Below are 72089 nucleotides of genomic sequence, written 5' to 3'. Positions count from 1 at the left end.
AGATAAACTCCCGATAGGTTAGGAGGTAAAGCCAATCTATATGCTATTGGTCCTACACAGTCAAGAATTTCAAATGGTCCAATGTATCGAGGACTAAGCTTGCCCTTCTTTCTATATCTCATCACCCCTTTCATGGGTGACACTTCAAGAAGAACTTTCTCACCAGTCTGAAATGTCATATCTTTTACCTTATGGTCTGCATACTTTTTCTGTCTACTCTGTGTTGCTAAAAGCTTAGCTTGAATACTCCTCACTTTTTCTTGAGCATCCTTCACTAAATCAACCCCCAAAGGTTTCACATCTCCAGCCTCAAACCATCCTATAGGTGATCTACATCCCCACCCATACAATGCTTCAAATGGTGTCATATCAATGCTGGAGTGGTAACTGTTATTATAAGAGAACTCACACAAAGGTAGGAACTTATCCCAATGTCCTCCAAAGTCAATCACACATGCCCTCAACATGTCCTTTAACACTTGAATAGTTCTCTCCGACTGCCCGTCCGTGGAAAGCTGTACTAAAAGTGAGTTGTGTGCCCAATTCATCATGTAATTTCCTCCAAAACTTGGATGTGAACTGCGTGCCATGGTCTGAGATTATAGAAAGGGGCACCCCGTGCAACCTTACTATCTTTTTTACATACACCTTAGCCAATTGTTGCGCATTATAGTCTACTCTAACTGGAATGAAGTGGGCTGACTTAGTCAATATGTCAACCATTACCCAAATAGAATCAAATTTCCCCAAGTTCTTGGGGAGACCAACCACAAAATCCATAGCTATCATTACCCACTTCCATTCCGGAATTGGCATTCTCTAGAGCAAACCTGACGGCCTTTGATGCTCATATTTTAATTGTTGGCAATTTTGACACTAAGCCACAAACTCCGCTATGTCTTTCTTCATGCCAGGCCACCAATAAAGTCGCTTCAAATCTCGGTACATCTTGATCACACCCGAATGAATAGAATACCGCAAACCATGGATTTTGTCAATAATTTCTAAACCAAGTCGCCCACTCTAGGAAAACAAATCCTTCCTTTAAAATTGAGCACATCCCCCGCATCAAGAACCATATCTTGTGCCTTACCAATCACTGTCTTCTTCCTAAGCTCATTCAATTCTCATCCTCAAACTATTTGGCCTTAATCTTCTCAAGGAAGGTGGCCCTTACCTCAATGCTAGCTAACACCCCACCTTTTTCTGAGATTCCCAACTACATGAACTTAGATTCCAAGGTTTGAATTTCCTTAGTCAAAGGTCGCTTGGATACACTCAAGCAAACTAGACTACCCATACTCACCGCCTTCCAACTTAACGCGTCTGCCACTACATTAGCCTTACCCGAATGATACTTGATGGTCATATCATAATCCTTGAGTAACTCCATCCACCTTCGCTGTCTCGAATTCAAATCCTTTTTAGTGAATACATGTTGTAGACTACGATGATTAGTAAACACCTCACAATTAACACCATACAAGTAATGTCGCCAGATCTTAAGAGCAAAACTACCGCTGCCTTCTAAATCATGTGTTGGGTAATTCCTCTCATGCACCTTCAACTACCGCGATGCATAAGCTATAAAATTCTTATCCTGCATTAACACATCACCCAAACCCAAATGGGAAGCATCACAATAAACAATAAAATATTTACCTTCCACCGATAGCGCTAGAATTGAATAGGTGTTATCGTCAAAAGAGTCTTGAGATTTTGAAAGCTCTCATCACATATCTCAGTCCATTTGAAAGGTACCTCATTTTTTGTCAACCTTGTCAGATGTATGGCAATAGAAACAAAGTTCTTCACAAATCAACGATAACAGCTAGCGAGCCCTACAAAACTCCTAACATCAGTCACAGAGCTAGGCCGAACCCAATTCTTAACCGCTTCAATCTATTAGGGATCTACTATTACCCTTTCCCTGGAAACTACATACCCCAAAAACACAATTGAAACCAACCAAAACTCACACTTAGAAAATTTGTCATATAACTTGTCTCCCAAGAACACCCAGAACAATACGAAGATGGTCGGTCGGCATGCTCTTCCTTACTCTTTGAATAAACCAGAATATCACCAATAAAAACTATAACAAAAGAATCTAGAAATGGTTTGAACACACCATTCATCAAACTCATGAAAGATGCAGGAGCATTTTTCAACCCAAACGACATCACTAGGAACTCATAGTGCCCATAGTAGGTCCTAATTAAATGTTGTCTTAGGTACATCCTCATGCCTAATCTTTAACTGATGGTAACCAGACCTTAGATCAATCTTAGAGAACACTGACGCACCTTGCAACTGCTCAAAAATATCATCTATTCGAGGCAATGGGTACTTGTTTCGAATGGTGACTCTATTCAATTGCCAGTAGTCTATGAACATCCTCATACTACCATCATTTTTCTTAACAAACAAGACAGGAGCACCCCACGGGGAAGTACTAGGACAAATAATACCTTTATCAAGAATTTCTTGGATTTGAGCCTTAAGCTCTCTCAATTCTACCGAGGTCATGCGATAAGGAAATATGAAGATGGGGCTGGTACCAAGTTCCAAATCTATGCAGAAATCTATATCCCTATTAAGGGACATACCAGGCAAATCAGTAGGGAAAACTTCTCTAAATTCTGACACCACATGAATAGACTCAATAAAAGGAGGCTCAACCTCAACATCTCGAATATGAGCCAAATATGTCAAACAACCCTGCCACACCAGTTTCCTAGCTCGAATGGAGAATATGACCTTAGCTAACTTAGGCATGTACACCCCTTCCCACTATAATTTTTCCCTACCGGGTATCTCTAGAGTCACAAACTTAGTGTTACAATTAAGCACATCATAATAGGGGGACAATCAAGTCATGCCTAAGATTATATCAAAATTAGTCATGTCTAAAATAATCAAATCAGCCCAAGTCTGAAAACCCATAAACAAGATAGGACAATCATGATAGATATGGGTGACTATGACAGACTCTCCAACTGGGGTAGAAACATTGATAGGGGCATCAAGGACATCACAAATCATTTCAAATCCCAAGTCAAACTGAACTGACACATAAGAATAAATAGAACCCGAATCAAATAACACATTAGTCATCTGGTCACAGACAAGAATGGTACATGTGATCACTGCGTCAAAAGACTATGTCTTTCTCTTTCCTGGAAAGAAATTACACTGAGCCCTATCATCTTGACGAGTGACTTCCCTGCCTGGTTGCGTCATACCTCTACCTGTGTTACCATTATCCCGACCTCCACGACTTCGCTGATTTCCTCCTCGCCTACCTTGTGGACGTCCTCGACCATTATTACCATTTCCTGCGGGTACCACTGTTCTAGTTTGCTGTTGCGCGGGGTCCAACATGCGTGGGTGGGGATAATATCTCCTCATATGCCCAGGTTTTCCACAATTATAACAAGTGTGATCAAAACATAGCCTACTGCATGCCGAAGGTGCGGCTTCCTCGCTATCCTGAATCAAATTCTGAGGTGGAGTTCCCAAGTAATTACCTGTAGAAGCGGGCATAGCGGATTGAATTGGTCGGGCTGCATGTGTCGGCCTCCTTGAACCTCTGGAGTAGGAACCCTGAAAGTTACATGTACTCTTATCTTTCTTAGCCAATGCCTTAGCCTGCCTATCGTGCATCACCTCTTCCACTTTCTTCACAAAATCCATTACCTCATTAAAAATTTTCCTTGCAGAAGTCATGTGCAAAGACAATACATGTAACTCAAATTTCAGTCCTTTAACAAATAGACGGATCCTCTCTTTCTTAGTAGTCACCAATTGCGTAGCATATCTAGACAAAGCATGGAACTTAGCCTCATAAGCAGCTACAGACATACCACCCTGCTCTAAAGCCATGAATTCATCCTTCTTGCGATCTCTCAAGGTTCAGGGCACATACTTCTCCAAGAACAGAGCATGAAACTGGGTCCAAGTGAGTAGGGGTAAAGTTGAAGATTTGCATTCCACATAAGCTCTCCACCACTGCTTAGCCTCACCTTGAAGCTGAAAAGTCACAAACTGGACTCCATGCTGATGGACAATACCCAACTTATGCAGCCTCATATGCGTCCTCACTCTCAGAACTATGGAATACCGGAGGCTTCAGTTTCAGAAACTTGGTCAACATTTCTTGTTCATTACCAATCATCACAGGACCCAACAAAGGATGGAAAAAGGCATCGGTACCTACAGTTCCACCCACCTAGGGGACAATAATAGCAATAGGGGAATTGGCGGGAGTTTAGGTTGCTTGAATTGCGGGAAGAATTCTAGGACCAACCAATCCTTTTAGGAAAGACATAATTTGTTCAGCTAATACTGGGTCTAAGGGAGGGATACTTGTAGTCTCAGCCTGTACCTCTTCCTCGTGTCCAACATCCTCATCATTCTCAGCCTCAACATTCTTTTCTATATCTTCATGATGTGCATGAGGATCCTCATTTCTAGGAGCATTCTCAACCAGAGCTCCACCCCTAGTGGGTGCTACTTTTCCTCTGCCCCTACCCCTTGTTCTCCCTCTACCCTTGCCTCGACCGCGACCTCTCTCTATAGATTCCTTAGATGGCTCGTTGATGGGAGTTGCAGGTTTGAAACCAAAGAACCTAGTGCTAACCATATGCGGATAGAAGAGAGAAGGAGGTTAGACACCAATTTGGATCACGAGATACCAATTGGAACCAAGCAATAGCACTAAAGGAGACAAGAGAAAACAGGGGATTTCCTAAAGTCCTATAGCCTCTCGAACAAAAGTAGAGACGTCTCCGTACCATTCCGCAAGACTCCACTAGAATTAATTTGGTACACTGATATCAACGAACCTAGAGCTCTAATACCAACTTTGACACGACCCAGACCGTCGTGATTGGCACCCACACTAAACCTTCGGTGGGAGAACCATTAATACTAATCAGCTAACCCAAGAACTACACATTTAAAGATACGGAAGTAAGTTTAAATGCATAATAAAATGGAGTCCCCATAAACTCCGAAGTCTAACAACTCATTACTAAAACATTGCGGAAAATACCCCTAGAATCTGAAAGTCAATGTACCAAAACTCTAAAGTTCAACAATTCTAAACAAAGGGGGCTCATCCCCGAAACTAAACAAACGAATATCTAACTAGAAAGTCTGAGTCCAAAAAGAGTGGACTAAAACATAGAGGACCCATGGTAGCTTGAAAGAACTAGTTCACCCACCCTTGAATCCGATGTTGCTCACTGATCTCCTAAACGAGGTATGTGAGTAGCTGCCTGAAGATGCCCTGTACTCAACAAAGAAAGAGCAAGTTAAACATATATAAACAGCCACAACATAGTAAAAATCCATTTACCAAACATATAAAATATCAATTATCTTTTTGGGATCAATGTAGCATTCCACGTTCACAATAATACACATATATGACAAGTCAATGGTCCTCTCATGGAACCCATACTCAAACTGTTAGTGTGTCGGATCGTGACACCTGATCTAAGTTAGTGTGCCAGAACATGACACTGGTTCGAATATGTATGCTGGTACTTGACATCCGATTCTAGTTAGTGTGTTAGAACATAACACCCAATCTATTCAACAAGCCACAATCACAATCACAATGTACATTCTCAAAATCATACAATCAAGTGTTTGATTCATGGCATACAATCATTCATTCGTACTCATTTGCATTAGATGTGATCAATAGTGTAACATTCACATATATACTTGCATTACAATGAAGCGAATACAAACATACATCACACAAATATGAAATCAAACCATCACCTACCTGGAAACCAAGTTTGAATCCTCCTAAGAGACTTGATCCTTCTCTTTTCAGATTTTTTTCGCTTGTTCTAGGTCTACAAACAAGTAATATAACTCAAGGATCAATAATTAAGGTCTAATTTACCCGGATTATACAAACCCAATATGACAAGACATGATCCTAAGGTGCAACTAGGGCTTTTTTCCACCATCCAATTCAGTCCAAAAATCCTCCCCCAGAAGTAATTAACCAAGAAACTAAGTTCTACCAATCAAAAAACTGATTTGGGAAATAAAAACATTACCTTAGTGCTAGAAGAGGTGGAAAACTATCAAGAACTTTTCCTAGTTCGTCTCCTAGCTCTCAAGAATGAAAATTGTAGAATAAAACATTTTTGCAGTTTATTTCTGACTTAAGTCGTGACTGGCCTGCTATGGCGGCCACCATCCCGCCACAACGGCCCCGCCTTGGCAGGAATAATCCCACCTGAACATCTTACATGGAGACCGTGAGTTGGAATTTGAGCTCCAAACCCCCATTTCACAAAACACCTTAAATCAGAACGTTCAAATGCTCACGCAAAGATCAGTTTCAAGAGTTCTACTCTCCCGAATTCAATTCCCTAAAGTCGTACGAGTTCCTTAACGTTTTAGTTATCTACTCATATGATTAAAATTATAATTAGATCTCTCATTCATTACCAGATTTCCTAGACCTCTCATGACTATAATTTTGTCTAAATCTGGACTAGGCTAGAAATTCCCAGGTTACTTCCAAAAAAATTTCCGGCCTAAAATTTTTCCCCGTTGGCTTTTCTATAATGACGAGAGCAGATCGTTACATATATATATAGTTATTTTTTATTATTATTTAATAAATTTTTTATAAAATATTTAATTAATAAAATACTAAATATTAAATATAATCACATCTTATTAAGAGTACTAAATACTAAAAGTGGAAAGATGTTTAGTCAAAAGTTGATAATAAATCTACCAATTATTTGGAAAGACAAAAGGTTCACCAATTCTAAAATGCATTGAATAGGTATTTATTTACACGTATTCCATACTGTCTTCATTCATTGTAATACACTTCTTATCATTTATTAAAATTTAAAAGGTAAGTTAATGAATTCCTATTTTCCCCTACATTATTAGTTAAATAATAAATTTTATTTTTAAACAACTATTTTACTCTATAAATTTTAATCTTCCATATAATTTCACCTACAAAAGTTAGACATTGAAGAGAATTACTGACTTTTCATTTGTCTTCATTATTACCTCATTTATTGTATTTATTTTGGGATGTTATGAATAGTAAAAAATCAACAATTTCAACACACTATAAATAATGAATAAAATACTTGGTAATGACATAGAAATACCAATAGAAGGTCTCTTATTCTGACTCTTTGATTTTTTGACAAATTACTTATATTTTTATTCATGTTTTGATTTTATTTGCATGTTATGTTTGATTTAATTTCTCCTCCAACATCTAAACCGTAACAAAATAATAAGGTAACGATTTCATCCAATTTATATTTTTCTAAAAAGTGATTAAATTTATAGTTTTGATTTCTGTAGTTGGCCTCATATATTGTTTTTGTGTATGTATCAAGTTCAATATTTTCTAAAAATATATGTATATATCGTAAATTAAAATAACTCATTACAAATAAATAGAAAATATACTATACGATATTTATGATTGAAACCTACATGTAAATGCAATTCTTAATAATATTATTTATGTGTATGTTGTTTTTTTCCTTCTATGCTTATATATATATATATATATATATATTCTCTTTATTAGTCTTATTTAATTGAATTTTCTATAAAAATATTATTGTCGTAACATTTATTTGAGATTGTTGTATTTTAGTACTGATCATTACACACATGTCTTCATAGAATTTTAATCATTCTAATGAATTTATTAAAAAATGTATGGGATACATGTGTCCAAAAACTAGTATATATATATATATATATATATATATAGAGAGAGAGAGAGAGAGAGGGAGAGAGAGAGAGAGAGAGAGAGAGATGGAATTGTGTACCCTTTGTGTATCCTATTTCAACGAGTACACTATTTTAAAAAATCACGTAAAAATATTAAACATTGTTTTCGAGTTATAAATAAAAACTAAAGAGAAAAATAAGCTTAAGAAAATGATATCCTATTTAGACAGAAGCTAAGTTAGCTAAGACGACGGCTAAGACGGAAGCTTTCGAATGCTTGTATGTCGAGCTATGAGAAAAAGATGGGGATAAGAAATTGTGTAGGATTGCAAAAGCAAGAGAAAGCTCGCGACTTGGATAGAATGAAGTGCATCAAGGGTGAGGCAAGGTGTTGGTGGAAGAGACCGCCATCAAACAAAGATGGCAAGCATACTTTCACAAACTCTTAAATGAAACAGGGGAAAGAGACATTGTGTTGGGTGATTTGGCACAGTTGAAAGACATCGGGACATACGGTATGGTAGGTGTTTTAGGTTTGAGGTTAAATGTGTTATTAGTAGGATGAGCAGGGGAAGAGTGACCGTACATGATGAGATTAAGGTGGAATTTTGGAAGAGCACATACTAGATAGGTTTGGAATGGTTAACTGGGTTGGTCTGACAAGTGGAGCGGAATACAATGATTCCATTGTACAAGAAAAAGAGTGTCACGATCTAGGGGTAGGCCCTAGATGTAACATGACATACAAGACCCCGAGAGGCCTCAGACCAGCCACTTAGCTTTCATAGTCAAGATAATAGAAATCGACGAGATTTCAAAACATTTTCAACACAATTAAATTCTTTCATTTTAAAGCGGAAGTCTAATACATTTGTCTCAAAAGCCATCTAATACAATAAAATCTCGGGATACAACCCATACAACAATGTTCAAAACTAAAATAAAAGAAAGAAAAGTAGTGGTCAAACCCTAGGATGCTATGAGGACTCATCAATCTTCAACCTTGCCTCTACTATAGATCCTAGCCACGGGGATGAGAATCGGGAACGCCGGACCCTACATTTGGATAAGAAATGTAGGCAAGAGTATGCATTAGTACAAGAATGTACTAAATATGATATCTTGCATAAACATAACATAAACATAAATCGTTAGACAACATAAGTCATAAAGCATAATCAATGCACATAATAGACCATCATAACATATGAGGGGTACTTCTTGAAGTAACCTCAAATCATCCTTAGTCAAGACTTGGGTAACCACCTCTAATCTTACAAATCATGGAAGGCAAACTCAATCAACAATCCAAGCTCATCATTCATCATAACATATTACATATCATAGCTTACTTTTAAAGACATGGGAATCACCTTTTGCCTAACTATAAAGGATCGTGGGTACTCGCCTCTTGTCTTTCTTACTTTGGGATCATGGATAATTGCCCCTTGCCCAATTCACATTTAGGATCATGGGTAGTCGCCTATTGTCCAACTTACATTATAGGAACGTGGGTAGTCGCCTCTTGTTCAACTTCAGGGAATAAGAGTAATCGCCTCTTATCCTTCTTACTTGAAGGTCATGGGTAATCGTCTCTAGCCTCATCAATTTCATAGTCTTTTAATCATTCAATGTGAAAAAGCCTTTCATATTCATACATAAGAAATCATGTGGGAAAATCCCTTTCACAACAATCACATCAACAACCAATAATTAATACATAAGCTTCACTCTCAAAGAAATTCATATCATAAATAATCACATATGCTTCAATCTCAAATCAATTCATATTGTATCTTATCAATCCTATAAGAATACACATAAATCCATAAATTTTCCTTTCATAGCATAAAACCCATTTTTATTAATTTCTTCTTAGAAACATGGGTTAGGCATGGGTATATGAAAATTCATCATAAAAGCATGGAATCCTCTCAATTCATGCATAAACAATCCCAATTCAATAAATTGAATCAATATTCACAAAGACCCATAACTTTAGAAGAAAACCCAAACTCAATTTGGGAAATTTCTACTTTCAATGGGGGAGAACTTTGGGGCTCCATGGATGAAAAACTATCATATCTTTCTATCAAAGCCCACAAATACGTGGAAATGGAGACTTGACCTTGAGCCCTAGCTTCAATCCTTCTTTTTCTTTAAGTTCTAGAGAGAAATATTTTGGAGAGGAAGAACTTTGATCTTCTTTTGGGTTTTTAGAAAAATGACTTAAATGGGTTGGATGTGGGGTTAAAATCACTTATATAGGGGTCCTAGGCATGGGTAAAATGATATAGTTTTGTTTTAAAGAAATCTGGAAAAGACCCAACTGCCCCTTAACTAAAAACTGAAAAAACCAATTGATGGAGGCCCACATGAGTCGCCAATTCACGGCCCAAAGTGGCAGCCATAGTCCTTGACCAGTGGCTTGGATTTCCTCCCCCCAAAAGCCCCCTTTCACCACGACCCCTCCTCTGGCCCACCGTGGCCTTCACGAGCTATCTAGTGGCTCGTGTGGAGGGACTGACTCAGAAGGGCTACTACCTCCTTCTTCACGGGCATCACCACGTGTCGTGGTGCTTTCCATGAGCCGTCTTAATGCTCGTGGGAGGTGAGCTTCCCTTGGCTACATTTTGTGAGCTACCACGGGCAGTATCATGCCTCGTGGTGCCCTTCATGGCCCATCTGGTCCCACTTGAACGGTGCCCAGGCTCAAAACCTTGGCTAATAACTTGTCACCTAGCCCCTTGCTTAGTCTACTAGATTTTCGAGGTGTTACATTATCTCTTCTTTGGGAACATTCGTACTCGAATGGGATTCTAGATACATCTTATCCAAGAAAAGGCTCAAAACTAGCAGCCCATCATGCATGCAATCACATAAATGCACATATCCGAGGAGGAAAGATCAACTTCAAGCTAAAACAGTTCAAAACATCATATCATATAGTCTATATGCAATTCCTACTCAAATACACATAAACATGTAGAAATCAATCAAGTTGACTTATTTTCTCAAAACTTAAGTTTTTCATGAACATGCATAATAAGGAAATCATGGGAATATCTAAAACACATGATACCAAAAAAGAAAACCCTGAGGAATTCAATACTTCAAGTTAGAATAGGAGTAGAAGGAAAAATATAAGGATATAGGGACATCATATTGGCCTCGGCCTCCCAAGTAGCACCCTCAACTAAATGATTTCTCCATAACACTTCCATGAAAGCAACTTCTTTGTTCCTCAATTTCTTGACTTGCCGGTCTAAAATCTCAACCCTTCATAAGAAAGATTCTCCTTAACTCCCAAATCTTTTAAGGGAACTATAAATGTCAAATCTCCAACACATTTCTTTAACATAGAGACATGGAAAATCGGATGCACCGATGTCAACTCAATAGGCAATTCAAGTTCATAAGCAACCTTACCAAGACGTCTCAAAATTTGATTTGGGCTTGCATAATGGGGACTAAGCTTCCCTTTCTTACCAAACATCATTACACCCTTAATTAGTGAGATTTTCATGTAAACCCAATTATGAACATCAAACTCAAGATCTTTTCTTATAACATCGGTATATGACTTTTGTCGACTTTGAGCCGTTTTCAACCTTTGTCTAATAAGTCAAACTCTCTCTGTAGCCTCATACACCAATTTAGGACCTATTAGGGCAACTTCACCCACCTCAAACCAGCCTATAGGAGATCTACACCTCCTACCATACAATGCCTCAAATGGATCCATACCAATACTTAAATGATAGCTATTATTATAGGCAAATTCAATCAAAGGCAAATGATCATCCCAATTACGCTTGAAGTCAATCACACAAGCTCTTAACATATCTTCCAAAGTTTGGATAGTACTCTCCACTTGCCCATCGGTTTGGGGATGAAAGGTTGTGCTAAACTTGACATGAGTACCTAGGCCCTTTTGGAAAGATTTCCAAAACTCCGACGTGAATTGGGTACCTCGATCGAAGTTAATGGACAAGGGCACACCATGCAACATTACCATTTCCCTCAAATATAACTTGGCATAGTCTTCCGCCGTATAAGAAATCTTGACAGGAAAGAAATGAGCCGATTTCATGATTCGGTTTACTATAACTCAAATCAAATCATATTGTTGTAGAGTACATGGGAACCCTACTATGAAGTCCATATTCAAATCTTTCCACTTCAAAGTAGTTATACTAATGTCTTGGGACAAACATCCCAGATTCTAATGCTCAACTTTCACTTGTTGGCAATTAGGACACTTAGCCACAAACTCTGCAATATACTTCTTCATCCCTTCCACCAATAGATCTCCCATAAATCTCGGTACATCTTGGTGGCTCCCAGGTGAATGGAATACCGAGAACTATAGGCTTTTGACAAGATTTGTTTCCTCAAGTCATCAATATTAGGAACACATAAATGACCTTGATATCTAAGTACACCATCTCCCCCTTGGGAGAAAGCCTCAACAGATTTTCTAAGCACTATTTCTTTCAAATCAACTAAGGTCGGATCAAGACATTGCTTGGCTTTCACATTTGTCATGAAAGACGATTCTAAACCATTGTGAACCATCACACTACCCTTGGTAGAGTCTATTAATTGAACACCCAACCGGACCAATCTATGAACATCTCAAACCAATTCTTTTCTATCATTCTCAATATGAGCAACACTACCCATAGATAACCGACTAAGAGCATCTGCCACCATATTCACCTTACCGAGGTGATGTAAAACACTTATATAATAATTTTTCAATAACTCAAACCACTTTCTTTGGCGAATATTTAGATCATTTTTGTTAAACACATATTGCAAACTCTTGTGGTCAGTAAAAACATCAACATGATCACCATACAAATAATGTCTCCAAATCTTTAAGGCAAAAATAACCACCGCTAGTTCAAGGTCATGTGAAGGATAATTCTTCTCGTGAATATTAAGTTTCCTTGAAGCATAGGCAATAACTTTCCCATTTTGCATAAGCACACATCCTAACCCAATTCTTGAGGTATCGCAATAAATAACAAAACTATCCATCCCTTCCGGCATAATCAACACCGGAGCAAAAGTAAGTTTGTCCTTTAACTCTTAAAAACTTTTCTCATAAGCTTCAGACCATATGAATTTAGCTTTCTTTTGAGTTAATGTTGTCAATGGAGAGGCAACGGAAGAAAACCCTTCAACAAACCTTCTGTAATAACCAGCCAAACCCAAGAAACTCCTAATATCCAAAGGGGATAGAGGTATGGGCCAACTTTTGACCACATCTGTCTTATTAGGATCTACCTCAATACTCTTACTTGAAACAATCTGCCTTAGAAAAGCCACGAACCTTAACCAAAACTCAAATTTGCTAAACTTTGCAAAGAGTTGTTATTCCTTAAGGATTTGCAACACAATCCTCAATTGATTGATGTGGTCATCCTCACTTCTTGAATAAATCAATATATTATTAATGAACATAATCACGAACATTTCCAGGTATTGTCTAAACACCCTATTCATCAAATCCATAAAAGGGACTAGAGCATTGGTCAAACCAAAAGACATCACAAAAAAACTCAAATTGTCTATATCAGGTTCTAAAAGCCGTTTTTGGAATATCATCTTCCTTCACCCTCAATTGGTGACAACCCGATCGGAGGTCAATCTTAGAAAAGTAACTTGCTCCTTGGAGTTGGTCAAACAAATCATCTATCCTTGGAAGAAGATACTTATTCTTAATTGTAACCTTCTTCAATTTCTGGTAGTCTATACACATTCAGAGGTAACGTCCTTCTTTCTAACAAACAAAACTGGAGCACCACATGGAGATATACTCTGTCAGATGAAACCCTTATCCAACAAGTCTTTCAATTGCTCTTTCAATTCCTTAAGTTTTGCCGGAGTCATTCTTTAAGGAGGAATAGAAATAAGTTGTGTATCTAGGAGAAGGTCAATACTGAAGTATATTTCTCTTTTGGGAGAAATACCGGGTAGATCATCTAGAAACACTTCCGGAAACTCATTCACAACGGGGATCGACTCAAGAGTAGGGGTTTTGGAATCCACATCCCTCACCCTAACTAAATGGTAGATGCAACCTTTAGAAATCATCTTTCTAGTTTTCAGAAAAGAAACAAACTGGCCCTTAGGCATAGAATTTCCCCCCTTCCATTCTACGATAAGCTCATTCAAAAATTGAAACTTGACTACACGGGTTCTACAATCAATAGAAGCATAACATGAGTACATCCAATCCATACCAAGGATAACATCAAAATCTAACATATCAAGCTCTACCAAATCAACAAGTGTAACTTTATGGGATAAGGAGACGGGACATCTTCTATAGACCCTCTTAGCCACAACAAAATCACCAACAGGGGTAGAGACAGAAAAATGATCTAACAACACATCTGGGAGAACATCAGATCTCATAGCCACATATGGCATCACAAAAGACAAGGTAGCATCGGGATCAAGTAAAGCATAAACATCAAGTTCGAAGACTTTCAATATACCGGTAACCACATAGGGAGAACCCTCTTGTACACCACGAGTCTGAAGTGCATAAAACTTGTTTTGCTTAGGAGCATTTGAACCGAACCACTTGGACCGAATGAAGGATGGGTTTGAGCCCTACAATGATTTTCTCCTTTATTATTAGCAGTTGTAGGACAATCTCTTATCTTGTGGTCCATCTTACCACAACCAAAATAAGCATTGGATCTGCTAGACATTTGCCCTCATACTCTTCCACACTTAGCACATTAGGCAACAGAGACCCACTACCATTTCCTCATTGAGGCTTAGGGTTAGACACCCTCTCATTGTTGGATCTTGGAGGAGTATTAGAGGAACCTTGCCCGGAAAACCTTTGTCGAAACCTTGAACGACCACGTCCACCGGACTTAGAGTGAGAAGAGTTACCATCATCGGTTCTTGCCCTCTTTAATTCCCTAGACTTCTCCTTAAGTTTTTCATCTTCTATTTGTTGAGCATGAACCATAAGGGGAGAAATATCCATGTCATGGACAAGCATAACGGTACGACATTCTTTCATAACCAATTCGGACACTCCAGAAACGAACTTGCTCATTCTTGCCCGTCTGCTACTATAAAAGGAGCATACCTTTACAACTGAGTGAACCTCAAAGAATATTATTTCACACTAATGTTCCCTTGTCGGAGGTTAATAAAATCAAGCACCTTATCCTTCCTCATATCTAGAGGAAAAACCTATCAAGGAAAGCGGACTTGAACTTTTCCCAATCAAGAGGACCCACAACTTCTGGTCTTATTTCCTTCTATTGGTTGTACCAAATTTGAGCAACACCCTTAAGTTGATAAGCGGCCAATTTCGCCTTTTCCACCAGCGTCACTCTTATAATAGCCAGTACTGTGTAAACCTTGTCAATGAACACTTGAGGATCTTCCTCAACCTTGGAACCATAGAATTCTGGAGGATTCATCCTAGTGAAGTCCCTCACTCTAGATATCGTCGTACCCATAATTTAGTTCATGGGGACCACAACCTCCCTATTGGCTTGGTCTATCACTGCTTAAGCCAACACTTGAAAAGCAGTCCTAAACTCCGGATTAGTCACTTGCTCGGCCAAAGGGTAAACCAAATCTTGAGAAGCTTTTTGACTCGCATTCTCTCCCTCGTTCCTTCTTGCAAATGCTCTTCGAGTAGTTATATCTTGTAAACCATCGGGTAAGGATTTAGGGGGAAACATTATAGAGTCAAAATCTATCATACGACTTAAAGTGAAGAAAGAAGTGAAGTTTTATAAGCATCTTGTAGTCATTCCTAAATGTGGCGCGCTTCACACTTATGAACAAGACTCTACTTGAAGTGGTTTTGAGACATCCTAGAACCATTCTAAATCTTGTGCTCTAATTATCAAGTTTGTTATGACCCAGGGTTACCCCCTAGATGTAGCATGACGTACAAGACATCGAGAGGCCTCATACCAGCCACTTATCTTTCATAGTTAAGATAATAGAAATCGACGAGATTTAAAACATTTTCAACATAATCAAAGTCTTTCATTTTAAAGCAAAAGTCTAATACACTTGTCTCAAAATCCATCTAATATAATAAAATCTCAGGACACAGCCCGTACAACAATGTTCAATTAAATAAAATAAAAGAACATAAGAAAAGTAGTGGCCAAATCCTCGGATGATATGAGGACTCACCAATCTTCAACCTTTCCTCTACTATAGATCCTAGCCACGGGGATGAAAATCGGGAACGCTAGAACCTACATTTGGATTAAAAAATGTAGGCAATAGTATGTGTTAGTACAAGAATGTACTAAATATGACAGATTGCATAAATATAACATAACATAAATCGTTAGACAACATAAGTCATAAAGCATAATCAATGCACATAATAGACCATCATAACATATGAGAGGTACTTCTTGAAGTAACCTCAAATCATCCTTAGTCAAGACTTGGGTAACTGCCTCTAGTCTTACAAATCATGGAAGGAAAACTCAAGCAATAATTTAGGATCATGGGTAGTCACCTCTTGTCTAACTTACATTATAGGAACGTGGGTAGTCGTCTCTTGTTCAACTTCAGGGAATAAGGGTGATTCCTCTTATTCTATTCTAAGCTATATGGGTAATCACCTTTTATCCTTCTTACTTGGAGGTCATGAATAATCGCCTCTGGCCTCACCAATTTCATAGTCTTTTAACTTTAGATTCATTTTAGGTGAGAAATCATTTCAACCTAGAATCATTCAATGTGAGAAAGCCCTTCACATTCATACATAAGAAATCATGTGGGAAAATCCCTTCCACAACAATCATATCAACAATCAATAATTAACACATAAGTTTCACTCAAAGCAATTCTTATCGTAAATCATCACATATGCTTCAATATCAAAGCAATTCATATTGTATCTTATCAATCCTATAAGAATACACATAAATCCTTAAATTTTCATTTCATAGAATAAAACCCACTTTTATCAATTTCTTCTTAGAAATATGGGTTAGGCATGGGTACATGGAGAGTAGTGCCAATTTCCGAGAATTAATTCGGATTCATATTGAAACGATCAACTACTGACGTCATCCATCTTGTGCGGAGACTGGTAGAGAAATATAGGAAAAAGAAGATGAACCTACATATGGTGTTCATTGACCTTGAAAAAGCATATGACAAAGTTTCGAGAGATGTAGATGTGCTGGGAGGCTAGAGGTGTCCCGATGGTTTATATTAGGGCGATAAAGGACAATGTACAATGGAGCCAAGACTCGGGCTACAATAGTGGAAAGAGACTTAGAGTACTTACCAGTTGAGATGGGGCTACATCATGTATCAATTTTTAACCCTTTCCTATTTGCCTTGGTGATGGATGAGTTGGCGCGGTCTATTCAAGAGGAGGTCTCATGGTGTATGTTATTTGCGTACGACAAAGTACTGATTGATGAGATGAACAAAGTTAATTCTAGGTCTCTAGAGTCCAAAGGGTTTAGGTTGAGCAGGACCAAAATGGAGTGCAAATTTAGTTTTGCACTGGATGAAGTAGACGTGTATGTGAGGCTTGACACCCAAACTATTCTTAAGAGAGAGAGTTTTTAAATAACTTTAATCTGTAATCCAGGAAAGTGGGGACATTGATGATGATATCACATATCACATTGGGGAGGCATGGATGAAATGGAGGCTTACCTCTAGGGTCTTGTATGATAAGAAGGTACCACCTAAAATTAAAGGTAGGTTCTACAGAGTGGTGGTTAGACCATCCCTGTTGTATGGACCGAGTGTTAGCTAGTCAAAACCTCTCATGTTCAAAAGATGCATGTTGCAGGGCTGAGGATATTGAGACGAATGTGTGGGCACACTAGGAGCTACAAGATTAGAAATGAGGTTATCCAGGAGAAGGTGAGAGTGACCTCGGTGACGGACAAGATGAGGGAAGCAAGACTGAGAAGGTTTGGGCATGTGATGAGGAGGTGTGCAGAGAGGAGGTGCGAGAGGCTGGTTGTAGGGTGTACGCGGAGAGATAGAGAAGTAGAATTAGACCGATTAAGTATTAAGGAGAGTGATTAAACAGAACATTGACATGAATCTTTATAGGAAGAAGTGGAGGTCGCCTATACAGTTAGAAGGTTAGTAGGGTTAGTGTGTTGTCTTACCTGCGAGCGTTTAGGCATGTTGGTACCTATCGTAGTACTAGTCGTACACTTGTAGTTCATACTTGTGGTGTCTATCATCTTGTGTTGTTTATTGGTTTTGATTACCATACTATTTTGTTGTTATTGCTTTTCTTGTCGACTGTACACTGCTTATCTTATTTCATTACTATGCTTTCTTCATTGGTTTCTTCATCATTTTCTTCTTCTATTACTTGGGTTTGTCACACTTTAGTCGGGCATCTTTCCAAAACAGCCTATCTGCCTGCACGAGGTAGTGGTAAGGTTGGCGTACACTTTACCATCCCCAAACCCACTTAGTGGAATTTCACTAGGAATCTTGTTGTTCTTGTTGTAAGAATGAATGCACCATAAAAAGTATTGATGCCTTGTTGTAGTGATATTCAATATGATTTTTAAAATGATTTTTTTTGTAGTTGAATTCATATCTGCAAAATATTGTTTTGGAATGATATACAAATAAGAATTAGTATGTGCAAAACATTGTTTTGGATTAATTGTAAAAGGGAAAAAACAAGAAATAGGATGGGAAAACCAAACCTAGAGCAATAATTCTTGCATTGTGGACATATTAAACTAATCCACCTGTTGCCGGAATCTTTGTAGCTCACTATCTTAGTTGGCTGGCTCCCTGTATTAAACAGCAGCACATTAGGTTGGTTTGAGGAAATTGATTTATAAGCCAAAATGATGAAGTTCATTCTTTGTTTTTAAGCCAAAATGATAAATAATGTAAATTCTCGATTGATTCAAACCAAGGCATTTAGAATGAATGTGGAGAATACGTTTGTGTCAAACTGCATGCTCTGACGAAGTTCATTTTTTGTTACTTGCAGGATCTTATCACGAATCAGCCATAAGATGGCCGAAGTTTCTTGCATTAGATCAGTAGATACCATCAACGATTGTGTAAAGACGGGGAAGTTAGATAGTTCGACCAAGGATCAATTACAATATGCTAAATATCTACTACATCGTTTATGGAGTTATCTCTATGTTCTGAAGGAGGTAAACTCTCAGTATAGGGTATGTGCGCAGCTTAAGCCCTTAATTGATGAAGCCTGTAATGGATTTTATAGGATACTTTCTCTTTTGAAGAATCAAGGCCTGACAAGTGAGACAGTCAAAATGATTTCAGAGGTGATGAAAATGATTAAACCTGAGATTTTTGCTGAGCGAATTATCAGTCCTTCCAAGCAATCAACATCATCATCTACCCGTATGATCACTATGGATATGGTGAACCTCATCTCAAGTATTTGCCATGGTCTTTCTTATCTGACTGGCTTTGCAATTGAGGAAACTTTAGTAAAGTTAAAACATCTGGGAGTCTTCCTCAAGTTTACCGCAAAGCGGTGCAATATTGAACATGAGAAAATGAAGGATCTCTTCACCCTTGCTGAGGACATAACTGAAACTGCAGTTTACCTATCTATCATGAGTTGGGAGACGTATGACCAGCGCTTGGCACGTGTGTCAGCGCTGGAGTGTCCTACTAGGGATAGATATAGAGTGATGCATGGTCCTGACTTCGAGTCCAACATTTCAAAATTGGTGGAAAGGATAAACCCTATTAGGCCTGAATGGAGGAAGTTTTATATCAGTGTCCTGAAAGCATCACATTCGTCAGTTCCAAAAGCTACACTGATGCATGGTAGTCTTAAGAATCTATCACATGATCTTGATCTTGCTCAGAAGTTTACTGAGTCTATCATATACGATCTGGAAAAGCTGAAAAGTCATGATGCCAGTTTGAATGTTGCTTTTTCCGATAGATTTGAATGGCTCCAAGATGGACTTCTTCACCTCTCTGAATTTCACATGATACTAGATCGCCACAAAGGCATTCAGCGACAAGCCTTGAGTTCATTGCTCTCATTTCTGGAAGTTCTGGCCATAGAGGCAGCAATGGCAATCTACTCCTTGTGTGACATGGACTTAGAGAACAATATTGCTGAAGTAGGCCATATGTTTCTTCCTTTGCAAGTGAAGTTTAATTATCTCAAGGTAGAGATCAGTCTGTTTCAAAAACTAAGGTTACCAGAGTCCCAGATGGACTGCTTTCAGGAAGAATTGACTTCCATGAAAACGTTCCTCATGGATTCATTGGACAAGTGCAAAGTGCAGACTCAGCTAACTGATGTCTTGACCTTAGTTCTATCTTTCATTAATTCTTTTTCTTGCGATCCGGAGGATGGAGAATTAGCCAGGAAAATTAATCTCTTTCATTTTCAATTACATCTTAAATTTAAGTTTATTAGGGAAGCAATTTGTCCCTTCATTTCTGCATCATCAACACCAGTTCTTCCTGTGATATATCCGTTGAACTTTCTTCCTACTTATGTTGAGGCCATCAGTTCTTATTTCACCATGCTTAAATCCTCAAAGACATCGCCCTCCGCTGGTAGCCCGACGATGGATGAGGTTTTCATGGGGTTTCATGAATATATTTTTGAAAATCTGCTACTAAAGGTTGAAGCAGATCTGGAACTTACTGATACAGATAAAGTTAAAAGGTTTTACCACAGGTTGATGCCCTTGGTAACACTTGTTGTTGATCCCCCAATGCAGTACATTGAATGCAAGAAGCAAAATGGTCTCTTGACAAAAATTGGAACTTTAGCGATTGAGGCTGAAGCTGCTATCCGCTTATCGTATGAGGATGCTTTGGACAGAAGCAAAAGTAGGAAAGTCGGTCTTTTGCTTCAAATTTTGACTGCATCTTTCATGCTAATCAAGTGTGAGGGGAAGTTGATGGATCAACTAAAGCACAAATCTGTTCTTGAAACTGAATTTTTGGATCTTTTGGCAAATGCTAATGAAGAGATTATTTTCCTTAGAGGCTTTCTCATGGATCTTCTCAGACAACACACGAAAAAGCTTGACAAATCGGATGATCTCTTAATGCATGCTGAAGCGGCTTCCCACAAGTTTAGCACTTGTAGTTATGAAAGTTTTGTGGATGGAAGCAGCACAGGGGAAATATCTGATTTCCTACAGGAGACCGAGTTTGTCGAGGTAGATGCATCACATGTATTGTCCTTAGTTCTATCTGTGGCCACTGAAGCACACTCATTCATTACTTCTCTTTCTCGTGATTCAGAGGAAAGAGAATTGATGAGTAAAATTAATCTCTTGCACTTTCAATTGCTTCTTAAGTTTAAGTTTATTAAGGCAGCGATTCGGCAGATTTGTCCATCCTTTTCTGCATCATCAACACCAGATCATCATGTGATATATCCGCTGAACTTTCTTCCTACTTACTTTGAGGTCATTGATTCTTATTTCACAAAGTTGAAATCCTCTTCTGTCAGCCCGAAGATGGACGAGGTTTTGCTAAGGTTTCATGAATATATTTTTGAATATCTGCTACTAAAGGATGAAGCTGATCTGAAACTTACTGATTCAGATAAGCTCAAAAGGTTTTACCACAGTTTGCTGCTCTTGGTAACACTCCTTGTTGAACCCCCAATTCAGTACATTGAATGCAAGAAGCAAAATAATCTCTTGTCGGAAATTGGAACTTTAGCGATTGAGGCCGAAGCTGCTATCCGTTTATCATATGAGGATTCTTCGCAAAGCAACAAGAGTAGGAAGGTCAATCTTTTGCTTCAACTTTTAACCATGGCTTTTATGCTAATCAAGTGTGAGGGGAAGTTGACGGATCAACTAAAGCACAAAGCCATTCTTGAAACTGAATTTCTGAATCTGGTGGAAAATGCTTATGAGGAGCTTATTTTCCTTAGAGTCTTTCTCATTGATCTTCTTGGGAAACAGACGATAGAGCTTAACAAATCAGATGGTCTCTTAATGCATGCTGAAGTGGCTGCCCACAAGGCAACATTAATTAGTACTTGTAGTTTTAAAAGTTTCGTGGATGGAAGCAGCTCTGCGGATACGAGTCTTTCATTATCCGACTTCCTAAAAGAGACCAAGTCTGTCAATGCAGAGATTAGAGAAGTTTGCTTTCAGTTGCTGGATGAATCAGCCTCCTATATCACTGTGACAGATCTGAAATGTCTTATCAACATGTTATTGGACATGCTGAACCATCTGCATTCTAGGGGTGACGTGATCCCGGTCGTGAGGAATCAAATCCCAGTAGTTCAAGAGAAACTGGAGTTTCTTGCTGATATCTTAAAGCCGTGCGATATGCATACAGAACTCAAAGACCTTATGGAACGTGTTCAAAATGTTGCCTATGGGGAAAAGTATGTCATTTTCTTCTCTGTCAGTGGTGATAGTCGTGCTTGGTTCCACCTGTTATATCTCTACGATGTCAAACAAGTGTTTAATTTTGTTGAGGCAGAGGTCAAAACTATTACTTCTGAATTTCGTGAAGTGACAGGGCTTAACTTCCCCAAGACCAATGGATTAGGATTTCTCAATTGTTTCTTGGGAAAGTTGGAGGAGCTGTTACACTCTAAGCTTGACCTAATTACCAAACTGAAGCCTCAGATTGTATTAGTCAAGGAGGGATTATTGATTCTAAGATCATTTTTCGATCATACGGAAGAAACCTATGATGAGCATGATGAAATTTGTGGTCTTATAATCAGTGCTACTGAAATGGCATACAAAGCCGAGTATGTCATTGACACTTGTTTGGCCTGTTCTTACTCACTGATGTACAAAGCTTATTGGATATCTGAAGTTGTTGAGAATATCAAGCTTGTCAACAAAGATGTTGGTGAGAACCTAAAAAGAGAGGAGATTGATGTGAACCGCGTTGTAAAAGGTTCCGCTTATATTGTACCATCATTATCAGCTAATACTTCAGCAGCAAATGAAGAAATGGTGGGGTTTCAAGATGTGATGGACAAATTAAAGAAGCAACTTCTTGGAGGATCGCATCAGCTGGATGTTATCTCGATATTTGGTATGCCTGGAAATGGTAAAACCACTCTTGCAAAGAAGATTTACAATGATCCCACAGTTGTCTCTCACTTTGATGTTCGTGCTATGTGTCATGTGACTCAAGTATATTCATGGAGAGATTTGTTGCTTACTATTTTGAATGATGTTCTTGAGCCTGCTGATCGCACCAAAAAAGGAGATGATGAGTTAGCTACTGAGCTGCGTCGTGTTCTATTGACCAAGAGATTCTTAATTTTCATTGATGATGTGTGGGATAAAACAGCATGGGACTATTTGAACATGTGTTTTCAAGGTTCTCAGAATAGGAGTAGAATTATTCTGACAACGAGGCTGTATGAGGTTGCCCGTTATGCTAAATGTAACAGTGAGCCCCATCGTCTGCGTTTACTCACAGATGATGAGAGCTGGAAGTTACTACAGGAAGAGTTGTTTCATGGTCAAAGCTTCCCATGTGAACTCGGAGATGTGGGATTACGAATAGCGAAAAGGTGTGGAGGGCTGCCTCTCTCAATTGTCTTAGTAGCTGGTGTTCTCAAAGAGAAAAAGAAGAAAGCAGATTTCTGGAAAGAAGTAGAAGAAAGTCTTAGTTCACACAACATTGGGAGCTCAGAAGAGAGCATGTCTATAATTGGATTCAGTTACAAGAATTTACCAAACCATCTAAAACCGTGTTTTCTCTATTTTGGAGGATTTTTGAGGGGCAAGGATATTCCAGTCTCGAAATTGTCACGAGTGTGGTTAGCAGAAGGAATTGTTGAAGACAGTAAGGAAAAAGGATCAGAAGATGCTGCCCAAGATTACCTGAAAGATCTTATTAGAAAAAATTTGGTAACGGATATGGAGAAGAGATCCAATGGAAAATTGAAAACCTGTCGTGTTCATGATTTGTTGCATCAATTCTGTGTGGAAAAGGCCAAGCAAGATAATTTCCTCTTCTGGATACATAGGTACAAAAAATTATATCGATTTTACTTTGATAACCTTCATCACAATTCTCATTTTCATGTTTTTTCTTTGAACAGAGGCCATGGTGTGGATTCCATTTCTTATCCTGAAAAGCCCGAGATATACCGCTTGTCTATATATTCTAAATGGGATGACTTTGCTCAGTGGCAGCAGGCTGGATCAAGTGTTCGTTCTTTGCTATTCAATGCCAGCAGTGATGATTATTACCCTTCAATGGCACGTGATATCTCCTTCATCATTAACAGATTCAAACTTGTTAAGGTGTTGAATTTGGAATCCATCAACATAGGTGATACCTTTCCTAATGAATTAAAATCTCTAATTCATATGAGGTACTTCACTGTTCGAACATCTGCTGATTCTATTCCTTCATCCGTATCTGATCTTTGGAATCTTGAAACTTTTGTGGTTAACGGATTGCATAGAGTGTTGAAGTTACCATGTTCACTTTTCAAGATGTTTAAATTGAGGCATGTACATGTAAATAGGCGTGCTTCATTCAGTCTGCACGATAACATGTGTGAGTCACAATTAGTTAATTTGGAGACCTTTTCCACTCCATGTCTCTCCCCTGGTGAAGATGCAGAGAAGATATTGAGAAGCATGCCAAATTTGAGAAAGCTGAGATGCATAGTTGAGGGATTATTGGGTTATTCAACTAAAGGAAGCGCTGTTCGTTTTCCTAGATTAGACTTTCTACATCAGCTTGAATCTCTGAAGCTGATTTCCTACAGTTATCCAACTAAACATCCTCACGAATTCAATTTCCCCTTAAATCTGAGGGAATTGACTTTGTCAAATTTTCGTCTACCTTGGACACAAATTTTGACAGTTGGCAAACTTCCCAACTTGGAGATTCTAAAGTTACTTTTCCGAGCCTTTGAAGGGGCTGAATGGGAAGTGAAAGATTCAGATTTCCCTAAACTCAAATACTTAAAATTGGACAACCTCAACATTGCAGAGTGGTCTGTCATGGACGATGCTTTTCCTAAGCTTGAATGTTTAGTGTTAACGAAATGCAAGCGGCTTGAGAAAATCCCTTGTCATTTTGAGGATGTTGCATCTCTAGAAAGCATTGAAGTAAACTGGTGCAGCTGGTCTGTTGCCAATTCAGCCCAGGAATTTCAAACAACACAACATGAAGATATGGCAAATTATGCGTTCAGAGTTACAATACAACCTCCAGATTGGGACACAAGATCATCTCATTGACTCTTATCCGGTATGTTCTTTCCATTTTCCTGTTTCACCATATTTGTTAGTATTATACTTGTTTTGGTTACCAAAAAGAATATTTTTTTATTCATTTTAGGCTTGTGTAAACAGAAAGACAGAGCATGGCCTCAGCTCGGGGGATTTTCAGCAAGAAGTGAAGTGTTTGAATGTCAACATTGATTTGTTATAATTGTTACTGGTTATCAAACAACTTACTGTTTAGAAATTTATGTTTCTTCAAGTGTTTGAATAAATTGCAGACTTGATTTATGATGTAACTTTATGAGCAAGAGCCCGTGTAATATTTTCTGAATCTGCTGGAATTTTTGCAAATTTGAAATGACTATTGTTTCTACCGTTGAGAAATTTATGTTAGTGTTACGTATCCTGAAGACCCGATTACTTAGAGAACTGCTTTTCTTCAGTTCCAAAGAAAGCTATTACTGTAATGTAGATTAAAAAAATGGAATAGTTGTAATGACAAGGTTAAATCCCGCATTTCTTAGAGAACTGCTTTTCTTCAGAAGATTAGGTGTTTTTCTCAATGCAAATTACGTATCCTCCATACAAGAAAAGCATGGATTGGACCACTAATACATGTAGCACAATTGGCAACTTCAAGATTTCATGTTGTTAGAATGATTCTACTTCCATTATTGACATCATGAAAGCAAGGCCTTCTGTGCTACAAAGAGCTTCATTCATGGGCTTGATGAAAAGGTATATCTTGATGCTATTCTATTACTTACAAGGCAAAAAAAAAATTCTTCAGCTTTAGATTGCAAAATATCTGCCAATGACTACATTACGTGCTAAAACGTTCAAGTTGGTTTATTGCAGACAAGTGCATCTTTGAAGTTAACAGTCTTGAACCCCAAGGGCCGAATTTGGATTATGGTTGCTGGTGGAGAAGCTAGTGTCATCTATGCAGATACTGAACATATCTATCCGCAGAAATTGTTATTCGATGATAACTTCTTTGATTATATATTCTATTGTTTAAACTTGTCATTTTACCTTAACAGGTAGGTGATCTTGGATATGCTTCTGAGGTTGGCAACTATGCAGAGTACAGTTGTCCACATATTTCACTTAGACACCTCAATTAAGCCTTGTACCTATTGAACACCTCTACTACTTTGAATTGATACCAATGGAGCACTTTTTGCTTATTGTTAGGTGTTAAATAGGAAGAAAGGAGAGAAGCACGTTTTATTGAATTGGAAACAAGTAGGAATTGGAAACGTGTAGGAAAGGGAGAAGTTAGTACCAAACACTCTCGTCGTCATTAAGCATTCGAAGATGAACTGGTCCACTAATAGATGTAGCACAATTGGCAACTTTCGTCATCATTCGAAGAATGATTCAACTTCTATTATTGGCATCATGGACACAAGGCCTTAAATAATCCCATACACTAGATTCCCCCACATCATCAACAAGAACAAAATATCTTTTGGAAAATAAAGTTCTACGAAGCACATCAGCTAATTCATCAGCATGTTTCTCTCTATGATCAGAGTCCTCACCGGTAAAGGACACGCCTTGTGAATGATGTGGTAGATAATCACTTTGATAGGCTCAACATTCCTCGGGAGATTTTAAGTCATTTTATTGACCACTTGTTTGGATGGTTGTTACGTATTGAAGAGAATGAGAAGAATAGTCTTTTATATTTGATACTCCCTTCATCTCAAATTGATTGAATTGTTGAGACATTTTCCATTTTCAAATTAACTTAATTGTTTAATATTCAAGACTACTTTTAAAATATTCTTCCAATTTTACCCTTTATTCTTCAGAATTTGAATTAGTGAGTATTACAATTAATGGTTAGTTATTTTAATCATAAATTTGACAATAATTAATAAGGGTAAAAATGAAAAGGGGAAATCACTTACCTGTATACTTTTTAAAAAATATTTACTATATTTGTCAACATTATTTTTTTAACCATATATGAAATTTTTGGCTGAATTAAATTAAATTCACTTCGTCCTTTCCATCTTTCGCTCCCAATTTTCTCTCGCCGCTGCAATTTTCTCTGTTGGTGCGATTTTCTCTCGCCACTTCTTACTCACAATTTTCTTCACAAATACGGCTATACTACCTTCAGAGATGTGTATTCAGTAATCAGTTTTCAGACAAATCAAGTCGAGCAGAGAGTTGAATTTGAAGTTTTTTGAAGTTTGAAAGGTTAGAAGCTTTAAATTTGATTGCATGTCTTAGTTACTTGTTTAATTCATGCTTAATTATGTATCTCGGCTATACTAACCTTCAGCGATGTGTATTCAGTGATCAATTTCGAGATGAATCAAGTTCGGGCAAAGAGTTGAGTTTGAAATTTTTTGAAGTTTGAAAGGTTAGAAGGTTTAAATTCGATTGCATGTCATTAGTTACTTGCTTAATTCAAGATTAATTCTCTTTCTCGGCTATACTAACCTTCAACGATGTGTATTCAGTGATTAATTTCGAGATAAATCAAGTTCGGGCAGAGAGTTGAGTTTGAAATTTTTTGAAGTTTGAAAGGTTAGAAGGTTTAAATTCGATTTCATGTCATTCGTTACTTGCTTAATTCAAGCTTAATTCACTCTTCTAATTCAACTTTAATACACTTTTAATACAAATTTAATTCATTTTTGCAGTTTGTTGGTTGATTTGTTATGATTTGATGACTTGTTTAAATTCTTTCTTAATTCACTCTTCTGATTGATTTTCTTGGTTAATTCATAATAGATTCAAGTTTAATTCAATCTATAGAACACTCTCTCATCGTTTTCTTAGTTATTTGTTTAAATTTTTTTCTTAATTCACTCTTCTAATTCAAGTTTAATACATTGTAATACACTTTTAATACAAGTTTAATTCATTTTTGCAGTTTGTTGGTTGATTTGTTATGAGTTGATGACTTGTTTAAATTCTTTCTTAATTCACTCTTCTGATTGATTTTCTTGGTTAATTCATAATAGATTCAAGTTTAATACATTGTAATACACTTTTAATACAAGTTTAATTCATTTTTGCAGTTTGTTGGTTGATTTGTTATGATTTGACGACTTGTTTAAATTATTTCTTAATTCACTCTTCTGATTGATTTTTTTGGTTAATTCATAATAGATTCAAGTTTAATTCAATCTATAGAACACTCTCTCATCGTTTCCTTAGTTATTTGTTTAAATTTTTTTCTTAATTCACTCTTCTAATTCAACTTTAATACATTGTAATACACTTTTAATACAAGAACACTCCCTTGTCCTTCCCTTGTGCACACTATTCCTTTGCCATTTTGGTGCTTGTGCTTGCACTACAATTTGGATATCAACAGGCACTGGCAGGGGAGTTGTTGAGTCTGTCATCTCTAGTCATCTGTTTTATGTGGTATGAGTTTGGCTTCTGGCACTTTAACTGTTAACTTATTTTTGTGCTTGCCTTCTGGCACTTTAGCTTTTAGTCCAGATTCTTATGTTTTGCAATGATCCAACTAGTGAGGACTCTTATGGGTGTGGATATCTGGTATGTACTCCCTCAGTTCTGGAACTTTTCACACCCCAATAAAAATGCTCATCTATCTTTTGTTTTCTTGCTGCTCATCTTTGTGGCTTCCATTTTCTTTTTGCTTATCACACCAGTTTGAGTTTTGTGTGTTGGAAGGATGTATATACTCCCCCATAGACTTTTATATAATAGTATTAATATCTCCCAGAAACATTGACATTGTACATTTGCTGAACTGAACAATAATTGAATTAGATACAGTTGTAAAGGCTAACCTAAGAATTCATTACATAAGCAATGAAAAATAGACTAATCTGCACACTTTTTAATAATGTACAGAAAAAAAATATGACTAATCTGGCTGTGCTGCTTTACTTCAATGGACGATGGGATCCTAGCAACAAATATACTAATTACTTGGCAGATGGTGTGTTGATAAATACGGAATCAAACTTTGCCACCCTCGTTTCTATAATTGCTACTCAATTGTCAATAGACACATCAACAAGTAAAGTTGAAATCAGATATAAAATTGATGAAAGGTCTCATCCAATTCAAATTCATAATGGTATGGGGGTAAAAGTATATGTTGAAACCAAAAAGGAACATCGAGATATGGCAAGATACCCTTTGTGTGTCGCAACAACTGAACCAGTCAACTTGGAGACTAATTCTACACTCATTCCACTATTATGTTCAGACACTTCAGAAGATATAAGGGTTATCACAATTCATACTTCTCTAATACATTTAATGGTATTGGTGAAGCAATAGGGTTAATTGGCTTTGGATCATGTGAGGAAGTTGATGAGCTAGAAGAATTAGCACCAGGCATCATTGTTAATCCCAATCACTCTTTATTTGAGAAAGATCAAGTGTATAAGAATAAATATGTCCTCACCAGTGCACTAAAAAGACATTCCATTCTTAAGAATTTTCAATTCAAGACAACAAGATCAAGCTCAATCAGGTAAGACCTAAATTCAAGTCACTTTAAATTATTGATTGTATATTAATTTTTTTTCAACAGCTATTCGATACAGTGCTTAGGTGAAAACTGTAGTTGGAGTTTACGAGCTTCAAGCTTGAACAAATCTCAAATGTTCAAAGATTAGAGAATTTGAAAGTGAACACACATGTTTGTTGCTACATAATTCATTATCGGAAAGGCAAGCAACTAAGAGTGTTGTTGGGAGTATTATTGTCGGTAAATGTGCTAAACCAGATGTTATTTACACACCAAAAGATATACAACGTGACATGTTAGCTGAATATGGTGTGCAACTCACATATATGCAAGCATGGAGAGCTAAAGAAGCAGCTCTTGAATTAGTCTGGGGTGATCCAATTCAATCATATGCAAAGTTGCCAAGCTACTTTCACATACTAAAGGCAACTTACCCTGGTTCCCATATAAGATTGCATAAATCATAGGATGACCGTTTTCTATATGCGTTTGTAGCTTTGTTCACCTCGATAAAAGGATGGGAATATTGTAGACCAATTGTAGTTGTTGATGGAACTTTCTTAAAATGAACATACAAAGGGACACTACTAACCGCTAATACCTTAGATGCAGCAGGTGAGACTTTCAAATATGATAGTATTTTCTATATTGAATTTCTGAACTATGAATTAAAAATGAATTATAATTGCAGTAAAAATGTATTAAAATTGTATTAAACAAATTGTACATGGTGCAGGGAGTATACTGCCACTTGCTTATGCCATTGTTGATTCAGAGAAAAATGCATCTTGGAGGTGGTTTTTTGAGCAATTCAGAGACGCATTCGGTCAAAGATTAGAGATGTGTATCGTTTCCGATAGGCATGCAAGCATTATTAAGGCAGCTTCGAGAGTCTATGATGAAGTACCTCATTTTGCGTGTATGTGGCACTTACTGCAAAACATAATGAAAAACTTCAAAAAAAGTCAGCAAAGGGTCACTGAGTTGTTCTACTCTATGGCAAAAACATACACCATGACAGAATTTAATCAATGTATGACAATAGTTGAGAAAATAGATAAGAGGATCAAAGATTACTTGCTGAACATTGGATACAACAAATGGTCGCGTGTGCATGCTGAAGTAAACAGAACTTGGATGATAACGTCAAATATAGCAGAATCAGTCAATTCAAGAACAAGACATGCCAAAGTTCTTACAGTCTTACACCTCTTGGAATTCATGAGACAACTTGTCCAGAAATGGAATAACAATAACAGATCAAAGGCGACATTTTCAGGTTTTCACCTTGGGAAAAAGTATGAAAATATATTGCGGCGCAATAAAACTGCATCAGAGAAATTAAGGGTATGCTTGATCTGTAAATTATTTTTGCTAATATTTTTTCTTCTGATTCATATCTAACATCTCTCTTGATTATATTTTTTTCTTTTCATAGGTTGTAGAGACAAATAAATATGTGTATACGGTACTTGATGGTATTACACAATTCACAGTTTGTCTTCACCAACGTACATGCACATGTAGGAGATTTCAATTGGATGAGTTGCCATGTCCACATGCTTTGGCTGTTTTAACAATAAAGCACACTGGTTATGAGAAAATATTGCTCTGATTACTATACAAGAAAAAATTTATTGCTGACATATCAGTTTCAAATGGATTCCCTGCCAGATGAAAGCACATGGAACACACCAACACATGTTCTTGAAGAGGTTGTACTTCCACCTCATGGAAAGAGACCTCCGGGAAGACCAAAAAATAAAAGACATACACAACTGAGAGAAGATGAATTCAAGAAGGCGAAAATTACATGCAGCAACTATGGACAACAAGATCACAATAGGAAGACTTGCAAAAATGTTAGGCCTTATGATCAAGAATAAGAATAAGAATAAGAAATAAAATTTATTTTACCATGATTTTCTTGGTTAATTCATAATAGATTCAAGTTTAATTCAATCTATAGAACACTCTCTCGTCGTTTCCTTAGTTATTTGTTTCAATTTTTTTCTTAATTCACTCTTCTAATTCAACTTTAATACATTGTAATACACTTTTAATACAAGTTTAATTCATTTTTGCAGTTTGTTGGTTGATTTGTTATGATTTGACTACTTGTTTAAATTCTTTCTTAATTCACTCTTCTAATTCAACTTTAATACATTGTAATACACTTTAACTATTGATTACCTCAATGCTTAGTTTCCTTATTGATGTTGAATCTCTGTTGAAACACCCAAATACGAATTGGTACAATCTACACCTAATTATGAGATCCGCAAATACCCAAATACGAAAAAAAGAAACATCTTTCGTGCAAGCAAGTACCATTGCATGCCAGCACATATTTGTTCAATAAAAGCTAAGCAATCAGAAAGTGAAGAATAGACCAATATAGTTTTTCATAGCCATACTAACTACAAACTGTTTTTACACCATATAGTTTTCACAGTCATACTAACTAATACAACTATATTTCTTTATCTTTCCGGTCTATCATCTTCACTTTGAAGGTCACTCGCTTGCTTTCTTCTTGCATATTCCCATAATATAGCTCCAAATCTTTTTCGGAGAATGTCTGCCTTTACTTGTTGATTTAGAATATGTTGGCCATTACTTACAAACTCTGCAAATGCATCAACGAAAACTCCACAGTCCCTAAAAAATTCAATATAAAATTATTATCAAAATATCTACTTGATACAAAAAAGAATACCTATTTGATAATACTTACAGCGAGTCATCTTGTTGTCTGGGAACACCTTTAGTTATGAAATGAAACTCAATTTTGTCGAACTCATCTATCCCACTGTATTTCGGTGTTGCCTTCAATTCAGGACGCTCATCATAGAACTTGACCACACTCAAGTAATATGGTAAAACAATTGAAAGCATCTCAACAATATTTTTAACCTCAAAATTCACCCCATCCCTTGCCGAAAATGAATCCTATACCTCCAAAGACCTTTGCCCAATATCAAACATGACAAGAATCCAATGACAACCCTCTTTAATGTTTAGTGAAAAAAGAATATAATCCACTTTATCCCACGAAGTGCTTGCCAACAAACGACATCCACATATATATACCGGGCAATATCATCAGAATCTTTTACTTTATAGTTCTTCTTATTCTCATGAGCATCACAAAGTTGAAAGAAAGAAGTAGTAATTTTTGTCTTGAACACACAATCAGTAGCCGTAAATCGAACATTACTGTTGACTTCATATTTCCCTTTCTTTCTTAGATAATAGAAAATGACATCAATATGCTGCAAAAAATTAGAAATGAAATGTAAAAAAGAAATAGTCTCAAGAAACAAACATTCAATTAACCTCAAGAAACTCAGTAAGTGATATTGCAACACATAAGATTCACAAAATTTTCACAAGATTCAATTAATCTCCAAGAAGTTGTCAGTTAGTAAGTGTCAACCACTTATATATAAAATGTTGGGAAAGATAAACACGTGGATAGTAAGACGTTATCTTACACAAGGAGACTACAATTGGTGTAATGTGTTCTAACCTCTATCCAAGCATTCTGGTCACAAATATTTTTCTTAATTACCTAAAGAAGTGTTGAAAAACAAGGACATGTCGGAACAATAGGGAATTCATAGTGATTCAATTTGCTCACTATATAATATAGAATCTGAAACACATCAGCACCTATTCAGTCTAATGTGATTTGACATAAATTATTGAACTAGTTATCCATCAATAGGAGCAGCTAGCACAGGATACACTGAATAGCTGGAGTGGGCTACAATGCATGCTACAAGTAAAGCAATAGAAACTAAAGTGTATAAAATGACACAAGCAGTAGCAATAATCTACTTCATAAGGCAGGAGAGAAATTACAAAAAATTTCAACCCAAGGAACACAAAGGTGCTCACTAGACAAATCATTCAGGAAATTCAACAGCAGAGGTAGTATGACTCCTAGAATGTCAAGCGCTATGAATAACAAATATTGACGTCCAATGAAACTTTATACAACTAACCTCATCACACCATTCTTGTCTAGAATGTGCCAATTTGAAAAACCAGTGTCTTTCTGCTACATTACAAATACCTAACTCAAATGCTAGACTGATAACATTAAGAGCATCTGTATAAGGTTTCTTTCCCCTATCAAAACATAAAAAAATTACAACATAAATACTCAGAAACGGGACAGCAACAAATAAAAAAGAGGTAACTAAGGAAACTAAAGAAGAGTGAATTAAATAGTAACAAATTAACCAACAAACTTCAAAATGAATTACCTCTTCTTTGTACCCATATAAAGCCACTTAATGAATGAATCGATCAAATCCGATTCATTATCTCCTCCAGTTGCATATGAAAAAGGATGTTTTGTCTCAAAAAACTGACGTGTTACACATAAAGTTCCTCCAGATTCGAAATGTTGTGTGTAGGGAGATGTTATTAACTTTCCTGGATTTTTCTTTCTGCCACGTTTCTTCGGTGTCACTTTCTTTTTGTTTTGATCAACAGGGGCTCTTTTCTTTAGATAAGATTCTTCGGTCCTATTGATCTGAGAAAGATCTTCATCAAGAAAAATAAAATCATCAAGAGTATGCAAAGGTTTTTGACAATCCTCTGTTGCATCTGCATACAATAGACATATTGATTAATTTACAGTCAACAGATGCAACACTTATTTATGTTGGCTTTGTTGACTACATTACCATAAGGTTGCGCCCCAACTGTATTCACATCAGCAACCTCTTGGACTGTAAGCAAAGTAAATATTTTTATAATGTTATTAAAATAAAATGAAAGAAGTTTATTTGAAGTGAAGAAAATTAATACCATTTATATCAGCAACAACCTCTGACAAAACTTTTTCAATAGCAATTCCTGCAACATCTTCCTCTGTACATAACAAAAATATTTAAAATAAGATAGTTGAATTAACATATATGAAATATGTAATATATTTGTATAAAACCCTTCATTACCTATTTTACTCGATACTCTTTCAAAATTTTCAACGTCAGCAAATCTAACTGAAGTTTTAAGCACTTGAGATTCTTCATTTTGATTTGATCTCATAACATGAGCATCGTGCCCTCTTGATTCATTTACAGATGCATTAACATAGGGAGAGAATGTTGTATATGTAATTAACACATATTATAAGAAAAACATATTAAAAGTATATTATGACTATAACATAAATGTATTGAAAATATAAAGAAACCTCCATTGAAATCTAATCCACCCGAAAACGTCTCGCCAGCCTGCTTCTTAGATGGTTCCCTGACTTCTCTGATAACAGAGCTGCTACCACCATTCTTAGCAAACAACAAAGAAATATCCTCCAATAATTGTTTGTTATAATTCACCACAAATTCTTTGATTTGATTAAATCCTAAATCAATCTTCTCTTCAAGTGCTTTTTTATTTTCATTCACCTAGTAGATATTAAACCATAACACAAAAATTAAAATATAAAAGTTCTGGAAAAAAAGAGCCTAAAGTCAAGTTTGTATATACCTTTACAAGTTCTTTTCTCAATTCAATAACTTCATTGGTCAACATGTCTAGACCATGACTTGATCCTTTAGGCTCCAATTTCAAAATTTCAGCATTGTTATCACGAGGTTTAGGAAGCCTGAATTTAGATACTTCATCTTCACTAGCCACTATGTTCTCAAACTAAAAAACCAAATAAACAAAATAAAAATAGATATAGTAACTTGAGTAGAATTAAACAATGCCATAAAATGTATTAACTTTGTACAAATATCTTACTTTTTGTAGGCATGAAGAGACATTTCTCAATATATTTTTGCCATGGACTTTCGGCAATTGTCTTCCAATTCAAGATTCTTGGAATTGAGTTAGCAACCCGAATGGCTATATCTTCATCAACTTTTGAACAACACTCAAAAATTCAAATTTGAAGAGCAAGAGGCAAGCCACCCAATCTAAAGTATTTATGGGTTGACTTAAGCTTATGTCTCACAGAATCAGACAACTTTTTGTAGACATCTAAACCCACGGATATGAATTGAATTGTCCACTTTCCACAAGGTAAAAATCTCTATTACTAATTTGGTATTCGTTGTCCTCATATGAAAATAAAAAATCATTAATGAAGAAGAGAACAACCAATGAAACAGCTGAGTCATCATCTAGAAATTTTTTAGCTAGAAACAACACACGTAGATGACTCTTTGCAACAGTGATTTTTTCCGGAAAATAACTACTCAACAAACTACATTTAGAATCAGGAACATTGATAGAAGTGCCATCACTAACACAATTTAAGCCGGTAACTATTCCAAATTCTCTAAGACCAAAAAATAACTTTTTGTTATTTATTTCAATAGCAAACACATCATCCGGTGTGTGTTTTAACTCTCTATTTATAAGGCAATGAATAACTTGTAGTTGTGTGCTCGCTTTTGGAAGGTTAAGAAAGTAACCAAAACATGTATTCCTGAACAACTCAAGTTGTTTATCAGATAAAGATAGTTTGATTTGGTCGATGACACTATGATTAGTGTAAGATGACCACCTACTCGAAATATACACAACATCCGGATGTTTCCAGAATTTACGATCCTGCATATGTATTAAACATGAATTAAAAATATGTTACTACATACTAAAGTTGAATTAAAGATGAATTTCACATACTATGTATCAAAGCAAGGTAATAATCAATTGAATTAAAGATGAATTACACCGATGATCACTTTTGGTTCCAAAATCCAGACCCAGAACTTATCAACTTCAACACAAGCAGCCTAAATAATGATCTAGCTGTCATACACTTAAAGATCTATTTTATATCGAAAAACCAACTTCCAAAGCAATTTAAACCTACATTTCCACTTTATCCATTGGAACAAAACATTCGAGTGTGGGAGAAAAGATCAGATAGAACATGAAACAATGTTACTCCAAAATATATGATGTGTCCTCTCATTTACACATCTTTTCCATCTGTTTTCCAAATTAACACGAACAAGTGTTACCAGCTATTTGACAAGCTCCCACTAATTATAGACAAAACAATGGACAAAGAGGAGATATTTTGCAATTAAGTAAAACATAAATGTCAAATTCAAAGAGACTGCTAGCTTCCTGCTATAGCACTGCTCTTCATTGGAAGAGTATTGAAATAGTCATGTACATGATTCCCACACACCCTGCCTCCTTCAAATATATGATGAAACATTTGCTCATATGGCTTCCTGCCACTTTTTAAGAAGAACATTATGAGCCCGATATATAACCTCCTAATATATTCAAAACACTAGGACACTCAATCCCAAACTAGTTCGGGTCAGCACTCAGAATCCTATTTATCCCTCCCCTTTATTTAGGTGAACCTATTAATCAAACAAATGCAAAACCTGCTCTATTCACTTCCTGCCATTTCTTCAGATGACAATCCCTTAAACCTGAGATATAAAGTTACTAATAGATTCAAGATAGCAGGACTCAATCTCAAACTAGCTAGCATTGCAACACTATGCATCCTAACTTGATATCTCACATTCATATTTGAGTGTTTAAAAAAAATTATAGTACTACATACTAAAGTTGAATTTAAGATGAATTCCACATACTACATCTCAAAATCAAGGCAGTAATCAGTATACATCATTCCTAAAACAACAACTAACTAGGAAAAATACTATCACATACCGGATATCTACTCTCTGGTAGAATGACATTGTTGGGCAATCGATTTCGTGTTTTTGCATCCTTCACTGGCTTCTTCTTCTCCGGCCCATCTTTATTTTTCAATTTTTTTGATTGAAATTGAGGAGGTAAAACCTCAAAATCGTCATCACAGTCCACGATTTTCTTCGATGTAGATGTTAAATCAACGCATCTTTTTTTCAATTTCTTCACATTGTTCACCTCTTTAACTTGTTTTATGCTCCTTGTTCTACTTCTTGTTTGCTCCTTGTTCGGCTCACCCTTGTTTTGCTCACCCGATACTTGTGAGATTCCCAAACTAAAATTGGGACAGTCATTAACTTCATCAGTAGGAGATGAAACTTGACCCCTCATTCGACTCCTTCTATAAACTTTCTGATTCGAAGTACCAACATCACTAAGTATCCGCGGACTTCTTCTAGGCGATTTTCGTGCTCCTCCTTCTTCCATTAGAATTCTATGCTGAAAAATGGGGAAGAAAGAACAACAAAACCCTAAAATTTTCGGATAAAAGAGTAGAAAGAAAAGAGAGAGAGGATATGAGCGAATGGGCAACACTTTTTTTGCTTAGTTTAAAAATAACATGAAAAGGAACAAATTTTCTTTAAAATTGTTTTAAGTAACTATTGCTAAAAGTTGACAAAAATGGTAATAAATTAAAAGTATACTTAAAAACGGTAATTATTAAATAAAAGACCTTCACTTACTATGCCTAAATCTTCTTTTCTTAAAAGATGTGAAACACCTCAAATCCTCAATAATTCAATTAATTTGAAATGGAGGGAGTATCAAATATATGGAGGTCTTGAGCAATAAGAAAACAGGACCAGATGTCATTTAGCTCTTGCTTAAGAGATGTATGATACAACAACAATCTCAGCCATTCATCAGAAAATGGAGTGAATAGGCTAGGAGTTTTAGAGGAGCATGAATAAAAGAATTTAAAGCATCCTTGGAAGCTATTCTGTTTTAACTTGCCTCGAGCCAAGGAAACCCCAAAAGTTGACAACTTTATGAATAAAAAGGCAAAGGACTATATTCAAGAAAATAACACTGCATCCAGAGTTGTAGGATGAGATAATACAAAAATTTCTACAGCTTCGATCACATGAGATAATACAAAAGGAGCCAAGTAATTTTCTTGCCCGAAGCAAGAGCAATGACTAATTGGCTATATTCAGTTGTTACCCTTAACAAACCATTGCAAAAGACTTACTTGCAAAACCACATCATTAGGAAAGCAATATGTTCATCCTCCATTACATCTGACCTTGATAAACTCATCATAACATTTTTTTTTACTTTTCTAAGATGCAGCGGTACTTTTGTAATTGTTTCACTACTTGCACTTTAACTCCAACACAATCAACTATATCTGAAATAACCATACCTTGCTGATTATTGCAAACACCCGAAACATCCATTTGTTGTTGCTGCAGTATCTCTCCAGTAGGAACATGAGTTTAATTCCCTGATGTTGCCATAACGAAAGTATTTGGTTCTAAAATTATAATTTAGTAGGTTTGGAAATCGGTAATGTAGGTAGCTCCTTTCCCAACATATTCAACGACCTATATTCCTACGCTCCGTCCCTCAATATTAGGATGAGTTCCATTAGTAACAAGATCACTTTGAACAACTCAAACCACAATTCTATTTCCACCAGTTGTCCCTGCAACAATTGCCAAAGAATTATCCTTGTTCGAATTAATATTCCCAACCAATTGCTGCCCGTATTGTGATCACCTACAAGTTTTTCAATATTTCTTTTCCCAGCTCTCTTAGCATTCAAAAATCACGGGCATCTCCCTTTAATTGCTTCATATTGTTAGCCTTAGAATTAGGCTAGATAAGTGCAACATCTCACCCAACTTCATCACCTAATTGAGTACCTTGAGACAAGGTTTACCCCATATACAAGCGACATTTATTTTCTTCATGCCCTTTATGTTTACAATGAGTGCAATACAGTGGAAGATTATCATAGACAATTTTTTGATAATGTTTGATAATTTTACCCAATTCTTTCTCTAATATTTGTAGTCTTACACGATTTAGATGCTTATCTAGTAGGTCTAGGATTAACTTAACCCTAACAGTACTTGGCCCGATGCAATCTGTTGGAAAATATGTTCCAAGAACACAAAATTTATACGAAGAAGAACAAAAATATTAAAGTTTGATAACATGAACAACGAACACATAATTGAAGGCTTGAAACTAACAGTGCACGTGCTACTCAATATTTGCTATAGATTAGGACTTTAGTTACTTTAGGATTAATTTTTGTTTTAAATTATAAGGTATTGCAAGATGTAAATTTTAATTCACCATTTGCAGGTTTTGACCTTTGCTGCTCGCCACCCTTGGTTGAATTTTGCAAGGACAAGGAAATACTTTGTACTATGGAGCAAAAAATAAAGGAGTTGGATAGTGATATTCTTGTTTCTGAATTTTTTGTTCCTAATTCTACAAGTTCTTCTAACTTATAGTAGGCCCGTGCTTCAGGGAAGGATTTCCTCCGGTGATCGAGCCATTTTATCCATTAACATAAGGAGAGAACCTGGTTGGCACCAAAGGAAAACATGGAGGTTATGGCCAAATGTAACTAAATGATGGATTGATTGGGTTGATCGACTAAGAAGGTAAAATGGGAGATGTGGAGAATGCTTGTATATATGCTGCCATCCAGTTATCTAAAATTGACATTACCTCATGACAATGGTCTTATCTATGTTGCTTTGTGATTTTGTCAATCTCAGGTAACTTCTCCCATTTTATCTTTGGCATGATGGGTCTACTTGTATTGAACATTGTTGCTTTGATAGGGCTTAGACATCATGGTGAGGAGATTAGTGCAATCCTTGACATCTCAAATTCAACCTTTACTTTTCCAAAGAGCGAGAAATATAAAACAATACCTTATTAGGAGTTTATCAAGGTCAATAGAGAAAGAGAGGATGTAGTGAAGGATAAACATATAGGTTTCCTAACTATGTGGCTTTGCAAGTTACATCTTTTCCAATGGTTCATTAAGGATAACCATGGAATATAACCAATTAGACATTGCTCTTTCTTCAGGCAGGAAGATTGTTGTGTCTCCATTTGTATTATCTCATCTATATAGAGGTTGTAGAAATTTAGTTACCATAGAGTTTTGTCCTGCAAGAGGCCCCTTCTAGATCCTATAGCTATATTCTTGAATCTAACCTTTGTCTTATGATTCATAAAATTGTCCAACTTTTGGGCTTGCCCGGCCTCAAGGCAAGTTAAAACAAAATAGCTTCTGAGAATTCGTTTAATTCGTTTATTCACTCTATTTCCTCCTAAATTGTAACATCCGACAATTTGAAATAACTATGAAGAGGCTTAGAATTGGAAATAGTCATTATTGGAAGGAATTCAAAATCTGGAAAATTTGGTTAAGTATGGGAAAAAGTGAGTTTTTGGCCAACTTTGAGCAGTTATAACTCCTATCTCAGGATGAATTAAGCGTGTTTACAGTTATGTTTGCAAAGTTCGTGGAATGGTCTTTCCAACGCCACCGAGTTTGCTTGATTCCGAGTTCATATGAGGGAGTTATACCCTTTGGAAGTTGGGCAGTTGGCAGGGAAGTCCGTCCGGAAATTTGTAAGGGTATTTTGGTCTTTTCCCTAGCCTTTTCTTTTGGATATATATTAGTGTGTTAGACTGATTTTGATCAGTTTTTCTCTTTTTAAAGAGTGAGAGTGCGGGTTTGTGAGTGAAGAGGAGAAGAAGAGGAGAAAGAGAAGATCAAGCAAGGTTTCGTCAAAGATCGTTGTGGATATCGTCGGGGGTGATCCCTATTAGGTATGTGAGATCATAGTGTTGGGCTGGTTCTTTCCCCCACACGCCAAACTCGTTTTAAATTCTGAGAAAAGATTTAGTTGTGGTTGTTGAAATCTTGTGGTGATGTTTGTTGAAGTTGTAGTTGTGTTGTGTTGAAGTTCTTGTTTGTTTGGTGTATGTTTCTGGTGGTGTTTTTCAGTTGAATCTATTGCATGTTGAGGGTTTTAATGATTCTAAGTGTTTGGGGCTGGAACCTTTGAGGGTTAAAAGGTTTAGAATTGTAAAAAGGAAGGAGAAAAGTCGAGTTTTTTGGGGAAAAGGGCTGGGGCATCGCGCCAGCCAGAGCCCCCCAAGAGTGGCTCTGAAGCCCAGCCCTTGGGGCGGCGCGCCTAGCAGAGCGCCAGCAGTCCCCTTCTGAGCTTCGAGGGCTGGCGCTCCGCGCCTTGCAGAGCGCCAAGGACGCTAAGTTTCCCCATTCTTTTCACACTTTCTCATGCATGTTCCTTGGTATTGTACCTATGTTTCATAGTTGTTTTCAACGCTCCAAGGTACGTCTAAACGTCAAGAACTCGTCCATACAGGGTGCTACTTGTTTTTCAAAGATTGATCTCAGATAGGGCTATCACCAGTTAAGAGTAAAGGAATGTGATATTCCAAAGACAGCATTCAAGACTAGATATGATCATTACGAGTTTTTGGTCATGTCCTTTGGTTTGACCAATGCACCGGCTGCTTTCATGGACTTGATGAATAGAGTCTTCAAACCTTATTTAGATATGTTTGTTATCGTCTTCATTGATGACATACTAATCTATTCAAGGAATGAAGAAGATCATGCTAGTTATCTCAGAATAGTTCTTCAGCCTTTGAAAGATAAAGAGTTGTATGCCAAGTTCTCTAAGTGTGAGTTTTGGCTTAAGTCGGTGGCGCTCCTAGGCCACATTGTATCCGGTGATGGAATTAAAGTTGATACTCGGGAAATTGAGGCAGTGCAAAATTGGCCTAGACCCACATCTCCAACTGAAATTAGGAGTTTCTTGGGTTTAGCTGTCTATTATAGAAGGTTTGTTGAGGGGTTCTCGTCTATTGCATCTCCTTTGACAAAGTTGACTCAGAAGACAGTGAAATTTCAATGGTCTGAAGCTTGTGAGAAAAGCTTTCAAGAATTGAAAAAGAGGTTAATTACAGCTCCAGTTTTGACTTTACCAGAAGGTACTCAAGGTTTTGTGGTGTATTGTGATACATCTAGAGTTGGTTTGGGTTGTGTCTTAATGCAGAATGACGAAGTTATAGCTTATGCCTCCAGACAGTTGAAAGTTCATGAGAAGAACTACCCAACCCATGACTTAGAGTTGGCTGTTGTAGTATTCGCTTTGAAGATATGGTGTCATTACTTATATGGTGTGCATGTTGACATATTCACTGATCACAAGAGTCTTCAATATGTGCTTACTGAGAAAGAGCTTAATCTCAGACAGAGAAGGTGGTTAGAATTACTTAAGGACTATGACCTGAGTATTCTTTATCACCCAGGTAAGGCTAATGTTGTTGTTGATTCTTTAAGCAGGTTGCCTATAGGTAGCACCGCCCATATTGAAGAAGGAAGAAGAGAGTTAGCAAAAGATGTGCACAGACTGGCATGCCTGGGAGTCAGACTTATAGATTCCACAGAAGGAGGAATAGCGGTGGCGAATGGGGCCGAGTCATCATTAGTGTTAGAAGTGAAAGAGAAACAAGACCAAGATCCCATTTTGCTTAAGTTGAAGGCAAATGTTCAAAAGCAAAGAGTATTAGCTTTTGAACAAGGGGAAGATGGTGTATTGAGGTGTCAGGTAGGTTGCCTATGGTAGACGGACTCCAAGAGAAGATTATGGAGGAATCTTATAGCTCCAGATATTCCATTCATCCAGGTTCCACAAAGATGTATCGTGACTTGAGAGAAGTTTATTGGTGGAATGGCATGAAGAAGGACGTTGCAGAGTTAGTTGCTAAGTGTCCAAATTGCCAACAAGTGAAAGTTGAGCACCAAAGGCCCGGTGGTTTGGCTCAGAGGATAGAACTTCCGAAATTGAAGTGGGAGATGATCAATATGGATTTCATCATAGGGTTGCCAAGGTCTCGCAAACAGCATGATTCTATTTGGGTAATTGTCGACAGAATGACAAAGTCAGCTCATTTTCTACCGATAAAGACTACCCTTTCAGCAGAAGATTATGCCAAGCTATATATTCAAGAGATAGTGAGACTTCATGGAGTCCCAATCTCCATTATTTCAGATAGAGGTGCACAGTTTACTGCCCAGTTCTGGAAATCTTTCCAGAAATGCTTGGATTCAAAGGTGAACTTGAGTACTGCCTTTCATCCTCAGACTTATGGGAAAGCAGATCGCACTATTTAGACTTTAGAAGATATGTTGAGGGCTTGTGTGATCGATTTCAAAAGTAATTGGGATGATCAACTACCTCTCATTGAGTTCGCATACAATAATAGCTATCACTCTAGCATCGAGATGGATCCATACGAAGCTCTTTATGGGAAAAGATGTAGATCTCCTATTGGATGGTTTGAAGTTCGTGAAGCAGGGTTGATAGGACCAGATTTAGTTCACCAAGCTATGGAGAAGGTGAAAGTGATTCAAGAGAGGTTGAAAACGGCACAGAGTCGCCAGAAATCCTACACTGATGTTAGGAGAAGGGCGTTAAAGTTTGAATTAGACGATTGGGTATATTTGAAGGTTTCACCCATGAAAGGAGTTTTGAGGTTTGGTAAGAAGGGGAAACTTAGTCCCCGGTATATGGGACCTTATCGCATAGCTAAGAGGATTGGCAATGTTGCTTATGAGTTGGAGTTATCACAGGAACTAGCAGTAGTTCATCCGGTTTTTCATATCTCTATGTTGAAAAAGTGCATAGGCGATCCTTCATTGATCCTGCCTACTGAGAATATCAGGATCACAAATAGCTTATCTTATGAGGAGATTCCTGTTCAGATTTTAGATCGTCAAGTTCGTAGGTTGAGAACGAAAGATGTAGCATCAGTCAAGGTCCTTTGGAGGAACCAATTTGTTGAGGAAGCTACTTGGGAAGCCGAAGAGGACATGAAGAAGAGATATCCACATCTCTTTGAGTCCGGAGGAAATGCAGATTAAGGTACTAATTTCCTTCTTAGTGCTTTTTAAATTGTGGTGAGCATGCTGTTGTTGTTGTTTGCATGATTTCTTGTTGGGTGTTTGAGTTGATGTTACACCATTAGCCTTGTAAGAGTAACCTCATTCGAGGACGAATGTTCCAAAGGGGGAAATATTGTAATATCCGACAATTTGAAATAACTATGAAGAGGCTTAGAATTGGAAATAGTCATTTTTGGAAGGAATTCAAAATCTGGAAAATTTGGTTATGGGAAAAAGTGAGTTTTTGGCCAATTTTGAGCAGTTATAACTCCTAGCTCAGGATGAGTTAGGTGTAGTTCCAGTTATGTATGCAAATTTCGTGGAATGGTCTTTCCAACGCCACCGAGTTTGTTCGATTCTGAGTTCGTATGAGGGAGTTATGCCCTTTGGAAGTTGGGAAGTTGGCAGGGAAGTCCGTCCAAAAATTTGTAAGGGTATTTTGGTCTTTTCCCTAGACTCTTCTTTTGGAAATATGTTAGTGTGTTAGACTGATTTTGATCAGTTTTTCTCATTTTATAGAGTGAGAGTGAGGGTTTGTGAGTGAAGAGGAGAAGAAGAAGAAGAGAAAGAGAAGATCAAGCAAGGTTTTATTAAAGATCGTTGTGGATATCATCGGGGGTGATCCCTATTAGGTATGTGAGATCATAGTGTTGGGCTGGTTCTTTCCCCCACACGCCAAACTCGTTTTAAATTCTGAGAAAAGATTTAGTTGTAGTTGTTGAAATCTTGTGGTGATGTTTGTTGAAGTTGTAGTTGTGTTGTGTTGAAGTTCTTGTTGGTTTGGTGTATGTTTTCGGTGGTGTTTTTAAGTTGAATCTATTGCATGTTGAGGGTTTTAATGATTCAAAGTGTTTGGGGCTGGAACCTTTGAGGGTTAGAAGGTTTAGAGTTGGAAAAAGGAAGGAGAAAAGTCGAGTTTTTTGGGGAAAAGGGTTGTGGCGTCGCGCCAGCCAGCGCGCCCCAGGAGGGGCTCTGAAGCCCAGCCCTTGGGGCGGCGCGCCTAGCAGAGCGCCAGCAGGCCCCTTCTGAGCTTCGAGGGCTGGCGCTCCGCGCCTTGCAAAGCGCCAAGGACGCTAAGTTTCCCCATTCTTTTCACACTTTCTCATGCATGTTCCTTGGTATTGTACCTATGTTTCATAGTTGTTTTCAACGCTCCAAGGTACGTCTAAACGTCAAGAACTCGTCCATAACATGTGATCAAACACCTTGAATCCAAAATTCCAATTCAAGGAGAGTTAGATTCCAAGTCAAGTGAAGTTAAGAGTTAAGTCTAGAAGTTAAAGAAGTGAATCAAAGCAAGTTTTTAAAGTTGTTCAAGAGTCTTTATTGAATGTTTTAACTTTATTTTAAGAGTCAAGAGTTTCAAGTCAAGTAAAGAGTAAAGAGTCAAGAGTTTCAAGTTGAGTAAAGAGTATAGAGTTGAGTTCATTTCTCAAAAGTTATTAGGGAACTATGTATTCCCAAAGAAGTTTCTAAATGTTTTTACATTGAGTAAGAAAGGAACTATGATTCCAAAAGAGCCTTTGGGCTAGTTTTCAAGAAAAAGGAACATCGTTTCCAAGTGAGCCTTTGGGCTAAGTTTTGAGTAATTATCTCAACTAAAGAAAGATGTGTTTAAAACACTTAGGAGCTAAAGTATTTTTTGGGAGTAGTCTTGAGCACCGAATTGGGGACACGAGTTCATATTAACTTAACTCTCCATTAGAACCATGTAGCCAACATGGGATTTAACGGGTCATACTTTTTAGATGATCACGTAAAGTTAAGCTAGTGGATCCACTTGGTAAAGTTAGCTTCTTATATCACGGCAAGGTATAACATGGTCCTTGGGCAACGTGAGGTAAAACGTTATATCACCACTTAGTTTCATAGTGGTGGTTGTCTGTTAGAGAAACTCCCACAACAGTAGAAAGTGCATGGTTCCTCGAGAAGTTCTGCTTAGTGTGGATGGGGTTATGGGACTTCATTCATGCATTGCACAAGTAAACTTTGAGAGGAAGCATGGTATTTTTATGATACTATAAATATGATTTTCACGTCATGTTTTAATAGTTTTACAAGCTTTATATATTGCATGTGTCTTATTGCTTTATATATTGAGTTCGGTTATTCATGAGTTGAACAGAGCCAAGGTAAGAGTTCCTTTGTACTCATTTCAAGCTTAAGTTGTGGTTTAGCTTTCCAGCTCGCATACTCGTACATTCAATGTATTGATGCCAGTTGGCCTGCATCTTATGACGATGCAGACGCAGGTACCCAGGGTCAGCATCCAGCACGTTGTTGAGCCAGCTGAGCACTCCAGAGTCAGTGGTGAGCCTCTTTTTGTTCCGGAGGACTCGATTATGTTGTTCTCTTAGTTTGGTTTTATTAGGATGTTGCGGGGTCTGTCCCAACATCCATCTCAGTATTATAGAGGCTTCATAGACAGTCAGTCAGTTACTTTTGAGTCTCTCATCTATGTATATATGTAATATTCTATTTTGAGACTCGAGTTGCCTTTTTGGGCCAGATTTTATCAGTTAAGTTGTTTTATGTCCTTGCATTGCATGGAGTTTTTCTGTTGAGTTAGGTTTCCGCTGAGTTAAGATTGCCAGGCTAAGGGTTCGCTTGGGGGCCAGCAATGGTCTTCGAGTGCCGGCCACATCCAGGGTGTAGGCTCGGGGCGTGACATAAATGGCTGAGATTGCCACGGTATCATATATCTCTTAAGTAAGAGATAAATGGCATCTAGTCTAGTTTCCTTATTGCTCGAAACCTCTAGTATGGCCTTGCATTAGGCAATTCAAGTGTTGGCAAACCTGGAGTATTACTCTTCTAATCAATTAGCATGATAGGTTGGCATCAAACAAGCAATGCCTCTCCTTCCTTATCTGTCAGTCAATACTTTATCACTCGGTGTAGGATTATTTTCGATTCAGTAAATTGTATTTAAGAAGTGGATTCAAGGTTTGTTCAATTGAAGAGAAATTTTTCAGTTGTGCAATTTCACGCAAATCCAAAATCTACGCCATCCTTTGAGTCCTAGTGGTGGACTTATATTTGTAAAACTCAGACTGAATCAGCTGAAGAGATCCTAGATAGTATTATTGCTGGAGAAGCAACTAAGAAAAGGAGAAAGAAAGGTATTGTATGAAATTTTTGCCTTCATAAGTTTCATACAATACCTTTGTTCCTCATTTTCTTAGTTGCTTCTCCAGCAATAATCCTATCTAGGATTTCCTCAACTGATTCAGTCTGAGTTTTACGTATATAAGTCCACCACTAGGACTCAAAGGATGGCATAGATTTTGAATTTGCATGAAATTTCACAACTGAAAAATTTCTCATCAATTTAACAAACCTTGAATCCAATTCATGAATTCATATTACTGAATCAAAAATAATCTTATCGAGTGATGAAGTATTGATTGACCGATAAGGAGGGAGATCTGTTGTTTGTTTCATGCCAAACTGTCGTGTTAATTGATTTAGAGATAATACTCCAGTCCAGCTTTGCCAATACTTGAATTGCCCAATGCAAGGCCATACTGGAGGTTTGAAGCAATAAGTAAATTGAACCAAATGTCCATTGAGCTCTTTCCTAAAAGATGTATGATGCAGCGACAATCCCATCCATTCAGAAGAAACTAGAGTTCACGTGCTAGGAGTTCTAAAGGAGCATGAATAAAAGAAGTGAAAGCATTCTCGGAAGCTATTATGTTTTAACTTGCCTTGAGCCAGGCAAGCCCAAAAGATGGACAATTTTTTGAATTATAAGGCAAAGGTTAGATTCAGGAAAATAAGATTACATCTAGAATGTAGGATCCGTAAGGAACCTTCTGCAGCACCAAACTATATGGTAACTAAATTTCTACATCCTCTCTATATATGTGATATTGCAAAAGGATCCAAAGTAATATTCCTACCTGATGCAAGAGCAATGGCTAATTGTCTATATTTCATTGCTACCCTTTATGTGCCTAAAAAGTTTGCATGGAGGTCAGGACACTGTTAACCAATTGTAACCTCCTTACATAAGATAAGAATTCAATTGTCCATGTTATAATCTTTCCCAACATAATGTCTATAAGGGGTTGACATTGCCCTACTAACAAATTCTTGGAGCTTAGAGGTACCCCAAGATACTTGAAAACAAGGAGTTCCTTTGTGAACCCTGTATATTGTAGTATCAATTGTTGGGTAGATTCTGATACTCCACAAAAATATGCACAACTCTTGGTCTTATTTGCTATGAGTCAAGAGACACTTGAGAATTTTTGAAAAACACTCATATAGTAAAGTAATTAAAGGTATATCTCCCCTACTAAACAATATGAGGTCATGCTCAGCAAAGCTTAGTTGTAGCAAGGACAAATATGTAGGGAGATAGAGGGTCCCCTTGCCTCACACCTCTCTTAGCCTGAATAGGTGGAAAGGGGCATCTGTTAATCATGATATAATAGGATATTGTCCTAACACTGCTCATAATCCATGATATGAACTTATTAAGGACCTACATACCAGCTACCACCTCCTCAAGGAAATGACATTCTTAAGAGTCATAAGCCTTGAATATGCATTTAGGTGATATTCGTTTTCTTTCATATCCTTTGACCATGATGTATAAGAACATTATCGGTCAATATTTTACTAGGAACAAAAACAGCTTGACTTGGATAAACAAGATACTTCATAACACTTTAAAGTCAATGTGTGAGCATTTTAGAAATGATCTTATATATGGTGGTGTAACAAGAGATACACCTATACTTTTTGATTAACTTTGGATGTTGTACTTTTGAAATAAGTGTGAAAGATGTTCTATTAATAGGAGCATACATTTCATTTGTTTACAAAAAAATTAGGGCAATACCTCATTACCAATGACTGGCCAAGCTTGTTTAACAAAATGAGAGATGAACCCATATTCTCCTAGAGCTTTAGAGTCCCCAATACCCTTGATTGATTGCTTAACATCAGTATCAGTGAATGGTAGTATAAAGGACAATTGTTGTGCTTTTGCAAGGACAGGTCCAACTTTAAGCACTTCTGGTTGTGTAGTTGGCATATCAGTGGTGGTTTGTCCTAATAGCTCCTTGTAAAATCCCATAGTTTCCTTGGTTATTAATGATGGTTCTCTAATGACAGTTCCATGCTCTTTGGTTAGCATAGTGATTTGATTCTATGCCATCTAAGAAAGAGTGAAACAAACAGATCTTAGATATTATTACAATCACCAATGCATGATAAAAAAAAATAAGTACAATGAAGTATTCCTAAGAATGCCCTATAGCGTCCTGAAAATTGGATACGGATGTCAGCGTACCGATCTGTGAGACTCTACTAGGTACTTGGTCCTGTACTTACGAAATCGATAAATCTAAAGCTCTGATACCATGATGTCACGACCCAAAATAGGGCCATGATGGCTCCTACTCGGGGATTATAGTAGGCATCATCATGATTCGATTTCAGGTCTCAAAACTTTCCCATCCACCTTGGGAAGTGTGTAATCCAACACAACACCACAAAAAATATACAAGACAGCTATGGGAAGGGGCAAAATAGTAAAAGCACACAAGAACCCATAATGAGATCGAGGGTCATTACATAATTGAGCCATACAACTTCAGTTTTTGTTCCTAGAAGTTCCAAATCAGTAACACAAGGAAAAGTATAGATATTGAAAAGTTTAGTTTTCTAAAACCTATGAACTCTAAGAAACAACTATAAGTTGGTGGTAGTAGTCATTTCTCTCCAGATAGATTTGATAACCTACAAGATGAGGACATCTTTGAGGAAGGTGAGAAGAGGATGTGTTGGATCATTGTTTTACAAATACCGTTAGAAATGCAAATATTTTTCCCAGGCAATAATGCAATAACAAAAAGAAACATGAAAGAAAGAATAGTTGGAATGGCAAGATGACTGAGAAATTTGTTCCAAGTCACCTATTAATACGACTAGCAAAACAAAATCATACGTCAGAATCAGCAACTTCAACAAGATCCAATAAACACAAGAAAATGTGATATGAACTATCAAGAGCTATTGGACAGAATGGAAGAAGAAGACAAAAGAAAAATACTCTACGTTACTTTAGAAGAGCAATCTATATTTTTTAGTTCATCCATTTGTAAAAGAAAGTTTGAGGTTGATAACTCAACTTTCTTCTTGGCTTTTATTACTTTGCATACTTAGGCATTCTCATATAATAAACTCTATGATGGTCATAGAATACCTAATTTTGTCTAACTCTTGTTTTCTTCATGTTTGTTATAATTAGAGGTTCACAACCTCATTAGGATTGATAAGTAAAGTCTAGCCCCCACTGTTTGTACTTATCCAATGGAGGACTTTTATTTTATTATTAATAAAATACTATTAGACACATTGCCTAGTGGTATAAATTTTTAAAAAACCATTTTCTTTTATTATAAAAGATTAAAGGTAACGTTAAATTTTGCTTACTCATTTGAACAACCCAAACTAAAATCTTAAAAAATAAATCCTTTTATTTATGATAATTAAAAATTAATATATTTTTAGAATTAAATATCATTTTAAAGTCTTTTTAATATAAAAAAATATAATTTTCTTGTATAGTGACTTAGTAATACATTAAATCTTCTTTTTACGAAGTTTTATTTCGATATTTCAAGTCATAATTAATTCTAATTTTTAGTGATAGCCTTCTTATAATCACTAGAAAATTACCACTAAATTTATTATACAATTACTTGAAATGACTTAATAAAAAAAGGGATATGAGAAGGGAGGTATATATACAGAGCTAAAATGACTCTCGCCTTGAGGTCGGATGAAAATTTACAACTCTGTTGTTGGGAAGGAACTCCACAAGAAAAGAGGTCAGGAGCATCTAGGTATCTCCACCTCTACTCCAGCTAGAAAAAGATAGACAGAGAGGAAGAAAATGGAGAAAGGGGAAAGAGGGTGAGGTTGGCTACTTACAGAGATTTGCGAGCTCAACCACAAGACTAGGCACCTCTGATGTAACCACTTTTGGTAACTACTGCTCCACCAAATTATGTATCTACAAGAGAAATGGAGGAAATCAGAAAATGAGGGAGAAGTAAAAAGAGCAAGATGTAAGAACCTACCTCTGTGAGCTGAGAAAGAGTGATAACATGGTGAACAAGAGGAAGGTGTTGATGGTCCAGAGTGAAGAGGAATGTTGGGTTCCACGATGCTCCTTGCGGCGACATGGGGAGAAACAAAATGAGCTCAAATTTGGAAACCCTATATTCAAGGGTCCTGTTATAGAAGTTGGTAGCTCCATTTAATGGGTTGGGCTAGTTTTTCATTTTGTTTTTGGGCTAATCCAATGGTTTTATTGTGTACGGATTTACTTAATAATGAATAAAAGGAGCTACAAGCTCCACTATTTAATTTTTTAAAAAAAGTTCTCTCTCTAAGCATATCAAATACTTGCAACTCACAATTTTGTTTAGGCATAATATATATATATATATGTGTGCCATTTAACTTGGCCTCATTTCACATGTATGCCCTTCAACTTTTGGTTTGCACGAGTAGACACTTAAACTTGTATAAAGTTGAACAAGTAGACACATGAGTCTTACGTGTTATAATACACGTAGAATGCAAATTGTCATGTAAGATATTATGTAAGCTGTGTGCATCTATTTGTTCAACCTTATACAAGTTTAAGTATCTACTTGGGCACACCCTAAGTGGGAGGGCATAAACAGAGGCGGACCCACCCTTACCCGAGGGGTGTCAGCGACACCCCTCTACCGAAAAATTACATTGTATATAGAGGCAAATTTTGGTTTAATAAATAAATATATACAAGTATTGATACCTCTTGACACAACTTAAAGTTTTAGTCTTGTGGTTAAGGTGTTGTGAAAATTCCTTGGAATTGTGTGTTTTAGACCTACTAGCCTCATAATTATATTTTTTTTATTACAGCCAATAACACCCCTTAATGAGTCCGCTACTGAGCATAAATATGAGTTAAGATCAAGTTAAAGGGTATATTTATGTACTATGTCTTTTGTTTATATCATATATCTATGATTTTGTATGGTATGATTTGAATGGGTCATAATGGTATCCTTTAGATTTTAGAAAATTTATTGCCTGACATTTCCAACTATGACTTGTACATTAAATTGTTATTTGCTTTGTTTCAATTTATGCTACATACTTTCTTTTTTAATCAATTTTGTTTCTTAACAAAAACATTTTTCTATATTTAATATTAACAATTTAGCTCCAAATTTTATTTTAATTACCCTTTAATCTTTATCATTAAGGTTGAAACACTAAGATCATATCGAACTCTAGGTTTGTATATATTGGTAATTTAATTTTGCTATACAATGCATGTTCAGCTTATTTAGTACAAAGTGATTTCAGCATAAATCACATGTTCTTATCTTTTTTTATGCAATTGCTTTTTAGGATTTAATATTACATGTAAGTGTAGATATGAATGAACACTGCGGTGTGCTTGGTAGGAACGAAAATATTTTTCTAAAATATAAGAGATTTTCTTATTTTTTGGGCATAATATATAAATATATCATTTAACTTGACCTCATTTTACATTTATGCCCTCTAACTTTGGGTGTACACACTTAGACGGTTAAACTTGTATAAAGTTGACCAAGTAGACACATAAATTCTATGTGGCATAATATACGTAGGACGCAAATTGCCATGTAAGATGTCTTGTAGGACATATGTGTCTATTTATTTAACTTTACACATATTTAAGTGTCTACTTATACATACCCAAAATTGAAGGGCATAATAGCTAATTTGTTTGTTTTTTTTGGAAATTTGAAATGATTGTTAGTGGCTACCAAACAACTTACTGTTTGGTAAATTGCAAACTTGATTAGTGATGTACCTTGTCTTCGCTCTGATTCTTACCAATTGTTATTAAAATATTGCGTTATGATTTTAGAATAATACAACTATCTAGTTCATTTAAAAATGATAATTTTTTGGGTCAAGCTTATTTTTGTAGAAAATTATGATCCGTGATAATGATAATCAACTTCATTAATGAAGATTCTGCATAATTTAGGATTAGCAAGTATATTTATTTGATACGATGGAGTATTCTTAATATTTTTCAAAATTTAGTCATGTTTCCTATTTTTTAAAAAAAGTGAAATATATTTGTAAAACCCCGATCCAACATATTTTCAACTCCAATCCAAACTTCACCCAAATTAATTTTCTTTTATAAACTTTGAAACGGTATGGTCAAACGCCCGCTAAATCACAAGAGCTTCAAATAAATCGTTTTAATCCCTTAAATTGTCGTGGTACGATCTCTACCGCTCACCAACTCTAAATCAACGGCTCTCCTCCGTTCCTTATTTTCTCCACTTCTCTTTTTTCGGATCTAAATTTATTTTTTATAAATATATAATTATGCTCCTACTTGGTGAACATACAAATAAAAAACAATACAAGTAACTCATTAATTTAATAATTAGTAGTAGGAGTTAATTTTTGGGAAAATTGTATATAATAGCAAACTATTAATTCAAATTAAATGCTATAAATATACTTTGATTTAATTGTACCCTATTACAAACTATTGCTATTTTCGTCACTCTCCCTGGTGGAATCTCGCTCGTCACTCTCGTTTGGTGGCAATCTCGCTCGCCTCTCTCGCTTTTATACAAACACAAATGTATAAAATGTGTTTGTGTTTTTGTTTGTATAAAGCGAAAGGAAATTGTATATATACATATATTTTCGTTCCCCTCTCTCCCCTCTCCCAGATCTCGCTCGCCACCCTCGCCTCTCTCGCCTATACATAGATTATACAATTGATCTTTTGTATACAGCTGCTTTCTTTTGTATATGTATAGCGAATTATACAACTGCCTTCTTTGTATATGTATAGCGAATTATACAACCTGTTTTTTTTGTATATGTATAGCGAATTATACATATATATATATATATATATATATATGTTTGTTATAGAACGCAATTATGCAAACTTTGTTATAACATACAAATATGAATTTTGTGTTTGTTATATGTGAAAGTTGCTCTTAATTTTTCTAGTGCAATATGTATTAAATAATTATTAAAGAATAAGAAAAGACTAAGTGCCCGTTTGGATTGACTTATTTTAGGTGTTTTTAAGCCAAAATAGTTTTTAAGTAGTTTTGAAGTGTTTGGGTAAAGTTAAAAAGTGCTTATAATCACTTATTTTAAAGCTAAAATAATAAAATAAGTCAAAAACCATAAGTTAGAAATCCTAACTTATGACTTTTGGCTTATAAGTCATAAGTCAAAAGTCAATCCAAACAGGCCCTAAGCTTGTTTGGATTGACTTATTTTAAGTCTTTTTAAGCTAAAACAATTTTGAAGCACTTATAAAGTGTTTGGATAAATTTAAAAAATATTTATAAGCACTTAGTTTTAAGTTAAAACAATAAAAAAACAGTAGTAATACAGTTTGAAGAATTATATTATTATCACTAGGGGTGAGGATGGGATGATACATAAACCAAAATTGAAAATTTTCATACTGTGGTTTCGATGCTATGACAATTTTTTTAAAAATGATATTTTGTACAGCATTCAAGATTATTTATAACAAAAAAAATACCAAAATATCGAATACCGTACTCAAAATAGCTTTAAGCAACTTTATTGTATTTGAATACATAAAAAAAATATACATATTTATTTTTTAGATCCACAATCTGATCTTTTATTCCATAAAAATATGCAATAGTGATCCTTAGATACTTTCAACTGCATTGAAAATTTTGATTGTTTACATTTTTACTTTATACGGTCTTGTTTTATGCCTCCAAACTTGTTTAGACGATCCGAATCCATAATAATCTAACTTTAATGCGGATATTCGACGCCAAATTAAAAAAAAAAGTCCAAATCAACACTCTCCTTGTCCTCTTATTTCGGATCTAGAATCTCAAACGTAATCTTTTCATAAATATATACTTGTGTTCATACTAATAAAAAACAATACAAGTAACTCATAGCTGACCTTTTTCTGAGTGACACAAATCCCAATTAATTTATTAATTAATTAGTAGTAGTAGTTAATTTTTCTAGTACAATATGTATTATTAAATTGAATAAATAAAAGAATAAGAAAAGACTTTAAAAAAAAGCCTGTTTGGTTTAAAATATTTTATGGTATTCAGATAAAATTAAAAAAATACTTATAAATATTTATTTTTTGGAATTAATGAATTTCTAACTTTCACCTATAAGTAGGTAAGCCAAAAAGTCAATTCAACAGCTCTATTAGTATCATGTTCAGATATAAAAGGTTTATAAATTAGATAGTGTCTGAAGTCTTCAATCACCAAGTTTTAGCAGTATTTGGATTTCTAATTAGGCATTGGGCTTAATCAAATAAATCCAAGTAAGTTTATCTTCTTCTTTTTTTCTTTTCTTAATTTATTCTTCATATGTTTATTAATTGAAAAGCTTTAAGATTGTACCCACTTCCTCTCTATTCATAGACAAAATCATCCCCAATCTCATCTTTTATTTCATAAAATATGCAATATTGAAGTCTGTCTATTTTGGATTCGTGCTACTAGGATCATTAGGAGAAAGTGCTTCTTATCAAAAAATTCCCATATTCAGAGCTCGAATCCAAAACTCTGATCTAGGAGACCAGAAAAAGGCCCATCCACTACACCAACATCCTTTTTGGCAGTAAGAATCCGTCTTTGAATAATTGACCTTTTGAACTGAAATAAGAAAATAAAGAAAGGGGAATGAGTTTTTTCTTAGGAAAAATTAGCCCAGCAGCATTCATTATTACTTTCACTGTTTTTAGAACTCGATTCTAAGATTTGACTTGTTGCAAACATAATTGATTTGAGCAAATTAATATATGAAAAGACTTGAAACTTTGAGAGTAGCTCGTATCAATAATTTTAGGACTGTTTAAAAGAGATTTGACTTGGTCGGGATTGAAGGAAAAAAATTGAGCTATAACGACTGCAAATTAGAAGAATAGAGGTGTATAGATGTGAATTTTTCCCTTTTATTTAACCTGGATCTAGGAGTTTGGGTGTGATATTAGTGAGAAAAATGAGCCTGCTCCTACATGGCATTTAAAAGCAATTTAATATGACAATTTTCATAAATAGTCATAGGCTCCTTCCACTGTATTTATGAAGCTATGTTTTGTATTAGTAAAATGTTGCAGATACACTATATAGGCGCGCAAGCGAAATAAACTGATATAATGTCTCCGCCTAATTGAAATCACGCGAATGCAAGATCAACTTACATATACTTTACAAAATTCCTATTCATTCCAAAGACATCCCAATTTCATAATACTAACATCTGTTGTGGACTGTGGTTAACGGTATTATGCTTACCTTCATTATTTTGATTTCTTTGGTAATAATTCTTTTAATCTGTTTATTAATATATAAAATATTAATAATTTGACAAATTTTCCCTTATTACTAAAATATTATACTAGTAAGTAATTCTCATGAATATATATATATATATGCTAAAAAATCCTTTAAATGAAAAAGTATCTAGGTACGAACATGCTTATATACAAGCTAAACAAAATTACTAAGTACCTAATTACAATTCATGCAATAGTGATCCTTAGATGCTTTCAACTTTATTGAAAATTTTCATTGTTTACATTCTTACTTCATACGGTTTTGCTTTATGCCTCCAAACTTGTTGAGACAATTCGACCCTACGTGGCATGAATCCATAATAATCAAACTTTAATGCGGGCATTGGACACCAAATTAAAAAAAAAATCCAAATCAACACTCTCCTTGTCCTTTTTTTCGGATCTAGAATCTCAAACGTAATCTTTTCATAAATATATACTTGTGTTCATACTAATAAAAAACAATACAAGTAACTCATAGCTGACCTTTTTCTGAGTGACACAAATCTCAATTAGTTTATTAATTAATTAGTAGTAGTAGTTAATTTTTCTAGTACAATATGTATTATTAAATTGAATAAATAAAAGAATAAGAAAAAACTTTAAAAAAAAAACTTGTTTGGTTTAAAATATTTTATGGTATTAAGATAAAATTTAAAAAATACTTATAAATATTTATTTTTTGGAATTAAAATAACAAAAATAATAAAAAACAATGAATTTTTAACTTTGACTTATAAGTTCCTAAGCCAAAAAGTCAATTCAACAGCTCTATTAGTATCATGTTCAGATATAAAAGATTTATAAACTAGATAGTGTCTGAAGACTTCAATCACCAAGTTTTAGCAGTATTTGGACTTCTAATTAGGCATTGGGCTTAATCCAATAAATCCAAGTAAGTTTATCTTCTTCTTTTCTTAATTTATTCTTCATATGTTTATGGAGTAATTGAAAAGCTTTAAGATTGTACCCACTTCCTCTCTATTCATAGACAAAATCATCCCCAATCTCATCTTTTATTTCATAAAATATGCAACATTGAAGTCTGTCTATTCTGGATCATTAGGAGGAAGTCAGAATTCATATTCATAATTTTTTGTATCCAGAGCTCGAATCCAAAACTCTGATTTAGGAGACCAGAAAAAGGCCCATCCACTACACCCACATCCTTTTTGGCAGTCAGAATCCGTCTTTGAATAATTGGCCTTTTGAACTGAAATAAGAAAATAAAGAAAGGGGAATGAGTTTTATCTTAGGAAAAATTAGACACAAATCTCTTCTTCTGCTTTTCCCCAACATAAACAGCAAAGTTGCCTTTAGGAACATCTCCTGTTGTAGAAGACTTCTTGATTATACGAGGCATACGGATAGCCATGGTCATTATTATTTTCACTGTTTTTAGAACTCGATTCTAAGATTTGACTTGTTGCAAACATAATTGATTTGAGCAAATTAATATATGAAAAGACTTGAAACTTTGAGAGTAGCTCGTATCAATAATTTTAGGACTGTTTAAAAGAGATTTGACTTGGTCGGGATTGAAGGAAAAAAATTGAGCTATAACGACTGCAAATTAGAGGAATAGAGGTGTATAGGAGTTTGGGTGTGATATTAGTGAGAAAAATGAGTCTGCTCCTACATGGCATTTAAAAGCAATTTAATATGACAATTTTCATAAATAGTCATAGGCTCCTTCCAGATTACAAAACACAGTGGTAAATTGTGTATTTATGAAACATATAGCTATGTTATGTATTAAAATGTTGCAGATACAGTATATATGCTCGCAAAATAATCTGATATAATGTCTCTGTCTAATTGAAATCACGCGAATGCAAGATCAACTTACATATACTTCGATACACTTTGCACATACAAAATTCTTATTAATTCCAAAGACATTCTTTTAGGTTTGATTTTGTAACACTAACATCCGTTGTAGACTGTGGTTAATTAACGATATTATGCTTACCTTCATTATTTTGATTTCTTTTGTAATAATTATTTTAATCTGGATATTAATATATATAAAAAAAAAAATAACAAATTTTCCCTTATTACTAAAGTGTTATACTAGTAATTAATTTTCATGAATATATCTGCTAAAAATTCCTTTAAATGAAAAAGTATCTAGGTACGAACATGCTAATTATATACAAGCTAAGCAAAATTACTAAGTACTCCCTCTGTCCCTAATTACTTGTCCACTTTTGAATTGACACACCTATTAAGATAACAATAATTGACATAGTGAGTTTACCATTTTACCCCTATTAATTATGAATTGGATGAATTATAAACTTAAGATTTTCAAAAAGTTCGACTTTTTTCAAAGTAATTAATTGAGAGTATAATAGGTAAAAAAAATTGTCCTTTCTTGATTTGTCAAAATGAACAAGTAATTAGGGACAGAGGAAGTATCTAATTACAAGTCATTAACAAACTAGTACTCCCCCGTCTCAATTTATATGATGTGCTAGTTTGACTAGACACAAAATTTAAGAAATAAAAGAAAGATTCTTAAATTTGTGGTATAAAATAAGTGATAGTTGGGTGAAATGAGCATTTTAAAGTTAAATTGTTATTAAATATTGAAATGTTCGATTTCTTTTGGGAGTGACTAAAAATGACAGTGTGCCATATAAATTAGGACACGGGGAGTAACTAACTTTAGGAAATGATTATTTTACCCTTCTAGTATAAGTTTTATTTCTCTCAACACTCCTCCCTCAGGCTAGGTGGTGCAAACACATTGAGCATCCTAGCTTGAAGCATATATAGATGGAATTGTGTACCCTTTGGGTATCCTATATCAACGAGTACACTATTTTAAAAATCATGTAAACATAATAAACAATGTTTTTGAGTTATAAATAAAAACTAAAGAGAAAAATAAGCTTCTGAAAATGATATCCTATTTAGACAGAGCTAAGTTAGCTGAGACGGTGGCTAAGACGGAAGCTTTCGAACACTTGTATGTCGAGCTATGAGAAAATTGTGGGGATAAGAAATTATATAGGATTGCAAACCCAAGAGAGAGAAAAGCTCGCGACTTGGATCAAATGAAGTGCACTAAGGATGAGGCGAAGTGCTGGTGGAAGAGACCGCCATTAAACAAGGATAACAAGCATACTTTCACAAACTCTTAAATGAAACAAGGGACAAAGACATTGTGTTGGGTTATTTGGCGCACTTGAAAGACATCGGGATGTAGGGTATAGTAGGTGTTTTAGGGTTGTGGTTAAATGTGTTATTAGTAGAAGACATGATGAGATTCCGATGGAATTTTGGAAAAGCATAGACTAGATAAGTATGGAATGGTTAACTAGGTTGTTTAGTGTTATTTTTAAGATGGCAAAAATGTCCGACAAGTACAATGATTTCATTGTACAAGAACAAGAGTTATATCCAAGACTATAACAATTAAAGTGGTATCAAATTTCTAAGAAACACTATAAAGATTTGGGAGAGAGTGGTGGAGATGAAGGTGAGGAGAGGAGTGTTAATTTTCGAGAATCAATTTGGATTCATGTTGGGACGATCAACTACTAAAGTCATCCATCTTGTGCGGAGACTGGTAGAGAAATATAGGAAAAAGAAGATGGACCTACATATGGTGTTCATTGACCTTGAAAAAACATATAACAAAGTTCCGAGAGATGTAGAGGTTCTTGGAGGCTAGAGGTGTCCCGATGGGTTATATTAGGGCAATAAAGGACATGTACAATGGAGCCAAGACTCGGGCTAGAATGGTGGGAGGAGACTTAGAGCACTTCCAAGTAAGATGGGGCTACACCAGGTATCAAATTTTAACCCTTTCTTATGTGTGTCACGACCCTGACTATCGTGATTGGCACCCACACTAACCCTCCGGTGGGAGAACCATTACTCCAACCCAAACTAACAACTCAACCAAAATACTAAGGCATTTAAGTTATGGAAGCAAGCTAAATAGCTAAGGAAAAGATAGGGAGTTCCCATAAACTCGAAATAAAAGTCTAACAACTAAAACAAATGCGGAAAGTACGCCTAAAACCTGAAAGTCAATGTACCAAAACATCTAACAAGATCCATAAGTCTAACAAGAAGGGTTACGACCCCAAACTAATGAACTAATAACTAACTAGAAAAGTCTAAGTCCGAAATGTGGACATAGATGAAAGGAGAACTCATGGCAGCCTGGAAGAATTGGCTCACCCTTGAATTCGATCGACGATCACTGATCTTCTAAACGATGTCTGTCAATAGCCGCCTAAAGATGCCATGCACTCAACAAAGAAAGAGCAAGTGCAGTATTAGTACACAACCAAAATGTACTGGCAGGATCACACAACTATCCCACTAAGTGTAATATACATAAGTCAATACAATATTATAATCATATGCATATATCGAACATATATAATATTATCAACATTTACGAACAATATACAGTTTTGCATTTCTCAAGATACACAATTACGTCAAATTATTGGTCCTCTCATCGAACCCAAACTGTTAGCATACCGGAACGTGGCAACCGATCCCATAATTATATCGAAATGTGGCAACTGATCCAAGTTAGTGTGTCGGAACGCAACACCCGATCCATTCAACAAGCCACAATCATAATCACAAAGTACATTCTCATAATCATTCATGACATTCATCATTCATATATCTTCATTTACAATTAATGTGATCAATAATGCAACATTCTCATACATACATGTATCATAATGAAGTAAGAACAAACATACATCACACGATCATAGAATCACAACCATTACCTATCTCGAAACAAGCTTAAAACCCTAAGAAACTTGATTTTTCTATTTTCGGATTCGTTCCGTTTGTTCTTGGTTTACAAACAATCAATATAATACGGGAATCAATAAACAATCACTAATTACCCGGATTACTAATAATTCTAACAACCCTAGATCATACTCATGATCCCACTACCCAAATTAGGGATTTTCCCACCATAATTCTCAGATCAAAACTCTGCCCCATCGATATTTACCCATTAGATTACTTTCTACGGATCAAAAAACAGATTCGAGGAGTTAAAACCTTACATTTATCCTTTAAGATGGTGGAAAACTGTCAAGAATCTCCAGGGGTTCGTCTCCTTACTCTCAAAGTCGAAAAGTGCAGAATAAAGACGTTTTGGGGTTTATTTCTAATTAAGTCGCGTTGGGCCTACCACAACGGTCCTCACCCCGCTACAGTGGCCCCGCCCTGGCAACAGAAATCCCCGCCAAAGCAGCTTGCACGAAACAATAAGCTATTTTAATAATTCCAAGATCCTATTTCACAATACACATTCAACCAACGACACTCAGAAATTACCCGTTCACTCCAAGATCAGTTTCGAGAGTTCTACTCACCCAAATTCAATTACGTAAAGTCGTACGGGTTCCTTAACGACTTACCTATCTACTCATGTGATCGAATTCATAATAGACTCCGATTTTGTCCAAATCTAGACTAGGTTGAGAAATCTCAAGTTATTACGAAAAAGTTTTCCGGTCCAAAAATTTTCCCTGTTGGCTTTTCTATACAAGAAATAAGTAGTTACAATAGATACCAATTTACCCATCACTCGTCCTCGAGTGACAAACTTAGGAAAAACAGGCTAAAGAAAGAATGGAGTAGTACCTGAATCGACAAACAATTGGGGATACTTGTCTCGCACGTCCTTCTCACTTTCCCAAGTAGCTTCCTCAACTGGACGATGCTTCCATTGAACTTTCACGGATTTGATCTCCTTGGTCCTCAACTTACGCACATCACGATCAACAATTGCAATCGGTTCCTCCTCATTTTGTAAGTCCTTGTCTAACACAATTGAGTCCCAATTAATGATGTAATCACCATCACCATGATATCTCTTCAACATGGACACATGGAATACTGGGTGAACTCCCGATAGGTTAGGAGGTAAAGCCAATCTATAGGCCACGGGCCCTACACATTCAAAAATCTCAAAGGGACCAATGTAACGAGGACTAAGCTTGCCCTCCTTATCAAATTTCATCACCCCTTTCATGGGTGACACTTTAAGAAGAACATTCTCACCAGTCTGAAATGTTATATCTCTTACCTTATGGTCTGCATACTTTTTCTATCTACTCTAGGCTGCTAGAAGCTTAGCTTGAATACTCTTTACCTTATCTTGAGCATACTTCGCTAAATCAACCCCCAAAGGTTTCACATCTCCAACTTCGAACCATCATATGGGTGATCTACATCCCCTCCCATAAAGTGCCTCAAATGGTGCCATATCAATGCTAAAGTGATAACTATTATTATAGGAGAACTCACACAAAGGTATGAATTTATCCCAATGCCCTCCAAAATCAATCACACATGTCCTCAACATGTCTTCTAACACTTGAATAGTCCTCTCTGACTGCCCGTTTGTCTGTGGATGGAAGGTTGTACTAAAAGTGAGTTATGTGCCCAATTCATCATGTAACTTCCTCCAAAACTTGGATGTGAATTGGGTACCACGGTCTGAGATGATAGAAAGGGGCACCCCATGCAACCTCACTATCTCTTTCACATAAACTTTAGCCAATTGTTAGCATTATAATATATTCTTACTGGAATAAAATGGGCTGATTTAGTCAATCTATCAACTGCTACCCAAATAGAATCAAACTTTCCCAAGGTCTTGGGAAGACTAACCACAAAATTCATGGCTATCCTCTCCCACCTACATTCCGGAATTGGCATTCTCTGAAGCAAACCTGCAGGCCTTTGATGTTCATATTTTACTTGTTGGCAATTTTGACACTTAGCCACAAACTCCGATATGTCCTTCTTCATGTCTGGCCACCAATAAATTCTCTTCAAATCTCGGTACATCTTGGTCACATCCGGATGAATAGAATATCGTGAGCCATGAGATTCTGTCAACAATTTCTGAATCAAGTCATCAACTCGAGGAACACATATTCTTCTGCATCAAGAGTGGTCTATTGTGCCTTACCAATCACAGTCTTCTTCTTTAGTGCATTCAAATTTTCATCCTCAATTTGTTTGGCCTTGATCTCTTCAATGAATATGGCCCTCACTTCAATGCTAGCTAACGCCACACCTCTTTCTGAGATGCCCAACTGCATGAACTTAGACTCCAAGGTCTGAATTTCCTTAGCCAAAGGTCGCTTGGTTACACTTAAGCAAGCTAAATTACCCATACTCACCGTTTTTCGACTCAAAGCATCTGCCACTACATTAGCCTTACCCGGATGGTATTGAATGGTGACATCATAATCTTTAAGTAACTTCATCCACCTTCGCTGTCTCAAATTCAGATCTTTTTGAGTGAACACATGTTGCAAACTACGATGATCAGTGAACAATTCACACTTAACACCATAGAGGTAATGCCGCCAGATCTTAAGAGCAAACACTACCGCTGCTAACTCCAAATCATGTGTTGGGTAATTCCTCTCATGCACCTTCAACTAACGCGATGCATAAGCTATAACATTCTTATTCGTTTTTGGATAGTTGACCTGTCTGCGGCTTCATTCATTATTTCTTTTCACTGATTTTAAAGCTAGCTTGACCTGCCGCAAACATAATTGATTTGAGTGAAATATATAATCAAAAGAGTTTGAAATATTTAGAGGAGCTCGGATTTGACTTGGTGAAAAAAAAAACATTCTGTAATGGTCATTCTTTGTTAGTTGCAGGATCTTATCAACAAGTAGATGGCCCAAGATTCTTGCTTTATATTAAAAAAAAGCATCACCGATTGTGTAAAGACGGGGCAGTTAGATAGTTCATACAAGGATCAATTGGACTATGCTAGGGAGATTGCACATAATTTATGGTATTATTTCGGTTGGCTGAAGAAGGAAAACTGTAATAATATGGTATCTGCGCAGCTTAAGCCCTTAATCGATGAAGCCAATGATGACTTTTGTGAGATACTTTCTCTTTTGAAGAATCAAGGCCTGACAAGTGAGACAGTGAAAATGATTTCAGATGTGATGAAAATGATCAAACCTGAGATTATTGCTGAGCGATTTATCAGTCCTTCCAAGCAATCAACATCATCATCTACCCGTATGATCACTATGGATATGGTGAACCTCGTCAAAAGTATTTGCAATACTGTTGAATATCTGACAGGCATTACATTTCGGGAGTTTAAACATCTGGGAGTTCTCCTCAAGTTTACCGCAAAGCGGTGCAATATTGAACATGAGAAAATAAAGGATCTCTTCACCCTTGCTGAGGATATAGCTAAAACTGCAACTTACCTATCTATCTTGTGTTGGGAGACGTATGACCAGTACTCGGCACGTATATCAGCGCCCAAGTCTTCTATTGGGGTAACATATTATTGTGTGTTCGCTGGTCCTGACTTCGAGTCCAAGATTTCAAAATTGCTGGAAAGGATAAATCCTATTAGGCCTGAATGGAGGAAGCTTTATATCAGTTTCCTGAAAGCATCACATTCGTCAAGTCCAAAAGCTCCACTGATGCATGATGGTCTTAAGAATCTATCACATGATCTTGATCTTGATCTTGCTCAGAAGTTTACTGAGTCTATCAGATATGATCTGGAAAAGCTGAAAATTCATGATGCCAGTTTGAATGTTGCTTTATCCGATAGATTTGAATGGCTCCAAGATGGACTTCTTCATCTCTCTAAATTTCACAAGATATTAGATCACCAGCAACAAGACTTGAGCTCATTGCTCTCATTTCTGGAAGTTCTGGCCATAGAAGCAGCAATTGCAATCTACTCCTTGTGTGACATGAACTTAGAGAACAATATTGCTGAAGTAGACCTTATGTTTCTTCCTTTGCAAATGAAGTTTAAGTATCTCAAGTTAGAGATCAGTCTGTTTCAGAAACTAAGGTTACCAGAGTCCCAGATGGACTGCTTTCAGGAAGAATTGACTTCCATGAAAACGTTCCTCATGGATTCATTGGACAAGTGCAAAGTGCAGACTCAGCTAACTGATGTCTTGACCTTAGTTCTATCTGTCACCACCGAAGCAGAGTCATTCACTAATTCTCTTTCTCGTGATTCAGAGGATGGAGAATTAGCCAGGAAAATTAATCTCTTGCATTTTCAATTACATCTTAAATTTAAGTTTATTAGGGAAGTGATTTGTCCCTTCATTTCGGCATCATCAACACCAGTTCTGCCTGTGATATATCCGTTGAACTTTCTTCCTACTTATGTTGAGGCCATCAGTTCTTATTTCACCATGTTGAAATCCTCAAAGACATCGCCCTCCGCTGGTAGCCCGACGATGGATGAGGTTTTCATGGAGTTTCATGAATATATTTTTGAAAATCTGCTACTAAAGGTTGAAGCAGATCTGGAACTTACTGATACAGATAAAGTTAAAAGGTTTTACCACAGGTTGATGCCCTTGGTAACACTTGTTGTTGATCCCCCAATGCAGTACATTGAATGCAAGAGGCAAAATGATCTCTTGAGAAAAATTGGAACTTTAGCGATTGAGGCCGAAGCTGCTATCCGCTTATCGTATGAGGATGCTTTGGACAGAAGCAAAAGTAGGAAAGTCGGTCTTTTGCTTCAACTTTTGACTGCGTCTTTCATGCTAATCAAGTGTGAGGGGAAGTTGATGGATCAACTAAAGCACAAAGCTATTCATGAAACTGAATTTTTGGATCTTGTGGCAAATGCTCATGAAGAAATTATTTTCCTTAGAGGCTTTCTCATGGATCTTCTCAGGCAACACACGACAAAGATTGACAAATCAGATGATCTCTTAATGCATGCTGAAGTGGATGCCCACAAGTTTAGCACTTGTAGTTATGAAAGTTTTGTGTATGGAAGCAACACAGGGGAAATATCTGATTTCCTACAGGAGACTGAATTTGTCGAGGTAGATGCATCACATGTATTGCCCTTAGTTCTATCTGTGGCCACTGAAGCACACTCATGCATTACTTCTCTTTCTCGTGATTCAGAGGAAAGAGAATTGATGAGGAAAATAAATGTCTTGCACTTTCAATTGCTTCTTAAGTTTAAGCTTATTAAGGCAGCGATTCGGCAGATTTGTCCATCCTTTTCTGCATCAACACCAGATCATCATGTGATATATCCGCTGAAGTTTCTTCCTACTTACTTCGAGGTCATTGATTCTTGTTTCACAAAGTTGAAATCCTCCTCTGATAGCCCGAAGATGGATGAGGTTTTGCTAAGGTTCCATGAATATATTTTCGAAAATCTGCTACTAAAGGATGAAGCTGATCTGAAACTTACTGATTCAGATAAACTCAAAAGGATTTACCACAGTTTGCTGCTCTTTGTATCAATCCTTGTTGATCCCCGAATTCAGTACACTGAATGCAAGAAGCAAAATAATCTCTTGTCGGAAATTGGAGCTTTAGCGATTGAGGCCGAAGCTGCTATCTGTTTATCATATGAAGATTCTTCGCAAAGCAACAAGGGTAAGAAGGTCAATCTTTTGCTTCAACTTTTAACTGTGGCTTTCATGCTAATCAAGTGCAAGGGGAAGTTGACGGATCAACTAAAGCACAAAGCCATTCTTGAAACTGAATTACTGAATCTGGTGGAAAATGCTAATGAAGAGCTAATTTTCCTTATAGTCTTTCTCATTGATCTTCTTGGGCAACAGACGATAGAGCTTAACAAATCAGATGGTCTCTTAATGCATGCTGAAGTGGCTGCCCACAAGTCAACATTAATTAGCACTTGTAGTTATGAAAGTTTCGTGGATGGAAGTAGCTCTGCGGATATGAGTCTTTCATTATCCGATTTCCTAAAAGAGACCAAGTCTGTCAATGCAGAGATTAGAGAAGTATGCTTTCAGTTACTGGATGAATCAACCTCCTATATCACTGTGACAGATCTGAAATGTCTTATCAACATGTTTTTGGACATGCTGAACCATCTGCATTCTAGGGGTGACGTGATCCCGGTCGTGAGGAATCAAATCCTAGTAGTTCAAGAGAAACTGGAGTTTCTTGCTGATATCTTAAAGCCGTGCAATATGCATACAGAACTCAAAGACCTTATGGAACGTGTTCAAAATGTTGCCTATGGGGAAAAGTATGTCATTTTCTTCTCTGTCAGTGGTGATAGTCGTGCTTGGTTCCACCTGTTATATCTCTACGATGTCAAACAAGTGTTTAATTTTGTTGAGGCAGAGGTCAAAACTATTACTTCTGAATTTCGTGAAGTGACAGGGCTTAACTTCCCCAAGACCAATGGATTAGGATTTCTCAATTGCTTCTTGGGAAAGTTGGAGGAGCTGTTACACTCTAAGCTTGACCTAATTACCAAACTGAAGCCTCAGATTGTATTAGTCAAGGAGGGATTATTGATTCTAAGATCATTTTTCGATCATACGGAAGAAACCTATGATGAGCATGATGAAATTTGTGGTCTAATAATCAGTGCAACTGAAATGACATACAAAGCCGAGTATGTCATTGACACTTGCTTGGCCTGTTCTTACTCACTGATGTACAAAGCTTATTGGATATCTGAAGTTGTTGAGAATATCAAGCTTGTCAACAAAGATGTTGGTGAGAACCTAAAAAGAGAGGAGATTGATGTGAACCGCGTTGCAAAAGGTTCTGCTTATATTGTGCCATCATTATCAGCTAATACTTCAGGAGCAAATGAAGAAATGGTGGGGTTTCAAGATGTGATGGACAAATTAAAGAAGCAACTTCTTGGAGGATTGCATCAGCTGGATGTTATCTCGATATTTGGTATGCCTGGAAATGGTAAAACCACTCTTGCAAAGAAGATTTACAATGATCCCACAGTTGTCTCTCACTTTGATGTTCGTGCTATGTGTCATGTGACTCAAGTATATTCATGGAGAGATTTGTTGCTTACTATTTTGAATGATGTTCTTGAGCCTGCTGATCGCACCAAAAAAGGAGATGATGAGTTAGCTACTGAGCTGCGTCGTGTTTTATTGACCAAGAGATTCTTAATTCTCATTGATGATGTGTGGGATAAAACAGCATGGGACTATTTGAAAATGTGTTTTCAAGGTTCTCAGAATAGGAGTAGAATTATTCTGACAACGAGGCTGTATGAGGTTGCCGATCATGCTAAATGTAACAGCGATCCCCATCCTCTGCGTTTACTCACAGATGATGAGAGCTGGAAGTTACTACAGGAAGAGTTGTTTCATGGTCAAAGCTTCCCATGTGAACTCGGAGATGTGGGATTACGAATAGCGAAAAGGTGTGGAGGGCTGCCTCTCTCAATTGTCTTAGTAGCTGGTGTTCTCAAAGAGAAAAAGAAGAAAGCAGATTGCTGGAAAGAAGTAGAAGAAAGTCTTAGTTCACACAACATTGGGAGCTCAGAAGAGAGCATGTCTATAATTGGATTCAGTTACAAGAATTTACCAAACCATCTAAAACCGTGTTTTCTCTATTTTGGAGGATTTTTGAGGGGCAAGGATATTCCAGTCTCGAAATTGTCACGAGTGTGGTTAGCAGAAGGAATTGTTGAAGACAGTAAGGATAAAGGATCAGAAGATGCTGCCCAAGATTACCTGAAAGATCTTATTAGAAAAAATTTGGTAACGGATATGGAGAAGAGATCCAATGGAAAATTGAAAACCTGCCGTGTTCATGATTTGTTGCATCAATTCTGTGTGGAAAAGGCCAAGCAAGATAATTTCCTCTTCTGGATACATAGGTACAAAAAATTATATCAATTTTACTTTGATAACCTTCATCACAATTCTCATTTTCATGTTTTTTCTTTGAACAGAGGCCATGGTGTGGATTCCATTTCTTATCCTGAAAAGCCCGAGATATACCGCTTGTCCATATATTCTAAATGGGATGACTTTGCTCAGTGGCAGCAGGCTGGATCAAGTGTTCGTTCTTTGCTATTCAATGCCAGCAGTGATGATTATTACCCTTCAATGGCACGTGATATCTCCTTCATCATTAACAGATTCAAACTTGTTAAGGTGTTGAATTTGGAATCCATCAACATAGGTGATACCTTTCCTAATGAATTAAAATCTCTAATTCATATGAGGTACTTTGCTGTTCGAACAACTGCTGATTCTATTCCTTCATCCGTATCTGTTCTTTGGAATCTTGAAACTTTTGTGGTTAACGGATTGCATAGAGTGTTGAAGTTACCATGTTCACTTTTCAAGATGTTTAAATTGAGGCATGTACATGTAAATAGGCGTGCTTCATTCAGTCTTCACGATAACATGTGTGAGTCACAATTAGTTAATTTGGAGACCTTTTCCACTCCATGTCTCTCCCCTGGTGAAGATGCAGAGAAGATATTGAGAAGCATGCCAAATTTGAGAAAGCTGAGATGCATAGTTGAGGGATTATTGGGTTATTCAACTAAAGGAAGCATTGTTCGTTTTCCTAGATTAGACTTTCTACATCAGCTTGAATCTCTGAAGCTGCTTTCGTACAGTTATCCAACTAAACATCCTCACGAATTCAATTTCCCCTTAAATCTGAGGGAATTGACTTTGTCGAATTTTCGTCTACCTTGGACCCAAATTTGGACAGTTGGTAATCTTCCGAACTTGGAGATTCTAAAGTTACTTTTCCGAGCCTTTGATGGAGGTGAATGGGAAGTGAAAGATTCAGATTTCCCTGAACTCAAATACTTAAAATTGGACAACCTCAACATTGCAGAGTGGTCTGTCATGGATGATGCTTTTCCTAAGCTTGAACGTTTAGTGTTAACGAAATGCAAGAAGCTTAAGAAAATCCCTTGTCATTTTGAGGATGTTGCATCTCTAAACATTGAAGTAAACTGGTGCAGCTGGTCTGTTGCCAATTCAGCCCAGGAATTTCAAACAACACAACATGAAGTTATGGAAAATTATGCGTTCAGAGTTACAATACAACCTCCAGATTGGGACACAAGATCATCTCATTGACTCTTATCCGGTATCGTTCTTTCCATTTTCCTGTTTCACCATATTTGTTAGTATTATACTTGTCTTGGTTACCAAAAAGAATATTTTTTTATTCATTTTAAACAGAAAGACGGAGCATGGCCTCAGCTCGGGGGATTTTCAGCAAGAAGTGAAGTGTTTGAATAAATGTCAACATTGATTTGTAATGACTCTGTAAGCAAAGCTCATTTGTTTTTTTGGAAATTTAAAATGATTGTTACTGGCTACCAAACTACTTACTGTTTAGAAACTTATGTTTCTTCAAGTGTTTGAATAAATTGCAGACTTGATTTATGATGTAACTTTATGAACAAGAGCTCGTGTAATCTTTTCTGAATCTGCTGGAATTTTTGCAAATTTGAAATGACTATTGTTTCTGCCGTTGAGAAATTTATGTTAGTGTTACGTATTTAGAGAACTGCTTTTCTTCAGTTCCAACGAAAAGCTATTACGTACTGTAATGTAGATGAAAAAAATGGAATAGTTGTAATGATAAGGTTAAATTGGCATCCCTCAACTTGTGTTGCAACTGCTATGGACTAAAGGTCTGATGAAAATTCAAGTCAGGCCTTTTTGCAACTAGGCAACCTTTAATTTGTATCGATCTGTAGAGCCATTTGCTTTTCTTTTAAAGCGATACAACTATTTGCAGTTCACAACATTCTTCGTTGTGAATTAATATGTTAGAGAAGTAATAGAAGATTCGGATACATTTATCTTGTAATAATAAAGAGAAACTTGTTGATTTATAAAGTTCATTTCAAATAGTTACTCGTCATGTCTTAATTATTTTACTATTATCAAGTCATCATTAGCTAGTTATAAATCGAAAAATTGAACCAAATCAATGGTTTTTATTTTATTTTATTTGGTTTGTTTATAAAATTTTAAAAACTGATTAACCTAATTTAATTTGAATTTTAATCAAAAGTTAATTCAGATCGAATCATGAACACACCGCCAAGTGACCATATATTAGAAGAGGGAGTTTGAATTGTAACTGACTTCGAGGTTCTAATGGTAGAAATGCCTTGTGGAGAGATAGGGGAGATGAAATTAAATATTCAATATTATTTTGTTAAAAATAGGACTGAAGATTTGTGTATTCACCCTTCCATCAATATAAAGAGATACAATTTTTATTTGGAAAAAAAATTCTATTCAAGGACAATTCTTTTGAAATAAAGATGTAACTTTACTTTTATTTTTAATTATATACAATAAGTATACTTTTTGTAAATATAACTTTTTGTTTAATGATAAAACAGATGTCCTTTCCGTAAATAGCTAAACATAATCCGAAAAGGAATATAACTAATAAAGTGAGTCGTTGAAATGACAAGTAAAATAATTTATAAGAAGAAAGGTTCACATACCTGAAAATGATTAAAATAAAGAGATTTTGATAAGTTCATGTTGCTTTGAAATCGTTATCAAATGATATTTGATTGTATCATCTTTGATATGTATTTTTATTTCACTTAAAAAAAGTGTTATGTTCACAAACAACAAGGAATAATGTTAATGGGATACAAATAAGTTTTTGTGTGAAAAATAAAATTAAAAGTCCAATTATAAGATATAAAGTACCTTGTGGCGGCATAAAGATTTTTCGCAAAATTTTGAC

The 72089-nt window shown here is 36.2% G+C and overlaps 5 protein-coding genes across 5 annotated transcripts; 3 read left to right on the top strand and 2 right to left on the bottom strand.

The window, feature by feature from the left end:
* Positions 1–17007: 17007 nt before the first annotated feature.
* On the top strand, positions 17008–24997 carry LOC125868779 (uncharacterized). The gene is made up of 5 exons (XM_049549342.1): positions 17008–17310; positions 17378–17489; positions 17585–17708; positions 18767–23755; positions 23831–24997. Exons 1-5 carry the CDS (start codon positions 17008–17010, stop codon positions 24984–24986), a joined length of 6684 nt encoding a protein of 2227 aa, XP_049405299.1. The 3' UTR covers positions 24987–24997.
* Positions 24998–30291: 5294 nt separating this feature from the next.
* Positions 30292–30855, top strand: LOC125867965 (uncharacterized). Its single transcript, XM_049548555.1, has one exon. It carries the CDS (start codon positions 30292–30294, stop codon positions 30853–30855), a length of 564 nt encoding a protein of 187 aa, XP_049404512.1.
* A 1236-nt stretch (positions 30856–32091) lies between these two features.
* On the bottom strand, positions 32092–37500 carry LOC125867969 (uncharacterized). Its single transcript, XM_049548561.1, has 2 exons — positions 37129–37500; positions 32092–32112 (listed from the first exon to the last, which is right to left on the bottom strand). The coding sequence occupies exons 1-2, from the start codon at positions 37498–37500 to the stop codon at positions 32092–32094; spliced, it is 393 nt and encodes a 130-aa protein (XP_049404518.1).
* LOC125867956 (uncharacterized) lies at positions 32472–35233 on the bottom strand. Its single transcript, XM_049548545.1, has 9 exons — positions 35210–35233; positions 34963–35124; positions 34667–34880; positions 34425–34577; positions 34276–34338; positions 34152–34196; positions 33726–34071; positions 33462–33588; positions 32472–32726 (listed from the first exon to the last, which is right to left on the bottom strand). Exons 1-9 carry the CDS (start codon positions 35231–35233, stop codon positions 32472–32474), a joined length of 1389 nt encoding a protein of 462 aa, XP_049404502.1.
* A 26833-nt stretch (positions 37501–64333) lies between the features above and the next one.
* On the top strand, positions 64334–70813 carry LOC125867971 (late blight resistance protein R1-A-like). Its single transcript, XM_049548564.1, has 4 exons — positions 64334–66287; positions 66426–69216; positions 69292–70454; positions 70550–70813. The coding sequence occupies exons 1-3, from the start codon at positions 64412–64414 to the stop codon at positions 70442–70444; spliced, it is 5820 nt and encodes a 1939-aa protein (XP_049404521.1). The 5' UTR covers positions 64334–64411; the 3' UTR covers positions 70445–70454; positions 70550–70813.
* The last annotated feature ends 1276 nt before the right edge of the window (positions 70814–72089 follow it).

Source organism: Solanum stenotomum, chromosome 6 (assembly GCF_019186545.1).
Source record: "Solanum stenotomum isolate F172 chromosome 6, ASM1918654v1, whole genome shotgun sequence".
Taxonomy (NCBI): Eukaryota; Viridiplantae; Streptophyta; class Magnoliopsida; order Solanales; family Solanaceae; genus Solanum; species Solanum stenotomum.
Note: the sequence above shows the minus strand (reverse complement) of the source record. Positions and strands in the feature narration are given on the sequence as shown.

What these genes read in the sequence shown, in the direction of transcription:
- LOC125868779 (XM_049549342.1), top strand. Translation starts at nt 17,008, where the DNA reads ATGTACAATGGAGCCAAGACTCGGGCTACAATAGTGGAAAGAGACTTA. An exon ending in TGGATGAAGTAGACGTGTAT is followed by an intron (nt 17,311 to 17,377) that starts GTGAGGCTTGAC and finishes TCTGTAATCCAG; the next exon opens with GAAAGTGGGGACATTGATGA. An exon ending in AGGGAAGCAAGACTGAGAAG is followed by an intron (nt 17,709 to 18,766) that starts GTTTGGGCATGT and finishes TGTTACTTGCAG; the next exon opens with GATCTTATCACGAATCAGCC.
- LOC125867969 (XM_049548561.1), bottom strand. Translation starts at nt 37,500, where the DNA reads ATGAGGGGTCAAGTTTCATCTCCTACTGATGAAGTTAATGACTGTCCC. An exon ending in TACCAGAGAGTAGATATCCG is followed by an intron (nt 32,113 to 37,128) that starts GTATGTGATAGT and finishes TGAATTTTTTAG; the next exon opens with GGACTGTGGAGTTTTCGTTG.
- LOC125867965 (XM_049548555.1), top strand. Translation starts at nt 30,292, where the DNA reads ATGTGTATCGTTTCCGATAGGCATGCAAGCATTATTAAGGCAGCTTCG.
- LOC125867956 (XM_049548545.1), bottom strand. Translation starts at nt 35,233, where the DNA reads ATGCCTACAAAAAGTAAGATATTT. An exon ending in AAGAGTATCGAGTAAAATAG is followed by an intron (nt 34,339 to 34,424) that starts GTAATGAAGGGT and finishes TGTTATGTACAG; the next exon opens with AGGAAGATGTTGCAGGAATT. An exon ending in TATATGGGTACAAAGAAGAG is followed by an intron (nt 33,589 to 33,725) that starts GTAATTCATTTT and finishes ATGTTTTGATAG; the next exon opens with GGGAAAGAAACCTTATACAG.
- LOC125867971 (XM_049548564.1), top strand. Translation starts at nt 64,412, where the DNA reads ATGGTATCTGCGCAGCTTAAGCCCTTAATCGATGAAGCCAATGATGAC. An exon ending in GACAAAGATTGACAAATCAG is followed by an intron (nt 66,288 to 66,425) that starts ATGATCTCTTAA and finishes TAGATGCATCAC; the next exon opens with ATGTATTGCCCTTAGTTCTA. An exon ending in TTCCTCTTCTGGATACATAG is followed by an intron (nt 69,217 to 69,291) that starts GTACAAAAAATT and finishes TTCTTTGAACAG; the next exon opens with AGGCCATGGTGTGGATTCCA.